The 72,089-nt window shown below is 35.2% G+C and overlaps 2 pseudogenes; both read left to right on the top strand.

The window, feature by feature from the left end:
- Nucleotides 1–25,598: 25,598 nt before the first annotated feature.
- On the top strand, nt 25,599–37,478 carry LOC119511899 (annotated as a pseudogene).
- A 7,200-nt stretch (nt 37,479–44,678) lies between these two features.
- Nucleotides 44,679–48,833, top strand: LOC119516254 (annotated as a pseudogene).
- The last annotated feature ends 23,256 nt before the right edge of the window (nt 48,834–72,089 follow it).

Raw genomic sequence — 72,089 nt, 5'->3', positions numbered from 1 at the left:
TAATACATTCAAACCAGCACAGACGGGGTTATGGGTTTTTGTAGGGGGAGATAATAGAGGTAAAGTGCCATTCTCATCACATCATATCAAAGGTATATATTGTTAACATGTCTTACCACTGTTGAAGTTAACCTTGATCACATGACTGAGGTTGATTTCATCAGGTTATTCTGATGTACAATTATTCCTTTATCCTCTTTACCATATTATATTCTTTGGAAAAAAAGCACTATGTATAGCCCACACTTAAAGAGTGCTCAATATCTACATAAATTATTTGTAATTGTTCTATACAGGAGATTTATCTATTCTCACCGATTTATATATGTATGCAAATATTTATATTGGTATGAACTCATGGAAATTTATTTCATACTTTGGATTATAATGCAATGCTACTTGTATTTATTTTCTTGCTCAAATTGTTCCAGCTTTGGTCTTTGGGAGCTCTTTCAGTTGTCTCCTGTATCCCTTTGACATACCCTATCATTCTGGAGTTTTTTTCTTTGTTTGATTGTTCTTGTTGTTTGGTTTTGTTTTTTAGCACTTTCTTACTTTCTGGCACTATGATATGCTCCAGGTTCATCATGAAAATTATCTGCCTCAGTCCTGGAGTCATCCATCCATTTCTCTAAGGGTCCTTAGTTCTTTTTTTTTTTTTTTTTTTTCTGGAGGAATTTTTAAATTGAATTTGAAAGCATGAAAATATCTGGTGACACATTTAATAAATACTTTTTCATTGGTGTGTGGTCTTCTACTTCATCCTCAGAATTGCTACCATTCTGGGCAACCTCAATAGCTATATGAACAGCTTATTAACATCCCTAAAATTTGAATTTTATAACCCTTTTTAAATTCAGTTTTATAGAGATATATTTACATACCATGCAATCATCCACAATATACAATCTATTGTTCACAGTACCATCATATAGTTTTGCATAAATCACCGCAATCAATTTTTGAACAATTTCATTACTCCAAAAAAAGATAATAAGAATAAAAATACAGAGTCTTCCCTCAGGAGAGGACCTAGGAGGGCAGGACTTGGAAGAGGGACCCACTTGCAAGTCCCAGGGACCATACGCCAATACCTAGGACTTGTGGGTCAGTGGCAGAGACAAACCATGGAGAGACTGAACTGAAGGATTAGACTATGGCAACAGCTTTAAATCTCCAGGAACACCTGGGAGATTTGATTGTTAAAGCCACCCATCCCCCCTAACTGCTCAGGCACACACCCCACATTCAGGGCAGGAAGCACCAATTACACACACAAACTTGGTTCACCAATTGGACTCCACAAGACTCATACCCCCACTCACCACAAAGGCAAAGTTGGGGAGAACTGGCTTGAGGGTAATAGGTGGCTCACAGACGCCACCTGCTGGTTAGTTAAAGTGTATTCCACCAAGCTCTAGATTAGACAAATTAGAGATAAGAGTTTGAATCAGCCTCATATTTTAAAAGAACCCTATCAAGTTAAGCAAATGCCAAGGGGCCAAAAACAACAGAAAATTTTAAAGCAGATGAAAAAACCAAAAGATACAGGTAACCCAAACCCAAACACCCAAATCAAGAGATCAGAGGAGACACAGTACTTGGAGCAATTAATCAAAGAACTAAAGACAAACAACAAGAGCATGACACAGGATATAAAGGACATGAAGAAGACTCTAGAAGAGCATAAAGAAAAAATTGCAAGAGTAAGTAAAAAAATAGACAATCTTATGGAAATAAAAGAAACTGTTGACCAAATTAAAAAGATTCTGGATACTCATAGTACAAGATTAGAGGAAGCTGAACAGTGAATCAGTGACTTTGAGAATGACAGAATGGAAAATGAAAGAACGAAAGAAAAAGTTGGGGAAAAATAAAAAAAAATTGAATTGGACCTCAGGGATATGATAGCTAATATAAAATGTCAGAATATAAGACTCATTGGTGTTGCAGAAGGGGAAGAGAATGGTAGAGGTCTAGGAAGAGTATTCAAAGAAATTGTTGGACAAAACTTCCCAAATCTTCTAAACACCATAAATGCACAAATCATAAATGCCCAGTGAACTCCAAATAGAATAAATCCAAATAAACCCACTCTGAGACATATTCTGATCAGACTGTCAAATACTGAAGAGAAGGAGCAAGTTCTGAAAGCAGCAAAAGCAATTCACCACATACAAAGGAAACAGAATAAGAATAAGTAATGACTACTCAGCAGCCACCATGGAGGCAAGAAGGCAGTGGCATGACATATCTAAAGTTCTGAGAGAAAAATTACCAACCAAGATTTCTTTATCTATCAAAGCTCTCCTTCAAATTTGAGAGAGAGCTTGAATTTTTCACAGACAAACAAATGCTGAGAGACTTTGCTAACAGGAGGCCTGCTCTACTCCAGATACTAAAGGGTGCCCTACTGAAAGAGAAACAAAGAAAGGAGAGAGAGATATGGAGAAAGGTTCAGTACTAAAGATATTCTGTATGGGTACATTAAAGGATATTAAGAGAGACAGGGAAAAAATATATCTGACAAACATAAACCAAAGGATAAGATGGCTGATTCAAGACATGCCTTCACAGTAATAATATTAAATGTAAATGGATTAAACTCCCAATTAAAAGATATAGATTGGCAGAATGGATCAAAAAAAAATGAACAATCAATATGTTGCATACAAGAGACTCATCTTAGACACATAGACAAAAAGAAATTGAAAGTGAAAGGATGGAAAAAAAATATTTCATGCAAGCTACAGCCAAAAGAAAGCAGGAGTAGCAATATTAATCTCAGATAAAATAGACTTAAAATAAAATATGAGACACAAAAAACGCCACTACATACTAATTAAAGGGGAAATTCAACAAGAAGAAATAACAATCATAAATGTTTATGCACCCAATCAAAGTGCCACAAAATACAAACAAGGGCAAACAAGGGCAAAACTAAAGGAAGCAATTAATGTCTCCACAATATTTGTGGGAGATTTCAACATATCACTCTTTCCTATACAAAGATCAACCAGACAGAAGACCAATAAGGAAATTGAAAACCTAAACAATCTGATAAATGAATTTGATTTAACAGACATATGTAGAACATTACATCCCAAATCACCAGGATACACATTCTTCTCTAGTACTCATGGAACTTACTCCAGAATAGATCATATGCTGGGAAATAAAACAAGCCTCAATAAATTTAAAAAATTGAAATTATTCAAAGCATGTTCCCTGACCACAGAGGAATACAATTAGAAGCAAATAACCATCAGAGACTTAAAATATTCACAAGTATGGAGGTTAAATGACTCACTTCTAAAGAATCAGTGGGTTAAAGAAGAAATAGCAATATAAATTGCTAAATATGTAGAGATGAATAAAAATGAGAATGCAACATATGAAAACCTATGGGATGCAGCAAAAATTGTACTGAGGGGGAAATTTATAGCACTAAACACATACATTAAAGAGGAAGACAGATCTAAAATCAAACAACTAATGCAGCAACTGAAGAAGCTAGAAAATGAAGAGCAAACCAATCCTAAGCCAAGTAGAAGAAAAGAAATAACAAGGATTAAAGTAGAAATAAATGACATAGAGAACAAAAAGCAATACAGAGAATAAATAACACCAAAAGTTGGTTCTTTGAGAAGATCAAGAAGATTGAGAAGCTCCTAGTTAGACTGAGAAAATCAAAAAGAGAGAAGACCCCTATAAACAAAATAATGAATGAGATAGGTGACATTACTGCAGATTCTGAAGAAATTAAAAAAATTATAAAAGGATACTATGAACAACTGTATGCCAACAAACTGGATAATGTAGAGGAAATGGAAAATTTCCTGCAAACATATGAACAACCTAGACTGACCAGAGGAGAAACAGAAGACCTCAACTAACCAATCACAAGCAGAGAGATCCAATCAGTCATCAAAAAGCATCCCACAAATAATAGCCCAGGGCCAGATGGCTTCACAGGGGAATTCTGCCAAACTTTCCAAAAAGAACTGACACCAATCTTACTTACACTCTCTCAAAACATTGAAGAAAATGGAACACTACCTAACACATTTTATGAAGCTAACATCAATCTAATACCCAAAACAGGCAAAGACACTACAAAGAAGGAAAACTACAGGCTAATCTCCCTAATGAATACAGATGTAAAAATTCTCAACAAAATATTTGCAAATTGATTCCAAGGACACATTAAAAATAATTATACATCATGACCAAGTGGGGTTCATTCCAGGCGTGAAAGGATGGTTTAACATAAGAAAATCAATGTATTATACCACATTAACAAATCAAAAGAGAAAAATCAAATGATCATCTCAATAGATGCTGAAAAAGCATTTGACAAAATCCAACATCCCTTTTTGATAAAAACACTTTAAAGATAGGAATTGAAGGAAACTTCATCAATATGATAAGGAACTTATATGAAAAACCCATAGCCAGCATAGTACTCAATGATGAGACTGAAAGCTTTTCCTCTAAGATCAGGAACAAGACAAGGATGTCTACTGTCACCACTGTTATTCAACATTGTGTTAGAAGTGCTAGCCAGAGCAATCCAGCAAGACAAGGAAATAAAAGGCATCCAAATTGGAAAGGAAGAAGTAAAACTGTCATTATTTGCAGATGATATGATCTTATATCTGGAAAACCCTGAGAAATCAATGATACAGCTATGTGAGCTAATAAACAAATTTAGCAAAATACTGGGATACAAGATTAATGCACTAAAGTCAGTAACATTTCCATATGCTAGAAATGAACAAAGTGAAGAGATACTCAAGAAAAAGATACCATTTTCAATAGCAACTAAAAAAATCAAGTACCTAGGAAAATTTAACCAAAGATGTAAAAAACCTATTCAAAGAAAACTACATAACTCTATTAAAAGAAATAGAAGGGGACCTCAAAAGATGGAAAAATATTTCATGTTCATGGATAGGAAGGCTAAATGTCATTAAGATGTCAATTCTATCCAAACTCATTTATAGATTCAATGCAATCCCAATCAAAATTCCAAAAACCTACTTTGCAGACTTGGAAAAGCTAGTTATCAAATTTATTTGGAAAGGGAAGATCCTTGAATTTCTAAAAACACTCTAAAAAAGAAAAACAAAGTGGGAGGACTTACACTCCCTGACTTTGAAGCTTATTATAAAGCCACAGTAGTCAAAACAGCATGGTACTGGCACAGAGACAGACATATTGATCAATGGAATAGGATTGAGAATTTGGATATAGACCCCCCAGATCTATGGCTGACTGATCTTTGATAAGGCCCCAAAAGCCACTGAACTGGGACATAACAGTCCTTTCAACAAATGGGGCTGGGAGAATTGGATATCCATATCCAAAAGAATGAAAGAAGACCCCTACCTCACACCTTACAAAAAAATTAACTCCAAATGTATCAAAGATCTCAATATAAAAGACAGTGCCATGAAACTCATAGAAGATAATGTAGGGAAACATCTTAAGACTTTGTATTAGGCAGCCACTTCCTAGACCTTATACCCAAATGACAAGCAACAAAAGAAAAAATAGATAAATGGTAACTCCTCAAGCTTAGAAGTTTCTGTACCTCAAAGGAATTTGTCAAAAAGGTGAAGAGGCAGCCAACTCAATGGGGAAAAAATTTTGGAAACCATGTATCTGACAAAAGACTGATATCTTGCATATATAAAGAAATCCTACAACTCAATGACAATAGTACAGACAGCCAGTTATAAAATGGGCAAAAGATATGGAAAGACAGTTCTCTGAAGAGGAAATACAAATGGCCAGGAAACACATGAGAAAGTGCTCAGCTTCACTAGCCATTAGAGAGAAGCAAATTAAGACCACAATGAGATACCATCTCACATCAATTAGAATGGCTGCCATTAAACAAACAGGAAACTACAAATGCTGGAGAAGATGTGGAGAAATTAGAACTCATTCATTGTTTGTGGGACTGCATAATGGTTCAGCCACTCTAGAAATCAGTCTGGCAGTTCCTTAGAAAACTAGATATAGAGATACCCTTCGATCCAGTGTTTACACTTCTTGGTATATAACAGGAAGGTCTGAAAGCAGTAACATGAACAGATATCTGCACACCAATGCTCATAGCAGCGTTATTCACAATTGCCAAGAGATGGAAACAACCCAAATGTCCTTCAACAGATGAGTGGATAAATAAAATGTGGTATATACACATAATGGAATACTATGCAGCAGTAAGAAGGAACAATGTCGTGAAACATATGACAACATGGATGAACCTTGAAGACATAATGCTGAGCAAAATAAGCCAGGCACAAAAAGAGAAATATTATATGCTACCACTAATGTGAACTTTGAAAAATGTAAAACAAATGGTTTATAATGTAGAATGTAGGGGAACTAGTGATAGAGAGCAATTAAGGAAGGGGGAACGATAATCCAATAAGAACAGACAAGCTATCATAGGTAAATTTAACATTCTGGGAATGCCCAGGAATGACTATGGTCTGTTAATTTCTGATGGGTGTAGTAGGAACAAGTTCACAGAAATGTTGCTATATTAGGTAACTTTCTTGGGGTAGAGTAGGAACATGTTGGAAGTAAAGTAGTTACCTTAGGTTAGTTGTCTTTTTCTTACTCCCTTGTCATGGTCTCTTTGAAATATTCTTTTATTGTATGTTTTTGTTTAATTTTTTTTATTTTTTATGCAGTTGATTTAAAAAAAAGTTAATTTAAAAAAATGAAAATACTGTTCAGAGCCCCCTTGATGAGCTGGTGGAGAATGCAGGAGTGTTGGGCTTCCCCACCTCTATGGTTGCTGATGTGCTCACAGACATAGGGGACTAGTGGTTTGATGGGCTGAGCCCTTTACCATGGGACTTGCCCTTGGTAAGACTGTTGCAATGGAGAGGCTGCAAAGGAGAGGCTAGGCCTGCTTATAATTGTGCCTAAGAGCTTCCCCCTGAATTTCTCGTTGTTGCTCAGATGTGGCCCTCTCCCTCTAGCTAAGCCAACTTGGCAGGTGAAATCACTGCCCTCCCCCCTATGTGGGGTCTGACACCCAGGGGAGTGAATCACCCTGGCAACATGGACTATGACTCTCGGGGAGGAATCTAGACCCAACATCATGAGATGGAGAACATCTTCTTGACCAAAAGGGGGATGTGAAAGGAAATGTGCTTCAGTGGCAGAGAGATTCCAAAAGGAGCCGAGAGGTCACTCTGGTGGGCACTCTTATGCACAGTATAGATAACCCTTTGTAGGTTCTAATGAATTGGAATACTAGCAGTAAATACCTGAAACTATCAAACTACAACTCAGAACCCATGAATCTTGAAGACAATTGTATAAAAATGTAGCTCTTGAGGGATGACAATGTGATTGGGAAAGCCATGTGGGCCACACTCCCCTTTGTCCAGTGTATGGATGGATGAGTAGAAAAATGGGGGCAAAAAGAAAAAAAAAGGGCACCCAGTGTTCCTTTTTACTTTAATTGTTCTTTTTCACTTTAAATTTTATTCTTATTTTTTGTGTGTGTGTGGTAATGAAAATGTTCAAAAATTAATTTTGGTGATGAAGACACAACTATATAATGGTACTGCGAACAACAGAATGTATGCTTTGCATGACTGCATGGTATCTGAATATATCTCAATAAAAATGAATTTAAAAAAAAAGAATAAAAATACAAGTACAAAAACAACACCCAAAACATCCCATCCCCTATTCCCCCCTATTATTCATTTAGTTTTCTCCCCATTTTTCTACTCATCTGTCAAATCTGTCAATATACTGGATAAAGGGAGTATGAGCCACAAGATATTCACAATCACATAGTTACACTGAGTAAGCTATATAGTTATACAATCATCTCCAAGAATCAAGGCTACTGGGTTGCAGTTAAACAGTTTCAGGTATTTTCTTCTAGCTATTCCAATACAAAAAATAAATAAATAAAATGAAATAAAGTGAAATAAAATAAAATAAAACAAATAAAATAAAATAAAGTAGGATGCCTATATAATGCATAAGAATAACATCCAGAATGACCTCTCAAATCCATTTGAAATCTCTCAGCCACTGAAACTTTAGTTTCAATCCTCTTCACCCTCTTGTTCAAGAAGGCTTTCTAAATCCCATGATCCTGGGTTCAGACTCATCCCTGGGAGTCATGCCCCACATTGCCAGGGAGACTTACACCTCTGTGAGTCATGTACCATGTAGGGGGGAGGGCAGTGAGTTTAATTTCCAAGTTGGCTTAGAGAGAGAGAGACCAAATCTGAGCAACAAAAGAGTTTCTCTGTGGGTGACCCTTAGGCATCAGTGTAAGTAGGCTTAGCCTCTTCTTTGCTACAAACTTTGTAGGGCAAGCCCCAAGATTGAGGACTTGGCCTTCTAAGTTGGTAGTCCCCAATGCTTGTGAGAATATCAATAATTCCCCAGGTGGAGGAGTTTAATATTTCCTTATTTTTCCCCAGTCTCTTAAGGGAACTTTTCAAATACATTTTTGTTCTCTGCCCACACTGAGGGGCTTCTCTTAGATGATGTTCTTAGCCTCTTGGGGCATGAAGAACTATTGTGAAGAATCACTATGAGATAGCTACAGAAAGTTATTCACTTCAATTTACTAAACAACAATATTGTGAAAAATATCTTGTGGAATTTCCATAGCTTTTTTGTACTGGTATTCAAACAGGTACAGAATTAAATCTTTCTCCTGAAAGTGAATAGATTTGCACTTCTCATTTTAATGATAGCTTGTTTTCATATATGCAACTAAATATAGGACATAGTTTGAAAACTAAGAAAAATGATTATTTTGTTTACTACGATACTTTAAGATAACATTACATACTTGAGTATTTGCTTGGGACATTTTGATTCCTTATCAATAATATTTAAGTTGTTTAGTAGTAAATATTTAAGACAAAACATTGCAATATGAAATTTAAGCTAATCTTACTACTCTCCCTGTGATTGTTTATAAAAACAAATTCTTCCCCTTTGAAGATCTTTACAGTAAGAGTTTGTATCTCTTTTCAAATAGAGTTAAAGAGTCATTCTGGAGTTTACTTTTATGCAAGTTTTAGCCTGATACTGCAAACTACCCCAGTATGTCAAGCTCCAACCAACAGTATTCCTGAAAACCCTAGGGAGTGCCCTGGGTTCTACCTAAATTTCTATAAAAGTTTTTCTTAGTAAGTCTATTTTCCCAGAAACTTAAGGCCCCCAGATTTATCCCATGCCAGATAAGCCCAGAAACTCAGAGATACCAGTCTCTCCAAGTACATCAACCAGTTTCATTCCTCCACCCCTTAAGGTCAACATCCCTTTCCAGCATGAAGAAGTTAAGGTAGTCATTGCCTGAATATCCCTGAAGATTAAGAGACTGATCAAATGAAAGGGTAAATGTATGATTGAGAAATTAGGATTTAAGAAGTGACTGTGACTACTGACTCATTATACAGATATTTCTTTTTAGTGTATCATTTATTAGAATAGACAGAAGTAAATTGGTTGTTGAACTGTAATCCAATAACCCTGATCTTTGATAATGATTGTATAACTATATAGCAAAAAAAGAAAAATTGATTGCCTGTGTTTGTATAGATCTACTTCTGGATGTGCTGTTCTGTTCCACTGATCTATATAGCTATCTCTGACAATATCACACTCCTAGTTAACTTACCTCTTTTGTAAGTCTTAAAATTAGGTAGAACACAATACTAGTGGTCAATAAGGAGGGTGGGGTGGGTAAGGAGTATGGGATATGTGGGGTTTTCTTGTTTCTTTTTATTTCTTTTTCTGGGGTAATGCAAATGGTCTAAAAATGATCATGGTGATGAATGCACAACTATGATGATACTGTGAATCATTGATTGTATACTTTGGATGGATTTCACAATGTGTGAATATAACTCAATAAAATTACATTTAAAAATAAATCAGGGCAATCGTAAGCAGTGGAGATGCTCTTACAAATACTAATGGGTGATTATTTTAAAATATCCTGTCAGTATGTTAATAATGATAATAAATAATAATAATATTACTTAGGGACAATCTAGAGAGTTTGATGTCTATCAGTTTGCTTTCTAAGATTTGTATGCAAAACAGGAATGTATGTTGTCATGAAAAAAAACTATAAATAAGATCCCGAGAAGCAGGAAAAATAGAGTTTGTATCTCTTTCCCCACTTCTCAAATCTGGATTAGCCATGTGACATGTGACTTGCTTTAGGACCAATGGAACATCAGCAAATTTGATACAGACAGAGTTTAAAGAGTAAAGTAAACCCTAAGCTAAACAATGGACTATAGTGAATTGTACAGTTATCAAAATGTGCTTTCATCAGTTGTAACAAATGTTCAACACCAATGGAAGGTGTTAATGATAGGGTGGTATATGGGCATCCTATATTTTATGATGCTTTCTGCAAACCCACAACTTCTATAAGAAAGAAAACATACTTTTTCTTTATTAGAAAATGATAAGGAATGAAAATATTGCAAGCAAATTCTCAAGTACATAATGTTATTTTAAATATATATATATATATTTAAGTTTTCCCTCTTGCTGTTCTTAGAATACCTGCCACTGCCTTCATGTGAAGGAAACCAGGCTAGCCTGTTTTAGAAGCAGAACCACCTGACTGGCAGAAGATTGCAAATTCATGAGAACACACCTAAGAGTAGCAGCACTATTGGCTGCTGAGCCTAACCCACATTGCACTTCTACACCATTACAAGCTAAGTAAATGGTTGTTGTTTTAAGGCATTAAGAAAATGGGTTAATTTATAATGTACCAACAGACAGCTAACACAATTTTAGTCCCTTAAATGCCCTCATATCAATCTTCTTATAGATCAGACTGGTCATCCTTTTAAAACTGTTATGCAACTTGTATTATTTTTAGTTTAAATCCAAACTCTTTATGCTCAATTTGTGTTAACTTCATGATCTAGACACTGCTTGACCCTTCAGACCCAAGTCTCACCAAGATGTGTTCCAGAAAACTCGTTACTGGCAAACTCTCTATTGAAGTATATTTACATGCAATGAAATTCACCAAATTGAAGTAAACAATTCAGTTTCAAACAATGTATATCATAAAAATTCCCTATGCACTATTTGGAGTCAATCCCTCCATCCCACCTCTTGGTCCCTGATAAACACTGATATATTTTTTGTGACTACATATTTTCCCTTTCCACAATATCTTATAAATGTAATTATGTGGTTATATAGGGGTTGTGTGTGAGGGGAGGGGAGATGTCTTTCTTCTTTCACTTAGCACAATGCTTCTGTGGTTTATCTATGTCATTGTTGTATCAATAGTTTATTCTGTTCTGTTACCAAGTGTTATTTCTTTGTATGAGTATCCAATAATTTGTTTATCCATTAAATAGTTGACAGACATTTGGCTTATTTTCAGTTATGGGCAATTATAAATAAATCTATGAAATATTGTCATTTCTTTTCAATACCAATTTGTGGCTTATATGGTAACTGCATGTTTAACTTTATAAGAAACTTTGCATATGTTTTCCAAAATAGCTATACTATATTATATTCCTCTTAGCACCTTATGAGGGTTCTACCTGCCCCGTGTCCTTGACAACATTGGTATATTAAGTTGTATTAATTTTGTCCAGTTTAGTGGGTCAGTAATGGTATGTCACTGTCATATTAATTTTCACTTAATAATTAATGAAGTTGAGGATCTTTTCCTGTACTTATTTCCCTTTTATATATTCTAATTGGTGAAGTGCCTGTTCAAATATTTATCATTTTTATCATGTTTATTGTTTTCTTATTATTGTATGGTACAAGTTCTTCATATTTATGGATATCACTCCTCCCCAGATACGTGTTTTGCAAATATTTTCTCCCCGAGTTACTTGCCTTTGTTTAACAGTATCTTTTGAAGGACAAATATATGCAATTTTTATGGTGTCTAATTTCTCATTTCAATTTTTAGTTTGTGTGTGTGCGTGTGTGTGTGTGTGTGTGTGTGTGTTTTGGTCCTATTTAAGAAATTAGTAGTATAACCCAAAGTTAGCCAGTAACAGTAAAAACTCTTAGCTTGGCAAGCTGCTATGACAAATACACAGTGCATGAACTTAACAATGGTAATTTATTGTCTCATGGTTTTGAGGCTAGAAAATATCACTAAGGCTTGCTTTTTCCTGGAGAATAATGTTCAGGTACTGGCTTCTGGCGTCCTTTGGGTTCCTTGGCTTGTATTTCTACCTCTTGACACATGGTGATGTCCTCTCAAGATTATGTGACTCCCAGATTCTCTTTATAAAGCTTCCAGTAATCTAGATTGAGACCCACCCTCATATAGTTGGGTCACACTTTAAATAAAATAGAATTCTATCACTCATTTTGGAAGCTGTTTATTTTTTATTTTTCTTTTTACTATTCACATTTTACTTCTTCTTTGAATGACTAGCGAGTTTTAAATGGATGCCTTATCTTATAAAATTTTTTTCACTGATACTGGATTTCATTGTATTCTTTTCTATGTTGTTCAGATTTGTGATGTTATGCATTACATTATGTTTTGGTTTGGATCATGTCCCTTACAAAGTTATGTTCAAGTCCTAACACCTAATCCTATGGGTGTGAATTCATTTGTAAATGGGATCTTCAAAGATTCTACCAAGTGAAAGCAAAACTGAATCAGGGTGGACATTAATCCAATTTGACTTCTGTTATTATAAACAAAGGAAATTAGGACACAGCAGAAGGCACATGAGGATACCAAAGAAGACAGATTACCATTTGACAGAGACAAATATTGATGGCCAGCAAGCCATCATAAGAGTGCCACCGACTTTGGAGAAAGCATGCCCTGGTAACCCTTGATTTTGGATTTCTAGTCTCCAAAACTGAGACAATAAATTTCTATTGTTTAAGTGAACCAGTCTGGTATTTGTCATAGCATCAGTTGCAAACTTAAATGAGTTACTTTCAATTAATTTCATTGTTATGAGACTTACATTTAACTTTTCTAGAGCAGGTCCAAATCAGCCTTTAATCTAGAGTTTAATAGTTCCTCTGAGTAATCTACCCAACAGGTCATATATTAGAAGGTCTTTCCAATCTAACTGGGGGAAACAAATCCTTCCCAGTTCTGTGAGAACTGTGTGGATAGTTATGCCCAACTTTTCTAGTGCTTCTTTCCTTGGCCTCCAATATTTTCCCTGTATTTATGGGCATATCAGCAATAAGCCAAGGACAAAGAAGGATCTCTGGACAGATCAAATAATCTCAAACAGAGGTAGGTGTTCCCTCTTTAAAATTTCTCCCACACATTCTGTCTACATTGGGCACCCTAAAATCTGAATTCTGACTCCTGAAACCAACATGAACTTAAACTCTGTATACTTAGCTCTTTCATTACTTCATCCTGAGATCCCTGTCTGGGAAATGAGTCTTGTAATTGAAGAGTACATTTCATTTTTTAATCTTCTCTCAGGGATCAATGTCCTGATCATCCTGTTTCCAAATACCTGAAAACTTTTGCTTCTTATATTTTCTTGGAAGTCCTATTTGTTTAGGGAAGGAAGGAAAATCTGGCTCTTTGTTCTCTGCTGCATAAAGTTCAACACTTCTTTTTCTTTACTAGTGAATGTATAAACAATTTCTGCCAGACAACTTTTTTTTTAATCTCCTAAGCTGATCATCTGTTACCATATTATTAACTGTATTGAGAAGAAATTAGAAACCACATTTGAATATAAGGGTTTTAAATTCAAATAGTATATTTTGCTTACCTTGTTGTCCCAACACCTTGAAATAATACACTTTACATTTTATGGGATCAGTATCTGTTGAATGACAAAATGCTCTGGTAAGAAATTTGAAAGTTTTATTTTTATACAAATAGGGAATATTGATTGAATTCTGCAGAACAATATTTTAGGTTATTCATAAGTTTTCCATTTGTGCATATGCATTTATGATTATATTTTCAAGGTTTTTTTTTTTAAATATTTGCAGCATTTACCTCATTCCATTTTATTTTGCATAGCTTTTTTTGTATAAAGATATTTCTCTTAATTAGATAGTGAAGTTATAAAACCACAGACATAGGAGGTCCCATACACTTTGCATTAAAAGATGCCAAGTTCCAGAATAGCCTTAATACATAAAAAAGTGTGTTCTGGCATGGAGAAAAAATTTTTAACTTTTACAAATATGGGAGAATGTGTGGAATTATCATTCATTAAGTTCATATATCAATATATCTCAGATTTTTAATTTTTAAAACATAATTCTACACATTTTTCTACAGTGTACAAATAGAAAACTATGAATATATTTTTGGTTTGCATAGCAAAGTTTTAAACTTTTCTTTTTAATATATGCTATTTGGATGACAGGTAAAAAAAGCTGTTAAAGAAAATGGGTGTCATAGATTTTTTCATTCCACATAAATCCTCTGATCCATTATATCTGTACTTTTAAAACTTTCTCAGTTGCTCTGGCAGATCACCATGAAATAACTCAATTACAGTTTAACTGCTCAAAAATATTGGGCACCCATTAAGCAATAACTCCCTCTTCCTTCCACCATCTCCCTAGTAATCTGTAATCTAATATCTGTTTCTATAAAATTTCCTTTTTCTGGGTACACTTGGAAGTGGTTAAAATAGGAAACTTTGTGTTGTATATATGTTATTATGATTTTTTTTTAATTTATTAGACAGCTGAGTATTTCTCTATTTCACTTTTACAATAATGGAAAAGGAAGTCTCATTTTTACTAAATCAAATATTTTTCATATTGCTTGGATTTATTGATTCATTTATTTATTTAGTGCTTTGATGCTCTGTGTTTACTTCTTAACTTTGAGTGGCCTTAGTAAAAGTACATTATATATAAATCTGTGTACTTGTATAAAATCAAAATGTAATGAAATAAATATTGAGCAATATGTTTATCTGATACTCTAGCTCTCACACTCATTTCCAACAATCACTTTTGACTCATTTATTTATAGTAAATTTTAAGCCATTACAAGTTAATATAAGCTCTAAAAATCAAATATTTTTGAGGCAGAATTACCTGATATAAAAAAGTTTGCATAAAAATATTTAAAAGTTACTGAAATAAAATGAAGTCACTCAAAAGAAAGAGAAAAGGGGAAAAAGAAGAGACAAAAATATGAAAATTTGCAGTCCAAAAAATGACTTGGGGGAGTGTTCCAGTTTGCTGATGTGGCCATTATGCAAAATACTAGAAATGGATTGGTTTTATAAAGGGGATTTATTTGTTTACAAAGTTACAGTCTTAAGGCCATAAAGTGTCCAAGGTAAGGCATCAACAATAGTGTACCCTATTATGCTCCCCAGAAAAAGCCACGTTCTTTGATGCAATCTTGTGGGGGCAGACATATTGGTGGTGTATAAGTTGGAACATTTGAATTAGGTTGTTTCCACGGAAATGCACCTCACCCAATAGTGGGTGATAACCTTGATTGGATAATTTCCATGGAAGTGTGGTCCCACCCATTCAGCACTGTCATTGATTAGTTTACTGAAGCACTATATAAGCTCAGACAGAAGGAGCCTGCTTGCCAAAGTCAAGAGGGACACTTCGAAGAATGCACAGAAGCTGAGAGAGTAGCTGCAGATGAAAGACAGTTTGAATATGGCTGTTGAAAGCAGACTCTTGTTCTGGAGAAGCTAAGAGAGGATGCCCCAAGAGCAATTAAGAGTGACATTTTGAAGAGTTGCTGCAGCCTAGAGATGAATGTCCTGGGAGAAAGCCATTTTGAAACCAAAACTTGGAGCAGATGCCAGCCAAGTACCTTCCCAGCTAACAGAGGTTTTCCGGATGCCATTGGCCATCCTTCAGTGAAGGTACCCAATTGTTGATGCATCACCTTGGAAACTTTATAGCCTTAAGACTGTAACTGTGTAACCAAATAAAACCCCTTTATAAAAAACAATCCACTTCTGTTGTTTTGCATTTGGCAGCATTAACAAACTAGAACAGGTACCTTCACTGGAGAAAGGCCATTGGCATTCAGGAAACCTCTGTTAGCTGGGAAGGCACGTGGCTAGCATCTGCTTGCTCCCAGGTTGTGTTTCAAAATGGCATTCTCCAAAATGCCTGTGTCAGCTTCCAATGGCTGCCTTCAAAATGTCTGTCTCAGCTGTAGCTCCACTGGGCCTATGTGGCTGTTTTTAAAGTACTCCAGTGATCCAATAAGGATCCACCCTGAATGGGTAGGGCAAAACCTCCATGGAAAAGCTCCAATGAAAAGTGTTGCCCACAGTTGACTGAGTCACGTCTCTATGGAAACATTGAACCAATAGGTTCCCACCTAATCAACATTAATACATCTGCCCCCACATAATTGCATCAAAGATAATAGCATTTTGGGAACATAATACATCCAAACTGGTACAGGGAGACATAGAGAAACATGGGCTTGTACTAGTATATGTGTACTACTGTATCTACTTTTCTGCATGTTTGAAATTTTCATTATGAAAACTGATAAGGTCCCATTATGTGCCAAATATGAAATGTTTTGAATATCTGCAGAATCTTATTGCTGTGGTAAAGTTATCTTAGCAGTCTAACTCTTTAGGGTTCAATATGACTCAAGTTTCCTTTGCTTCTGGTTCATTTCATTTAATATTCTTACACATGTTCAGAAAATTTTCTTTACATGTCTTGTATATTTTTATAAATTATGCTCCAAAAATTATATCTTTCATGCAATTGTGAATGCAAATTATAGTTATTTTATTTTATAATTGACAGTTTCTTGCATGTAGGAATTCAATTGATTTTTGTGTTTATTTCCAGGCATCCATTTTTATTGAACTCATTCTACCTAACAGTATATATTTCAGCTAATTGTTAAGAATTGTTAATAGCATACTGCCATAATACTCCATATTGGGAATTTTCAATACACATGTCATTTAGATTTTCTAGAACTAACAGAACATTTTGCCAAATAAAACTCATACTGGCCATACTTTTCATTTTTGTTCTGAATTCTTCTGCTTCAGATTTTTGCAAGCTAATTTGTAACACTATGAAAGTGCTTTATGAACAACAAACTATGATTTACAACTAAGTTACTGATCTTCAATATACATCATGGACTTTATCCATATAGAAAATTCAACATGACTCGTGATTTAAACAAAACCCAATCTTTAAAATGGTATTTGAAATGCCCAGGATACAATCCAAAATCATTCAGCATATGAAAAATCCTATGTTTTCAAAAACTACAAGAAGAGGCAATTAGCAGTCACCACCCTGAAATGATTCTGTTTTTGAAACTAGCAGCCAAATATTTAAATGCTGTTGTTAAAGTCATATCCTAAGAAGTAAGGCTGAGCATTCTTGAAATGAAAGGAGAGTTTTAAAGCCTCAACAGAGAAATCAAATCTGTAAAAGAATCCAAATGAAAATGTTAGAACTGAAAAGATTACCAAAATTAAAAATTCCTTGAAGAGTTCAACAATAGAATGAAGATGATAAATAAAATAGTGAACTTGAAGATCAATAGGAATTATTCAGTCTAAACAACAAAGAGAGAGACTTAAAATGTCAAGAAATAGATCCACTGAGACATGTAGTTCAGTAAGAAAAAGTCTAATATTTGTGTTATCATGTCCTAGAAGGAGAGAAGAAAGAGTGGAGTGCAGGAAGAAAGTATATCTGCAAATTTATGAAATTTTGCAAAACCATGAACTTAAAGATTTGAAAAATCAGTGACATCTATGCAGTTGAACTTGAATAGTTGCACACCCAAACACATAATCAAACCAAATTTTGAAAATAAAAGACAAATAAAGAACATCTTGGAAGCTGTCATTAAGCACTGAACATTGAAAAAAAAATGACATGAATTACTGCAGATTTATAATCAGTAACTATAGAGACAGAAGGAAGAGGCAAACATTTTAATTTACTAAAAGAAAAAAAAACTTTTTGATCTAGACATATTTCTAACATCCTTCAGGAAATAAAATAAAATAAAATCATTCTCAGGTGAAGGTAATCTGAAACTTCCTTGCAAGTAGACCTGCTGTACAAGAAATTCTTAAAGGGAGATCTTCAATAGAAGGTGAAACTGATGCAGACAGAAATAGGGAAACAAGAAAAGAAGCAAATATCAATAACAAATATCTGTATAGGTACAGTAGAATATTTCTACTATTAATATCTAAATATGTGTATGACAGTTGATAGAAAACCTATAATATTTTCTGGTACAATTTTTACTATATATAGACATAGTACATATGACAACTACAACAAAAATGGAGAAGGGTAAAGGTACAGATATGTTTGCAAGTTTTTTACATTCCTCTTGAAGGTGTAAAATATTAATTCTAAGTAGACTGAAAATTTCAATGCTATAATCTTTGCAGTAATCACTATAATACTATACAAAGTAACATATTTAAAGGCACAATATAAAAATTTAAATGGAATGACAAGAAGTGCAAACAATTCAAAAGAAGGAAGGAAAGGAGAAACAAGAATGAAAAACAGAGGACAAATAGAACAGCAATTAATAAAATGGTAGACCAAATTCAACTTTTAACTAGTTATACAACAGTGTACACAGATGGAAAAAAAAAACTCTGAATAATATCATTTCCTTTATTATTAATATGTTAGTCATTGCTTGTTAATCAACATCATCAACTCCTTGATCCTTTCTATTCAATGTGTTTTTAAAATATTTTACAGAGATGAAATGGAGACATTAAAGAGATATTATTCATACCTGTCTTGAACAGTTGGAAAAATTGAAACAATTCAAACTCAGAGAGCATTAATGTGATGGTTAGGTTCATGTGCAAACTTGGCAAGGTGATGGTGCCCAGTTGTCTGGTCAAGCAAGCACTGGTCTTACTTACTGTGAGGACATTTTGTGGACTTACATCATTAGTAAGTTGAATGCATCTATGGCTGATTACATCTATAATCAACTAAGGGGAACGTCTTCCACAATGAAGGACATTTAATCCAATTAGTTGTATTGAAAAGGAGAGGTGATGAATTCAGCAGTCTGAAGAGAGAATTCTCTTCTCTAATTGAGCCAGCCAGCCTCTCCTGGAGAATTCACTGAAAACCTTCATTGGAGTTGCCAGCTTGTGACCTGCCTTATGGAATTTGGACTCATGCATCCCCACAGTTGTGTAGGACATTTTTTATTAAATCTCATATTTACAGATATCTCCTGTTAGTTCTGTTTCCCTAGAGAACACTGACTAATACAGCTTTGGAAGAGTGAGTGGTTCTTGAGAAAAAGAATCTTAAACATGGGTTTTTGTAATTTGTTTTCTACTTTGATTAGATTCAAAGACACTAATGACTCTATTTCCAATAATCAAGACAGCATTGAAAGTCCATGGCATGAGCTGGCACCAGAGATATGCAGAATATCGCCATCTGATTCTGCTGTTAAGGCACTTATATGTGGCAAGACTTTGGGTGACAATGTTTTTGACATGTCAGCAGAGTTTTGTGCAGTGAAAAGGTATAATGATGTTGGCTGGTTGTTTTTGACTCACTGGATACTGTTATAAAATAAAGGGATGGGCTGAAGTCTTCAAATTTGCAACATAAGTGCCATATGAAAGAAGTAAAATTTCTATGTGTGTTCCAAAAGAAAACGTTTTCTTGTGGCTACAGATTTGAGATCTCTGATAACCAGACCCAGAGATTCATTGTGCAAGTAGTAGATTTAAAATGTAAATGAAATTTCTAACAATGCAGAGTGTCTGCTGTTAAAGTGGGGGCACTGATTGGAAAGGAATGGGATCCTCAAAATTGTGATGGGGACATATGGATTGATAAGGATGGTAGTGGGGACATTGAATCCCTGGATTCTGCTGGGTCTTTGATAGATAAACGGGTAAAGGCCTGCCCTGAGGAAACAGCTATCCCACTTCTAGACTGCCCTGAAGAAATAGCCACAAAATCTCCAGTCTGCCCTGAGGAGACAACTACCTGATCTCCAGCCTGCCTTGAGAAAATAGCTTCCTGACCTCCAGTATGCCCCAAGGAATCTTCCACCCAACCTCCAACTGAAGAGATTAATCCTCAGTGCCTGATAAACCTGTAACTACCTCCCCTGAGGAAACAGTCCTCAGTCCTCTGCCTGGAGAGATTAATCCTGCTTCACCACATGAAACTGCAATGGAATGTCCTGAGGTAATTGGCTTGAAAGACACTTCTAATTTTTTTCAGAACCCACTCCCATTATCCCTCTTTTCTTCCAGACCTATAGCTAAAGTCCCAACAGACCTCAAAAGGTGAGGTACAAAGTATGGGATAATGGTGAAAGGAATATAAAGTTGGATAAGGCTGAATTTATTGATATGGGCCTACTAAGCAGAGATTCTGGATGCAGTATTGTAGCTTGAGGGGTTAGAAATGGCATTAACCATTTGAGTGGTTGGCTAAAACATGGATAAAAATGTGGCCAACATTACCTGAGGTTGAAATGCCAGAACTGCCCTGGTATAATGTAGATGAGGGGATCCAAAGGCTTGGAGAGATTGGAATGTTAGAGTGTATTTATCATGGAAGACCTCCTTGCCAACCCCAGGAATGGCCAGAGGACTCACCTTTCACCAGGACTGTGAGAAATAAATTTGTGAGACTGACTCCATCATCCCTAAAGAGATCTGTAGTCATCCTTCTCTATAGGTCAGGTATTTCTGTGGGAACTGCTGTCACTGAGCTGGAATCCTTAAAGACAATGGGGATGATTAGATCCTGAGTCACATGGCAGCACATAATTGCCAAAGACAAGGTGGGCAAGACTACCATAATGGACAACAGACTCAAAGCAGCAGCCAAAATAATATGACTTGAAAAGTAATATTGGCTGGTAGAGCATGGGATACCTAAAAGTATAATAGGTGGCTAGTCTACTAAATTCCTACTTGATCTGTATAAGCAGAAGAGGTCTAGGTTAAGTTAACAAAAGCCTAACTTGAATTACAAAAACAGAATCATGACCTTTAATCAATTCCCAGACTTCAGAGAGTATATAGACCTAGAGACCCTTGAATGGGGGTAGTCCAGGTATCCTTGGGGAAGGACCCTGTTACATTGCCAAAAATTTATACCATTAAACTTCCTCTCAGATGACTATGGCCTTTTAATAGTGTAACTGTTCACTGGGGAAAAGGAAATGATCAGACTTTGGGGGAATTATTAGACATTGGCTCAGAAGTGACATTAATTCCAAGAGACCTAAAATGTCACTCTGGTCCACTAGTCAGAGAAGGAGGTCAGGTGATTGATGGAGTTTTAGCTCAAGTCCATCTCACAGTAGGTCTAATGTGTTCCTGGACAATTCTGTGGTTATTTCCCCAGTTCCGGAATGCATAATTGGAATAGAAATACTCAGCAACTTGCAGAATCCCCACATTGGTTCCTTGACTTGTGGAGTGAGGGCTATTATAGTAGGAAAAGCTGAGTGGAAGCCACTAGAACTGCCTCTACCTAGTAAAATAGTAAATAAGAAGCAATACCAGATTGCTGAAGGCATTTCAGAGATTAGTGCCACTGTCAAGGGCTTCAAGGATGCAGGAGTGGTGATTCCCATCACATCCCCATTCAACTTTCCTATTTGGCCTGTGCAGAAAACAGACGGGTCTTGGAGGATGACAGTGGATTATCACTAAACTTAACCAGGGGGTGACCCCAACTGAAGCTGCTGTTTCAGATGTGGTATCATTGCTTGAGCATTTCAACACATCCTCTGGTACCTCGTATGCAGTTATTGATCTGGCAAATGCTTTTTTCACAATAGCTGTTAGTAAGGACAACCAGAAACAGTTTTCTTTTAGCTGGCAAGGCCAGCAGTATACCTTCACTATCAACTCTCCAGCCCTATATCATAATCTTGTCCTCAGGGACCTTGATTTTTCCTCTCTCCCACAAGGCATCACACTCTTCCATTATATTGATGTTAACATGTTGACTGGACCTAGTGAGCAATACATAGCAACTACTCTAGACTTATTAGTAAGGCATTTGTGTGTCAGAGGATGGGAGATAAATCTAAAAAAAATAAAGAGGCCTTCCACCTCAGTGAAAATTCTAGATGTCCAGTGAAGTGGGACATGTCAAGATATCCCTTCTAAGGTAAAGGATAATCTGTTACCTATGGCCCCTTCTATGACCAAAAAAAGAGGCACAATGCCTAATTGTCCTCTTTGGATGTTGGAGACAATATATTCCTCATCTGTATGTGCTACTACATCCCATTTAATAAGTGACCAGAGAAGCTGCTAGTTTTGAGTGGGGACTGGAACAAGAGGAGGCTCTGTGACAGGTTCAGGCTGCTGTGCAGGCTGCTTTGTCATTTGGACCATATGATCCAGTAGATTCAATGGTGCTAAAAGTGTCAGTGGCAAATAGAGGTGCTGTCTGGAGACTTTGGTAGGCTGATAGGATAATCACAATGTAGGCCTTTAGGATTTTGTAGTAAAGCTTTTCTATCCTCTGCAGATAACTACTCTCCTTTTGAGAAACAGTTTTTGGTCTGCTACTGGGCCTTAGTAGAAACCAAACATTTAACCATGGGTCACCAAGTCACCAAGATACCTGAGTTACCTATCATGAACTGGGTGTTTTTTGACCCACCAAGCCATAAAGTTGGGCATGCACAGCAGCACTCCATCATAAAATGGAAATGGGATATATGACATAGGGTTTGAGAAGGTCCAGAAGGCACAGGTAAGTTACATGAGGAAGTGGCCCAAATGCCATGGCCCCCACTTCTGCCACATTGCCTTCTCTTTCCCAGCCCAGAGCTATGGCCTCCTGGGGAGTTCCTTACAGTCAGTTAACTGAGGAAGAGGGAACTTGGACCTGGTTTACAATTGCTCTGTACAATATATAGATACCACCTGAAAGTGGACAGCTACAGCACTGTAGCCCATCTCTAAGACATCTCTGAAGGACAGTGGTTAGGGGAAATCCTCCCAGTGGGTGGAACTTAGAGCAGTGAAGCTGGGTGTTCATTTTGCTTGGAGGAAAACTGGCCGGAGGTACATTTGTGTACTGATTCATGGGCTGTTGTTAATGGTTTGACTGGATGGTCAGGGACTTGGAAGAAATATGATGGTAAAATTGGCAGCAAAGGGGTCTGGGGAAGAGGTTTGTGGATAGATCTTTATGAGTAGGCAAAAAAACATGAGGATATTTGTGTCCCATGTGAATGCTCACAAGAGTGTGACTTCAGCAGAGGAAGGTTTTTATAATGAATTGGATAAGATGACCTGTTCTGTGAATACAAGTCAGCCTCTTTCCCCTTCCACTCCTGCCACTGCCCAATAGACTCATGAACAAAGTGGTCATGTTGGTAGGGATGGAGGTTATGCATGGGCTCAGCAACATGGGGTTCCACTCATGGAGGCAAACCTGGCTACAGCCATTGCTGAGTGCCCAATCTTCCAGCAGCAGAGACCCACACTCAGTCCCTGATATGGCTCTATTCCCTGGGGTGATCAACCTGCTACTTGGTGGCAGGTTGATTACATTGGACCACTTCCATCATGAAAGGAGCAATGATTTGCTCTAACTGAAATAGACACACTATGCTTCTGCTAAAACTGCCATCTGTGGGCTTATAGAATGCCTGTTCACTGTCATATTATTCCACACAGCATTGCTTCTAATCAAGGAACCCACTTCGCAGCAAATGAAATGCAGGAATGGGCACATGCTCATGGATTCTCTGGTCTTACCATGTTCCCCATCACCCAGAGGCAACTGGGTTGTTAGAACAGTGGAATGGCCTTTTGAAGACTCAATTACAGTGCCAACTAGGTGGCAATACCTTGCCAGGCAGGGGCAATTGTTCTCCAGGAGGCTGTGTATGATCTGAATCAGTGTCCACTCTATAGTGTTGTTTCTTTCATAGCTAGAATCCACGGGTCCTGGAATCAAGGGGTGGAAATGGGAGTGGCACCACTATTACCCCTAGTGATCCACTAGAAAAAGTTTTGCTTTCTCTCCTTGCAACCTTAAGCTCTGCTGGTCTACAAGTCTTAGTTCCAAAGGGAGGAGTGATTTCACCAGGAGGCACAATAACAATTACATTGAACTGGAAGTTAACACTGCGACCTGGTCACTTTGGGCTTCTCATGCCTCTTAATCAACAGGCAAGGATGGGGATTACCATATTATCTGGGATGATTGATCTTGACTATCAAGGGGAAATAGGACTGCAACTACACAATGGAGGTAAAGAAGAGTTTTCCTGGAATACAGGAGATCCCCTAGGTGTCTCTTAGTACTACCATGCCCTGTGATTAAAGACAATGGAAAAATGCAACAACCCACACTGACAGGACTACTAATGGCCCACAAACTTCAGGAATGAAGGTTTGGGTTACCCCACCAGGCAAAGAACCACAGCCAGTTGAAGTGGTTGCTGAGGGTAAAGGGAACATGGAATGGATAGTGGGAGAAGGCAGTGAGAAATATGATCTATGATCATGTGACCAGTTACAGAATTGAGGACTGTAATGATTTGAATATTTCTTCTATGTTTTGTTATGAGTATGTTTGTATCTGTACATAATGCAAGTATCTTTGTTTTCCTCTCTATTTTATCCCCATATATGACATAAGTTATATTGTTCATGTCATTGTATTTAATTTATAGGTTATCAAGTTTAGGAGTTAATATTAGCCAAGGACTTGCACTCTACTTTGGAGAGACTCAGTGTGTTTCCAGTTGTATGCAGGACAGTTGAGTTTTGTTAGATGAAAAATGTATGTTATTGCTTTTTATTTAGAGATTAACTATGGTTTAAGGTGATGTGTATAGATGCCACTTTGACAAGGGGTGGACTGCGATTGTTTGGTTCATGTGTGAGCTTGGCCAGGTGACGGTGCCCATTTGTCTGGGCAAGCAAGCACTTGCCTAACTTACTGTGAAGACATTTCATAGACTAAAATCATCAGCAAGTTGATTGCATCTATGGCTGATTACATCTATAATCAACTAAGGGAAGTGTCTTCCACAATGAGAGACATTTAGTCCAATCAGTTGAAGTCTTTAAGAGGAGAGGTGATGAATTCAGCAGTCAGAAGATAGAATTCTCATCTCTACTTAACTCATCCAGTCTCTCCTGGTGAATTTGTCAAAGACTTTCATTGGAGTTTCCAGCTTGTGGCCTGCCCAAAGGAATTTGAACTTGTGCATCCCCACAGTTGTGTGAGACATTTTTATAAAATCTTGTATATACAGATATCTCCTCTTGGTTCTGTTTCCCTAGAGAACCCTTACTAATACAATTAGTGACTCCTATGTATAAAAAAAGTTACTGCCACAGCAGAAACTAGGGCCTACATCTCGATCTTCCTTCTTTAATCTCCTTCTCACATGTCTACTACCCAACTTTCCTAAACCCTCTGAAGTGTCATCTTTTTCCAATTCCCATGTCTTCTAGCAGTGTTGTCCAGACTACTTTAATACTGGTTCTGAATTGAAAGGTATGAGAAGATAATCTATTCCATAACAGGATGGCTGGATATATTTTGGTGTGTTTTCAGGATTATTACGGATAATGGAGGCTGAGTGGGTGGATGTTACAACCGTGGAAAGAAAGCAGCAAATTTGGTTGGAAGCAATGAGTTGAATTATGTGAAGCAAGTTAGATTATAGGGTGTAGTGGTTTACAGTTGTATGTAACCCAGAAAAAACATGTTCTTAAAATTAATCCATTCCTGTGGGTGTGAACACATTGTAAGTAGGACATTTTGATGAGGTTATTTCAGTTGAAGTGTGACCCATTTTAATTTGGGTAGGTCGTAATTCTATTACCGGAGTTCTTTATAAGTAGAATAAAATTCAGACAGAGAAAGAGAAATCCACAGAGGGAGCAGTCAGAAACTGAACATCCACGAAATCCAGAAGAGAAAGGAGAGACAAAGAGATACCACCATATAAGCCTTGTCATGTGGCAAACTAAGGACAGCAGCCAGCTCCAGAATGCCACAGTCTTTGGGGGAAAGCAGTACCTCTATTTTAGCCTCAAAATTGTGAGCTAAAAAATTCCCATTATGTAAGCCAAACCATTGCATGTTATTTGATTGAGCAGCCAAGAAAACAAAAATATAAGGGGATTTTTAATGAGGAAATTCTTTATGATTTACACTTACAAGACCTTTCACAAATTTGTTTTTTGTGTGTATATGTGTGTGTGTTTCTGGCAAGGGACTGTAGCTGTGACTAAAATATTGGTTGGGTAGGTGCACCAAATTTTTACACCAGTTCCCAAAACCAAACACTGTGCCTCCTAAAAAAGTTGAATCTCTGGTGGCAGAAGGTAATTCAGGATCCCAGTGATATAAACCTGTGTCTCACTCTTACTTAGAAAATTTGCATTATTATCCAGGGAAGACAGCTTCTCTTATCAATTGCTAGTGGCCTCCCAGGATTCTCAATTTGACCTTTGAAATCTTACCCATTCCATTGGTGCCATTGTTTATACCCTGGTAAGTGTCATGTGAAGACCAATTTTTTTTAATTAGCAACATGGCAGGATCTTACTATTCAAAACCATACACTCTCAAACCCAAGTTTAGTGTACAAAACCCCAAGAAATAGAGTTTGATGGCTTTAAGAAAAACAAAGGCTGCTACTGTTTCTATGCAGTATCATATAAAAACAAAAGTGTAAGATTTTTAAGTTGATGTGGTGTAGAATAAAAAGGTTACCATTGGGTTGATGAAGAATAGTGATAAAGTAAAAATGATGAGTACAGATAATCATATTTATTATGATTTTGAGGTATGCTGGGTCTAAAATGTAGAAGCAGTGGATATGGAAGAAGTAAATAATAAATAATGAAACAAATTAAAAGAAAAATCACTAAAATATCAAGAGAGGCAGGTTTTATGCATTGTATAAAATTTGGTTGGAGAAACATATGTTTCTCTCTACAATAAAAAAACTGAATAAAAATAAATATGTTGCCTACATTATTAATATAAAGAGAAAATTCTACAGAGATTGGAGAAATAGATGAGAAAATAAAGCCAAACTGCACAGGGGAATTCTACCAAACTTTCCAGAAAGAACTGACACCAATCTTACTCAAACTCTTTCAAAACATTGAAGAAAATGGAACACTACCTAACTCATTTTATGAAGCTAACATCATTCTAATACCAAAACCAGGCAAAGATGCTACAAAAAAGGAAAACTACCAGCCAATCTCCCTAACGAATATAGATGCAAAAATCCTCAACAAAATACTTGCAAATCGAATCAAAAGACACATTAAAAAAATCATACACCATGATCAAGTGGGGTTCATTCCAGGCATGCAAGGATGGTTCAACATAAGAAAATCAATCAATGTATTACAACACATTAAAAATTCAAAAGGGAAAAATCAAATGATCATCTCAATAGATGCTGAAAAAGCATTTGACAAAATCCAACATCCCTTTTTCATAAAAACACTTCAAAAGGTAGGAATTGAAGGAAACTTCCTCAACATGATAAAGAGCATATATGAAAAACCCACAGCCAGCATAGTACTCAATGGTGAGAGACTGAAAGCCTTCCCTCTAAGATCAGGAACAAGACAAGGATGCCCGCTGTCACCACTGTTATTCAACATTGTGCTGGAAGTGCTAGCCAGGGCAATCCGGCAAGACAAAGAAATAAAAGGCATCCAAATTGGAAAAGAAGAAGTAAAACTGCCATTGTTTGCAGATGATATGATCTTATATCTAGAAAACTCTGAGAAATCAACGATACAACTACTAGAGCTAATAAACAAATTTAGCAAAGTAGCAGGATACAAGATTAATGCACGTAAGTCAGTAATGTTTCTATATGCTAGAAATGAACAAACTGAAGAGACACTCAAGAAAAAGATACCATTTTCAATAGCAACTAAAAAAATCAAGTACCTAGGAATAAACTTAACCAAAGATGTAAAAGACCTATACAAAGAAAACTACATAGCTCTACTAAAAGAAATAGAAGGGGACCTTAAAAGATGGAAAAATATTCCATGTTCATGGATAGGAAGGCTAAATGTCATTAAGATGTCAATTCTACCCAAACTCATCTACAGATTCAATGCAATCCCAATCAAAATTCCAACAACCTACTCTGCAGACTTGGAAAAGCTAGTTATCAAATTTATTTGGAAAGGGAAGATGCCTCGAATTGCTAAAGACACTCTAAAAAAGAAAAACGAAGTGGGAGCACTTACACTCCCTGACTTTGAAGCTTATTATAAAGCCACAGTTGCCAAAACAGCATGGTACTGGCACAAAGATAGACATATAGATCAATGGAATCAAATTGAGAATTCAGAGATAGACCCTCAGATCTATGGCTGACTGATCTTTGATAAGACCCCCAAAGTCACTGAACTGAGTCATAATGGTCTATTCAACAAATGGGGCTGGGAGAGTTGGATATCCATATCCAAAAGAATGAAAGAGGACCCCTACCTCACACGATACACAAAAATTAACTCAAAATGGATGAAAGATCTCAATATAAAAGAAAGCACCATAAAACTCCTAGAAGATAATGTAGGAAAACATCTTCAAGACCTTGTATTAGGTGGCCACTTCCTAGACTTTACACCCAGAGCACAAGCAACAAAAGAAAAAATAGATAAATGGGAACTCCTCAAGCTTAGAAGTTTCTGCACCTCAAAGGAATTTCTCAAAAAGGTAAAGAGGCAGCCAACTCAATGGGAAAAAATTTTTGGAAACCGTGTATCTGACAAAAGACTGATATCTTGCATATATAAAGAAATCCTACAACTCAATGACAATAGTACAGACAGCCCAATTATAAAATGGGCAAAAGATATGAAAAGACAGTTCTCTGAAGAGGAAATACAAATGGCCAAGAAACACATGAAAAAATGTTCAGCTTCACTAGCTATTAGAGAGATGCAAATTAAGACCACAATGAGATACCATCTCACACCGATTAGAGTGGCTGCCATTAAACAAACAGGAAACTACAAATGCTGGAGGGGATGTGGAGAAATTGGAACTCTTATTCATTGTTGGTGGGACTGTATAATGGTTCAGCCACTCTGGAAGTCAGTCTGGCAGTTCCTTAGAAAACTAGATATAGAGTTACCATTCGATCCAGTGATTGCACTTCTCGGTATATACCCGGAAGATCGGAAAGCAGTGACATGAACAGATATCTGCACGCCAATGTTCATAGCAGCATTGTTCACAATTGCCAAGAGATGGAAACAACCCAAATGTCCTTCAACAGATGAGTGGATAAATAAAATGTGGTATATACACACGATGGAATACTACATGTCAGTAAGAAGGAACGACCTCGTGAAACATATGACAACATGGATGAACCTTGAAGACATAATGCTGAGCGAAATAAGCCAGGCACAGAAAGAGAAATATTATATGCTACCACTAATGTGAACTTTGAAAAATGTACAAACGAATGGTTTATAATGTAGAATGTAGGGGAACTAGCAATAGAGAGCAATTAAGGAAGGGGGAACAATAATCCAAGAAGAACAGATATGCTATTTAACGTTCTGGGGATGCCCAGGAATGACTATGGTCTGTTAATTTCTGATGGATATAGTAGGAGCAAGGTCACAGAAATGTTACTATATTAGGTAACTTTCTTGGGGTAAAGTAGGAACAGGTTGGAAGTAAAGCAGTTATCTTAGGTTAGTTGTCTTTTTCTTACTCCCTTGTTATGGTCTCTTTGAAATGTTCTTTTATTGTATGTTTTTCTTTTTGTTTTTTTAATTTTTTTTTTCCGTACAGTTGATTTAAAAAGGAAGAGGAGGTGAAAAAAAAAAAAAAAAAAAAAAGGAAAAAAAATATGTAGTGCCCCCTTGAGGAGCCTGTGGAGAATGCAGGGGTATTGGCCTACCCCACCTCAATGGTTGCTAACATGACCACAGACATAGGGAACTGGTGTTTTGATGGGTTGAGCCCTCTACCATAGGTTTTACCCTTGGGAAGACGGTTGCTGTAAAGGAGAGGCTAGGCCTCCCTATAATTGTGCCTAAGAGCCTCCTCCTGAATGCCTGTTTGTTGCTCGGATGTGGCCCTCTCTCTCTGGCTAAGCCAATTTGAAAGGTGAAATCACTGCCTTCTCCCCTGCGTGGGATCAGACACCCAGGGGAGTGAATTTCCCTGGCAACGTGGAGTATGGCTCCCAGGGAGGAATGTAGACCTGGCATCGTGGGACGGAGAACATCTTCTTGACCAAAAGGGGGATGCAAAAGGAAATGAAATAAGCTTCAGTGGCAGAGAGATTCCAAAAGGAGCCGAGAGGTCACTCTGGTGGGCACTCTTACGCACACTTTAGATAACCCTTTTTAGGTTCTAAAGAATTGGGGTAGCTGGTGGTGGATACCTGAAACTATCAAACTACAACCCAGAACCCATGAATCTCAAAGACAGTTGTATAAAAATGTAGCTTATGAGGGGTGACAATGGGATTGGGAAAGCCATAAGGACCACACTCCACTTTGTCTAGTTTATGGATGGATGAGTAGAAAAATAGGGGAAGGAGACAGACGGACAGGCAGACAAATGTACCCAGTGTTCTTTTTTACTTCAATTGCTCTTTTTCACTTTGATTATTGTTCTTGTTATTTTTGTGTGTGTGCTGATGAAGGTGTCAGGGATTGATTTGGGTGATGAGTGTACAGCTATGTGGTGGTGCTGTGAACAGTCGAATGTACGATTTGTTTTGTATGACTGCGTGGAATGTGGATGTGTCTCGATAAAATGAAGATTTAAAAAAAAAAAAAGAAAAGAAAAGAAAGCCAAAGCATTCAGGTCATTAAGATGAAATTGAGTCATGTATGAATTATTCACTATCTCTGTAATTAGGCAAAGTGCGGAAATGTTTTAAATCATACTGGTGACTAACAATCAACCTTGTAGTGGCATAGAAAATACTTTATTCCTCATTTTATTACATTGACATAGAAAATAGTATGATATTAATCATTATTATGTGGTTATCATGGCCAACGATCACACGAAGTCACATTCAACCTACTGATCAGGTAAATGCAAATCAAGGCTAAAAATAAATACAATTGTATATCCATTCAAGGTGCAAATTTTAAAGTCACACAGCAACTTTTGTGGAATAAGTGGTTGAATAGTGTCAAATATTACCAATAGGAGTGAAAACTGTGAAAATAGTTGTTTGGAAAACACTTTGGTATCATTCCATAGTATTGAATATACAGCTTCTATATAATGCAGAGATTTCTCTTCTAGGTATAAATCAAGAGAAACTGTTGCATTTGAACATCAGGAGTAGGAACAACAATACACACAGCAGCATTCTTGGTGTCAGAAGATATCTGGACTACCACAAATGTTTATCAAAAGGAATGTGAGTGGAAAATTTTGTGACACATGAATCAATGGCATGTTGTTCCAAGTTAATGAGTGAAATACACTGAAATACAGAAACATGCTATCATATGATTGAAGTTTAGCAATAGAATATCAAGGAGAAAAATAAGTCACAAAGTTGATTCTCAGTATTGATTTTTATATCCTATTTCATTTATCTCTGCTCTAATCTTTGTTATTTCCTTCCCTCTCTTCACTTTGGCTTTAGTTTGCTCTCATTTTTCTAGGTCCTACAGTTGCCAGGCTAGATCTCTGACTTAAGATATTTCTTCTTCTATTCATGTAAGCATTTAGAGCTAAACATTTCCCTCTTGGCACTGCCTTTGCTGCATCTCCTAACTTTTTGTATGTTGTATTTCCATTTGCCTCAAGATATATTTTTTTTAATTTCCCTTATGATTTCTTCTTTGACACATTGTTGTTTAAGACTGTATTATTTAATTTCCACATATTTGTCAATTTTCCTGTTCTTCCTGTTATTGACTTCTAGCTTCATTCCATTGTGGTCAGGAAGATACTCTATATTATTTCAAGATTTTTTAATTTATTGAGGATTTGTGACCTTACAGATTTTGTATCCTAAAAAATGATCATGTGCACTCAAGAAGAATTTGTCTTCTGCTGGTATTTGGTGAAGTGTTCTATATGTGTCTGTTAGGTCTGTTTGGTTAACACCGTTGTTCAAGTCTTCTATTTTCTTATCGGTTTTGTTTAGATGTTCTATGCATCACTGAAAGTTGTATATTGAATTCTTCTGGTATTAATGTTGAACTATTTCTCCATTTAAATCTGCCTATATTTGCTTCATAGAATTTGGGGTTCTACAGGTCAGTGTATACATTTACAACTGTTATGTCTTCTTGTTGAATTCACCTCTTTTCAGTACACAGTGACCTTCTGATCTTTGTTCTTGTAACAGTTTTTTTTTTGTTTTTTTTTTCTTTCTTTCGTTTTTTTTTTACTTAAAGTCTATTTATTTGCTATTAGTATTACTACCCAGGATATCTTTTGATATATCATTATGATACTTTTGGTAGATATTTTTTCACACTTTTACTTTGAACCTACTTGTGTCTTTGAATTTATCCTCTTATGAAAGTCACTTAATGTAACTATTATGAGATTTTCAAAATAGGAAGTGACTCACATAACAGACAGTACGGATATGTTCAAATTTCATAGGGCAGACTGCAAGCTGGGAACTCCGATGAAGGTTTTCAATGAATCTCCAAGAAGAAATTGGCTAGCTGAGGTAGAGATGGAAATTGTCTCTTCTGACTGCTGAAATCATCACTTCTCCTCTTTAAGCTTTCAACTGATTGGATGAGACTTCTCTCCTTTTTGAAGGCACTCTCCTCAGCCCTAGATGCAATCAACTTACTGATGATTTAGTTCACAAATGTCCTCACAGTAACAATCAAACCAGTGCTTGCTTGACTGAGCAACCAGGTACCATAACTTGGCTAAGTGGACACATGAACTTAACCATCATAGAGAAAAACAGGAAAATAGACAAATTGTGGTATGTTGTTTCATACAGTGACAAGCAATACATAGTTGAAAATAAATGAACGATTGTTAAATACAGAAATCTGTGGATGAATCTCACTGATGCGCAGAGTCAATGATGTCAGATATAAAATGATACATACTGCATGTTTCCATTTATACTAAGTTCAAAATCTGGCAAAATTAAACTCTAGTATTTAGGGATATATATTTACATGGATAAACTCAAAAGAAATCAAACTTTAGCAAAAAGGAAGTTTTACTGAAAGAAGAAAATGGTAACTTCTCAAGTGCTGGCAATGATTTATACTGTTACTAGAGTGGAAGGTTTATGTCATAAAAAATGTAATGTGTACATTTATTTTATACACTTTTCTGTATGTATGCTATATTTCACAACAAAATAGTTGTATTAAGGATCAAAATTCCATACATATTTTAGAATTCGTATATATTAACTTTATTATTAAGTCTACTTAACTCTTTTTTGCTGTCCAAGTATTTATTTGCTTTGGGATAAGTTTCATTGTGATGAACTTATTCAATATCTCTTCATTGAGCAAGTATTTTTGAGGATTTACTCTGACTCTCTGCCAATTACTGTTATAAGTAATCAAAATTCACATGTGAAGAAGACAGTCTCTCAGCTTGTGGAGTTAATAAATATTTGGCTACACCCTACTTTCAACACTTCTTGGTCATTAAAATTTGCAGTTTGATGATATGTTATATTGCTCATGGAGAGCATTGATGATTTAAATTTATCAACATTTTACTGATAAACATAATAAAAAAGATTCTTCTTTGCCCAATTCATTGTTATTTATTCAGTTTCAACATTTTATGAGCTGAAGACATATTGCTATTATCTATTTATTAATTTTATCACTCTCATATCTTATCATTGAAGAAACTACCTCTACCAACAAAGGATTTGAAGGATCCAATACCTAATTTTCTCATGCAATATTTATTTTCCCTGTGATCAGAGAGCTATGTGTATAGCAAAATTATTGTCTTTTATATATGTCATATTTTTCAAAGTTTGACAGTGTACAACACATCTCTGACTGTTCTATAAATTAGGACAGTGTGAAGGACACTGAGAAATAAAATTGCCTATGGAATATGCTTCAAGTGATTTAACATTAATACCATTTTGATCTTCTTTCCTTATCCTTGCAGGCAATGTGGATTGGTGAGGTAACATTTTCTGTTACTTGTGATTGGAGTATAGTTTATGACAACTTAGAGAGCTTGTTGTTTTCTTCTTCTTTAAGAAATAATTCCCAAATTTGAATGTTTATTAATCTCTAATACCAAGAATAAATTTTGAACACTGAATAGTAATAATATTATAATTTTGAAATAAAAATATTTTGACATATAAATCCATTATAAAGGATTATGTGTATGAACAGACTTGATCAGCTGCTGAAAATTCTCCAAGTGCTGTTTAAGAGTAGCCATCAGAGGAATATCAGCTTGTTTCCTAACTGAATTCACAATCTGTTTGTAATTAAACTGTCTTGCTCTTCATTTCTGATTAGCAATAAAACTTACGGTATAATAACAAACAAAACACTTAAGGATTTCTAAGTCAGATGGCTAAAGTATTCATTTTTGATGTGCTTTCTTCCAAAATTTCTAGTGAAATATGGTCTAAGATGGTGAGAGGGCTTTCATTGTTGCTAAAAATTATAGGAGATGGCTGCATGCTAAAACTTCAAGAAATTTCCACTTAAAATAGTACTGATTTCAGGATAAAATACAACCTCCTTAGTTCTCGTCACCCATCAACTCACCCTGAATAGAAATGGTTCACTAGGGAGGTGCCCACTAGCATTCACCTCCTTGGAGGTATGAAGTCTAGAGGAGACAAAGCAGAAGCCTGTACTATGAATTCGCATGCACCTGCATTTTGGGATCCTTCCTGCTGAAAGGGCATGTGGCCCAATCATGGCCAGAGATGCTTGAGACGTCTGCTGAGGATAGCTAGGAAAGGTTTCTTTATCACTAAGAAAGAAACACGAGCCATCCAATGATCCTTTCTCAGCCTCTGGATATTATAAATGGAAATGAAATGGGACAGACCCGAAGCTGCAAGAGGGCATAGACTTTGAGTGAAATTTGTCAATGACGGGAGAGAACAGTTTCAATTGGTTTAATCTGCCTTAGGTTTATCCAATTATGTTTCTCTTGAAATGTATGCATTCTATATTATAAGTACTCTTTGCATTCTCTTTATTGTGCCTTTTAATGTGAGAATTTTTTAATTGACATATTAATTTATTTTTGTTTTGAGAGAGAAGTGAAGGTATATTCATTTAATATTTTATTCAAGTCTTTTTATTTTGTATTTTTTTAGTGTTTGCTGTCTGCCAAAGACTCTAGGGATAAAGAAAACAGAAGAAAATAAAAAAGATGCAAATTTCAGTTAGTGATTCAATCTAGGCAATAGAATGAAATACTTTTAGTATGCAAAGTACAAAAACTTCAAATTATTTAATGGCATAATACTGCCATTTAAAATATTTTATTTCATATCAGAGAATTATGATAATAGGGGAACAGTTATATTTCTAAAATGTTTTTATTTCCCCTTTTAGTCAAGTCTAAATTATTGGGGAAAATGTATTATATCAAGAATCCAATGGAAATCATGTCCAGAAAGTAGAAAAAGGAACAAGCAGGTTTTAGAATTAGAGTTAAAATAGTAAATAGAAGAGCAAAAAGCAACTGAAAATCTGAAAATTAACTTCTTTATTCATATTTCTCCCACTTTATTCTCTCAGCCATGTATTCAACATGTATCTTCCACAGATTCAATCAAACTTGATTTTCAGATCATGCTTAAATAGTAACCCTGTTTGGTGGAGCTGTGCATGAATGATGAAAACAAGTAATAAAAATACCAGTATTTCAGTATTTACAACAGAGTACTTGGTAAACCAATCATTGCAATTTCTTCAACTAGGTTTAAAGTTAAATTTAAATAATACATTTTAAGATATCCCTACACTTTCCAAAAAATTCAGTGATTACAGTAATTTATTGTCTGTCCTTAGTACATACTCAGTGTTAAAAATACAGTGGGGGATTTGAAAAAATTATACAGATCTTAGAATTACTCTCAGTGTAAATACATAAAAATATATTTAAATGAGAAATGAAGAACAGAATTGTAAAGTCCACCAAACAAACAAACAAACAAAGGAAAATCTGAGTTCTGTTGCTGATTTACTGATTATGAGATTTACAGTTATTTCTTAATCTTACAATGATTCAGAAGATTATGGGAACTAAAAAATGAATGCAGTTTAAGAAAATCCTTTTTAACTATATATAGTTATGTAAGCATAACGTAAGGTATCATCAAGAAACGAATCAGTCTGTGTCAGCAGCAGAGCTGGTCTCCGGTGGGACATGGCAGGTTTTGTGGGCTGACAGTCTCTGGCAGTGCACAGTTGCTGCCTGTGATGTGGGTGTAGGCCATTTTGTACGGCGACTGGCATTAGGGCCTTCCCTCCAGCAGCGACCATAAGAAACAGAGGCACCACTCCTCCAGAAACCGAATAGAGAGAGAAGTTTTGGAGTCAGACCATGTGTTTGAGGTGCCAAAAGAAAATGGAAAACATGAGACTGGACATCTTTTCCTTCAGACTGTTTCAGCTACTGAGGCACCATCTTGTTTCCCTGGCAGACCAGACTATATGAGGGAGATGTGGCTTCTGCATTTCCAGGAAAGGCAGAAAACCCTGATGGCCACTGTTCTAAGGAGGTGAATAGCAAAACTCACACTCACTAGTGGGTGCTGATTGATGCCCAAGATGTCCACGTATATCTCAGAGGTCTCAGACAGAAGCTGTGATCTTCTTAGCCAGCCATGATGAGAGCTGGGTCCTCTATGCCATCCAAGGCCTGGACTATGTCAGCCATAAAGACATCCTGCCCTTCATGTTCACTTATCAGGTTCCCCTCTAGCACCAGCTCTTTGGAAGATTTCTTCCATATGCCCAGACTAAAGTACCCCCTTATGTGACTTGGGAGATGTACGGGCCTAGCAGGAGACTAATCACCCCATCTGGAACTCTCTGATGTCCACCAGGAAACAACCAGGAACATCTGTGTGACTGCCATCCCCTTCTACATGGGCATGAAGGAAGCCCAAAATTCCCACCTCTGCTGATGGAGCTGCTGCATCTGCTTGGAGAACCTGGACAGTGACATGGTGCAGCTCCAGGAGCAGCAATGGAGAATATTCAGTCTGTCAAACACCTTGGGGTCAGGGCAAAGCCTGCCACGGTGGTGGGTAGGGAGCCAGTGTTACCCAAGGAGCAGCCCCTGTTCCTTGGAGCAGCCCGTTCCAACCACTGATCCCTGTAAACTTCCTGTGGACACATGTTGGGCATGTTCCACTTGGGAAGGCCTGACAGCAATCACTTTGATGTCCTGAACCCTCCCTTCTTCCTGGAAAGCAACAAAATGAGAAGACACTATCTTCAGGCCATCACTGGTAGGCCAGCTGAGGCCCTGGGTACCCAGTCTCCTCCCCTCTGAAGAGCTCTGATCCTAGCATGCTGCAGAGCTCTTGCATCTCCAATCAGTGGCCACAATAGGTTTCTTAACCAGTTGCCCCATTCCATTGTGGGCATTTTTTTGGAGGAGCGATGCAGTTATTTTCCTTCAAAAGACCCATGATTTTCCCTCAAGTTCTACCAGGTACTTTTTGTGTTCAACTATCTCCTGACATACCACGCAAGATGTTTGGAGGTTTGGTCAATAAATCAATACACACCCAGGGTGGGGGGAAGAGGGGAGGTATCAGGACAAGAGGAGCTGTTTGATTTAGAGCTAGCTACAAACGAATAAATGAGAAAAATAAGTGATAACTACATTAATCTACGAAGGTGATAATTTTCAAGCTTCATTAAAAACACATCCTGTGAGAACAAAAATCCTATTTGTGCCACCATTTTCCATTGTCTAAGTTTTGTGTACCTCAATGATGAAGTTGAAGAGAAACTATTGCTGTTGCTGCAGAGAGTTGCTGATGTTGCTGGTGAGACTTGTGTCCCTTGCTCCATCTAATGAGGTATGTGGAATATGTTCACAATTATATATTTTATTTAACTGTAAATAAGTTCATTTACACATCTCCAAGCTATCTCTCATTTCATTTGTTTCTGATATTATTTTTTCACACACAGTGTAGAGCGTAATAAAATAATCAAACAAAAGACAAACTTCCAAATGAGATCTGTAATAGAATTAGAGAGGAAAATGTGATATGTAGCAGCAGTGACAATGGTTGAATAGAGGAATAAAGACAAGGTCAATTACAAAGAATTCAAATGAAGAAGCAGGAGAGAAGAATTAGGGAATAAGAAAATGTTGGCCAAGCCTATTTAATTTTGATAAATTGAATCTGTTCAGAATTGACACTTATTTTTAAAATTCTGGAGTTCATTTGCATCTCCAGTGGTTCATAATTTTTAATGTTTTCTGAATGCTTGCATAACTTGCAAAATGGGCATGTACATGTAAAAGATAAGATATAGAGTTATTTCTGTACATTCATATAGTCAGTAAACTGCTTTCTCTCTATTTATTCATACAATTTTAAAGGCTTATAGAACACAAACAATGCTAAGCACTGTGGAGGATATATTAGAGTAAGATTTTGAATCATATTAAATCAATTAAATGTGATTCATAATCCAATTGGCAGATTCTTAAACTAATCAAAAGTATTTTGAGCACCTGAAATGTGTCAAAATATTGTACTTGGAGTTTAGAGAAATAAAAACCTAAACATGTAATGAGCAGAATTAAGGTAAAGAAAAAGGAAATAAAAAGGAAGGAAGACAGGCAGATTAAATACTCGGAAGAAGGAATTAAAAGAAATTTAAAATTAATTGAGTGAAGGAATTGAAGAAAATGAGATATCATCCTTGATTTTAAATTAAGACTAATTTCCTAAAGATTATTTGTCATTAGCATAAACAAAAATATTTTGATGTTAACACGGTGATTTGGAGATAATGAATCCGGTTATAGAAACATTGATTGTTGGGTGAATGCATGAAAAATACCCAGAAGAACTACCAAAAATAAGACTTCCAGAAAAATGTATATTTGGAGATTATTTGGTCTATAAATGTTGATTCCATAATTCTTTCTCTCGCAGTTTGCTTTTGCACATTAGTGTTAGATGGAAGAGAAGAGATTAATAGGGCAAGTAAGAAAATTGAAGACAGGAAATTCTAGAATGGTATGTCAGGATTTTCTGTGAATTTATTTTATAACATTCTCTATCTATAGCTTTAATTTCCAGGGATTAAAAAAGTTGACTGGCCTATCTACAAACAGGTTTTCATTTCCTCTTGTTCACTCTAATGAGTCACAAGGGCATCCTGGCTTATTAGTTTTGCCAGCTATTAGAGACTTGATTACTTCCTTTTCCATTTATTTTATTTTCCTCCTTAGTCCTGCTGGAATAAGACTCGCTAAATGATTTTCCATTTTCATTGTAGCTTCTTGCTATCTTCCCTATAGGATTTGATTATTTTTAGACTGGTCAGAAGTATGTTTAGCAAACAATATTACCTGAATTTTACTTGCTTACTTACTGACTTTTATTTATTTATTTATTTGTTATATTTTTGTTTTGACATAGAATATGTCAATTGCAGAATCTCAGAGGCTTGGCTGCCCGATAATTTTACTGAATTACGTGTATATAGTTAATGCCACTATTAAGATAGTTTTAAAATAGTACAACTGTATCTTTAAAATCACCATCATATTCATTATTCACATTTACTCTTTCCTATCTTGTATATCTACAAATTAGCTTTAAAAAAAGTTTTATTAGCTTTCAACCATTTTTTGGTCAAATTTCATACAGGTTATTATTCTATTATGTCTATTTTATACAAGCATTTGTATGTTTAATAATTTCCTCTTAATATATACAGTCTGCTTTTATGACTGAAAGAAGTGTTAGAAACTTTTCAATTTTAAAATATTTAATTCTATTTCATATGCTGAATTCAATGTAAGTTTATTGAACCAAGTAGCTGACTCATATATGCTTTCAATGTGAGATCTCAGTATATTTAGAAAGAAAACATAGCTATGTCATACTTTCAATTATTTAGAAACATATATATGCATATATATGCATTCATATCTAATATCCATAGCAGTTTCAAATATTAACAATAAAAACATGGATTTTAATATTCAATATAAACACGCTGTAAGGACCAAACACTAGAATTGGAAACAAAATATGTAGGGGTTCTTTCTGATTATTCTGAGCCTTGGTAGCTTTTTCTGAGGATTAATTAAATTACAGTTGTTTTTTATTTCCTTTGCAAACAGTAAAGTGTTGAATATATGTTAAATACTCTATAATAGGGTCTTTAATACCCTCACCCCCCAATCCATGTTTCATTGCAACATAATCTTTATTTCAGACCTTAACTCACTCTTGAAACATATCTTTAAGCATTCTGTTAGTCTCAAAGAAACAAACAAACAGACAACAAAACAGAAGCAGAAACAGAAATAAGATTCAAAACTCTTTGGAAAAACAAAACCAAAAACATAATATTTCTTTGTTTCTTCTAAATGACACTGTCACATAGAACTTAAACACCTTGAAGAAAGGTTGAATTAATCATCTGACTGGCACTTTTTTCTAGGTACTTGGAGGCTTCTGTTTGATTTGGTTTTCTTTTAGAAGACAGTATATTTATTTCACTCTAAAATTACATATAAACCAAAATTCCTTTGCTTTCTAGAATTATTTTCATCAGATCAAAATGTTTATCAATAATTATCAGACATAGCCCATGGAAATGCTCCTTGGAAAACATCAGCCCACACAAAAAAACAATATGGAGATCCATCTATGAAATATTCAGAGTTTTCCTACTATTTATGTTACACTTGTATTTTCCTTTGGGAAATAGTTTGTTCTTTTTGTTATTCTTCTGAAAGTTGAATAAATTCATGCATATATAGTCTCAAGTAAATAATGATAATATAATAACTCTAATGTTGCCTTACAACATACAGAAGAGTCTGTAAATGAGTCTGTGAATAAGGATGTGTAGAGCATAGTATTTTCAATGAGATGGCAACCAAGATTATTACCCTGAACTCTAGAACATTGTTCATATTTCCTTAAAAGTAACCAAGATTGTATGGAAGATAGGATGCTGTCTTGTAGTTGTTGTTATTTTGTTGGTTATATCTAAATTATATAAATGATTTTACTTTATACCAATGAATATAACACAGAGAAAGACTATTTTATATGTTAAATTCCTGTGAATCCAAAACAGACTCAACAAATACTAGGCTTCATTGCAAAAGCATCTGTGTCAGGGTATTATAGAATAACTATATTATGTCTAAAAACTTCACACTGTATCTGCTGTGTGGTGAAAGAAAAAATTCTATAATGATTCATATGAGAATGAGATTATTAATTATATTAAATATGAATAAAGGAAACACTCCAATACAAACAAAAAATCAGATTGCCAGACTACAAAATATTTGAACAGACACTTCACAAAAGATGGTGTGGGAGTGGCTAATCCGCATATGAGAAGTTTATGAACATTTATAATCATCAGGGAAATGCAAATAAAAAACACAAGAAGACATGACTGTATGTTCACCAAAATGTTATAATTAAAGACTGTCAATATATTGAGTATACGTATGTATAAAACTAGAACTCTCAAATGCTGTTAATGGCAATGTAAAACAGTACGGCCACTTCAGAAACCTGTTTAGCAATTTTTTATAATGTTCCACATATACCTACCAAATGATCTATGCATTCTACTGACCAAAGAGGTGAAACTAATTTCACATAAAGCCTGGTGTATGAACATTCGTAGCAGGTCTATTCATAAAAACCAAAATACTTGATATCAGACAGCTGTTCATCAATGAGCAAATTTTTTTAAAAGTTTGCTATATCCAGGCAATGGAATACTATTAGCAACGAGAAAGTAATGAACTACTGTTTTGGTTTGCTAAAGCAGAAGAAATGCAATATTCTAGAAATGGGTTGGCTTTTACAATGGGGATTTATTAACTTACAAGCTTACAGTTCTAAGGTCATGAAAATGTCCAAATTAAGGCATCAACAGGATGATTTCTTCTCCCTGAAGACCAGCCACTGGCGAGCTTGGGCTCCTCGGTCAGGTAGCAACACACATGGCATGTCAGTTTTCCTTCTCTCCTGGGTTTTGTTGCTTCCCTCTTCTGGCTTTGGCAGCTTCTGCATGTTTCTCTTAGCTGCTGTCGCTCTTAGCTTCTGTGTGTGTCCTTCCCTCTAAATTTGTCTGGGGCTCTTTTCTGTGTGCTTCTCTATGTGTTGTATTCTCTTATAAAGGACTCCTGTAAAAGGATTAAGACCCATTCCTGAGGCTCTCTTCAACTTAAATAAATTAATCCAATGGTCCCAACCACAATAGGTCTACACGTACCACAGGAATGGATTTAAAGAATGTGATCTTTTCCAGTGCACATACAGCTTCAAACCATCACAACTACTGATACATTCAACACCATGGGAAAAAATCTCAAAGTTAATATTCAGAGTGAAAGATGCCAGATGCAAAAGAAAACATAATGTATGATTCTGTTTAACTGAATTTCTAGAAAATATAAACTAACCTATAGTGACATAAAAGAGATTGCTATTTTTGTGAGCCAGGGATGAACTAAGGGAATACCAGGAGGCATGAGGACATTCTTAGGGTGATATAAGTATTCTGTATAATGACTGTGGTGATTGTTTCATGGTTGTGTATCTCTGTCAAAACTCATTGCATTGTACACTTTAAATGACTGCAGCTTTTTAATGTAAAAAATTTATCAAGAAAATTTATAAAAATTGTATTAAGAGAAATAAGACTGTGTACCCTATTTCCACTAAAAATGATTTCACAGATATATATTTAGTTATTCCTCATTTACTTTAGTACACTAAATTCACTATTTTTTTTTACTGACTGGACGTGAAAGATAAACTATTTCTTATAAAATTGTGATTCAGTTTTTTTTTTTTACCAGTTAAACCACTGCTATTGTCAATAAAATTCCACTCTTTCTTAAATAGGAAGAGATTTATCTTTAATGAAACTATGTATCAGAGAGAAAGATGAGAAAAATGCCATAATTCCATAAATCTTTAGAATTCAGATGATAAGCATATAGATTTAGATTAGATTAGATAGATAGATATAGACAGATCAAAATGTATGTCCCCAAGAAGTTAGTGGTCTTTGCATCTTTTGACACTTACATATTAAAATAAATATTTGTTGAAGAATTATACATCAAAAAAAATTGCGCATCAAGAAAATATACAAAATAAGAGGGTAATGTATAATGAGCAGGCAATTTTAAGGAAGAATCTGAAACAATATAAACAAAAATAAGTTAAACTTATGCTTATTAAATACACAATTCTTCCTACAAACAAGCTACCATCAAACATAAGATTCATAGACCTGAGAAGTCATTTAAAATTTTATACATACTTTATTTTATATGTACCTCTAAAGAATGGTTTATAGCATGGTTTTCAGAGAGTATAGCAAACAGAACATAGAAATATTGCAGATCATTTTGTTGACCAATTGGTAATATTGGGAAATACAAAGCCAGCAGTTTGCCTGAATCACATCTAGCTAAACTATTCAGTCCAAGTTGGCCCAATACAGATCATATTGGAACCGACTACATTTGTCTTGGCTCAGAAGAGATGCTTACCTTTCAGAAAGGGGGCCTATTTCTTCAAATCATTTATCCGACAAAAAATATGTCAATCACCATTTCAATCAAGTCTAAAAAGAGAAACTCAGCATCTTCCACTTTGCAAACAACAAAAAAGAATGCAAATTTGAAATATGTATTCCCTGTTTTTCAATGGAATCTGTGGTACCTAACTATAATTAGCTGGCATTGTCTTATCTCAAAAGACAAAATATATACTCTGGCCCCAGCAAAATCTCTCTCTCTCTTAACACATCTTAATTTATCTTGGTTTCAATATTTTCTGACTTAATGAGCTTTCTTTTTTTTTTTTTAAATTTGATTCCTAAAAATTTCTTTCAATGCACTGTACTAGGCAAAGTGGAAAAAAAAAGTATACCAATTCATAACAAATTAAAATTTGAGATAAATTAAAAATTTTAAGTATAATTAAAGTGCCCCCCAGAGTCCTTCAAAAATGTTTGCTTATTTCCCCTAAAGCAATTTTTAAAATTACATTCCACCCTATAAAATTTAAGATGTCATACACAGGTTTAATACTGATTTTAAATGGTACAATGAATGTAATTTTTATATATTGTATGTGATGACATTTTACAATGAATCTGATATTAATCTTTAAAATGAATTCAGTGGAACGTAAGCATTATATGGATTTGAAACCCAACAATACATTTTAAATGATAAATGAATTCTTTTTAATATTTGGAAAATTTTGTAGTTTCTTTTTCTTCTTGATCTTACATTTCCTTTCTATTTCTTGCAAAGAATTTTATGCAGATAGTACATTTTTTGCTTAATGTATAAATTTTATAGAATTAATATAATTATTAATTATTATTAATAATCTGAAGCTATTAATTGATTTAATAGAATTATTTTAATTTCCTTAGGTAGTAAGTGTTAATGTTGAACAAGTGAGCACGGGCTACCCAGTCCCAGTGGAGAAGACCAACTGCATGGAGGAGGGCAAAGATCATAAATATGCCAGCCACCAAAAGTAAGAGTCTGAAACCTTCTGCCATGGAGTAGGGTACCATGGAGTTACTGCAGCATCATAGTCGCCAAGGAAGACACAAGACACACAGGCACTGGTTGGAACAGTACTTTACTCACATAGAGAGAGGCAAAATCAGGTCAGCTTCAGAAGTGGATGTGGTCTCCCATGGCCAGTGATCCTTCCAGACAGCTGAGGCAGGGCCATAATTTGTGCACACCCCTCTTGTGTTGCAATATAGGAGACCCTGTTCTCCTCCTTGTGGGAAAAGACAAACCAGTAGGGTTGGCAAGGTTCCATGTCAATCAGGTGCTTAAGCAGTACTAGGAAGTTCACTGTACTCTGTAACAGGGTAGGATCACCCTATATGAAAGAATAACCTTGGCTGAGAATGAGCTCACCGCCCAACCTCTAAATAAGGAAATGTTCCAGGCCCAGGGTTTATTAGGGCAAGCACAGGACAGAGTGGCTAGTCTCATGCTGATGGCTTCCCCCAAAGTTAAAGCTATTTATAAACTATTAACTATATATTGTAGTCATATACAATTATCACAATGTACAGTAATAATTTTGATAAGCAATTATTAAATATAAAAAACTTTTATTGGAAAACAACTCAATGAAATGGACAGGATTGATTATTTTCATGTATACATGGATGACCACTACTTATTGTTGAAATGAAAGATTATCAGTAATTCTAATCTTATTTTCTTAAGTGCTGTAATTTTTTTCATATAAAAATGTAAATAAAAGAAGTCTTGTTATGGAAACATCAATCATTTCTTTGCAATATTTATTTGCCAATTTTTATATAATTATTGATCATCATATCTAGCCATGAGCTAATAGCATGAGTTGATCCCCTTTAATTTTGTTGATTTCACAAATTTCAAAATGACCTAACTTCCATAAAAGTTTGTTATGAAGTTATTAGAGAAATCCACATCCTAAGTCACTGGGAGGTACAACAAAAATATTTTATCAAGAGTTGACAATAATTATGTCTTATCTAAGACTCTCACTAAGAGATAGTTTGAGTTAAATTATATAAAACAAAACTGCACACTTCGTATTTTTTCACAACTCTGATCAAAAACCTATACACTTGTGCAAATTTTGCATTTTGATTTACTTTTATGATGCTTCCTTTTACTCCACCCCCTAGAATCTTCCTTGACGCCATCATTTTTCTCACTCCCTGGAACTGGTGTAGCAGGAAATCCTGAGCGCTCTGTCTTTTATATCCAGCCACGTATCTTCCATTCTACTGGTAAAACAGACCCGAGTCAACATCGCTGCTCACCTGGATTATAGCAACAGTTATCTATCCAGTCCTGCTGCTTCTGTCATTCAACCTCTTTGTTATGTGAAGATAACAGCAGTCAGAATTGTCCTGTTTAATTTTAACAAGTCACTCCTCTGATCTAAACCCTCAAATGCCTGCTTGTCTCTTTCAGAGTGAAATCCCAAGCTGTCGTCCATCATGTTGCCACCCTGTAATGATCCGCACGTCTCTCCCTCTTTCTCATCCTTTTTCTGTCATAATGGCCTCCTCACTCTTCCTCAAACACCCCATTCACATTCCAATATCATTAAATGAGATATTGTGGAATATTTTTTGTTAATATTTATTTCATATGCTTGTATCAGATGTCAATCAAATTACTCTTTTGAAGATATTGTTCTTTCTTGGGCTGTTGAACAATGTTCTCTTTGATTTTTAAATTTTCAGCAATTTAATTTTGATATACCTCAGTTAGGTTATCTTTCTATTTATCTACCTTAGTTTTGTAGAAATTCTTGAATCTATATGTTGATGCTTTTCATCAGAGTTGGGAAATTCTTCATCGTTGTATCTTCAAATATTTATTTTTCTCCATTCTGTTAGTGTTACCCCTTTGGGAATCCAATTGTGCCTATGTTAGAGATTTTCGCAATGTCCCACATCTTTCTTATGTGCTTTTATGGTTTTTCCATTCATTTCTTTGTTTGTGTCTCAGTATGAATATTTTTACTTACCTCTCTCCCACTTCACTATGTTCTACTGAAACCGAGCTTGTATTAAATTAATTTACTGGGTTGTTAATTTTAGTTTTTTATATTTTAACTCTAAAACTTCTACTTCACTCATATTTATCTATTTTGGTTTTCTCAGCAATTCTTCATCTTTTTTACTATTTTCTAAAGCTTATTTATACAAAGTATTTTATAGTCTATGCCTGATAGCCCTAAAATCTGACTTCACTAAGGGTTTCTTCCTATTGCCTGTTTTATTCTTGTTTTTATAATTTAGTTCTAATTTTAAAGTTTTGATTAGATTCCAGATATTGTTGATTAAAATTGTATAAATTTTACTACCTCAAGGGAAAATTGCTCACAGAGGATGAAATCACTTACTATAGTTTCCTCTTTTCAGGGACTTTGGTTTTCAAGTTGCACTAGTTTTGGCACCCCTAAAGTCTAAACTCTTCCTCTTTAGCCTATGTGAATGTCTTTTCTATTTAGACTCTGTTTAAAGAATTGGTAATTATCTTACAAGAAAAGTCTGGCCATGCTGAAGAGAGTGCTTGCCTGCCTCTAGTGCCTCACAGAAGCAGCCCCACAGTACTGCCTGTGCCCTCAGTGGTTTGGGGTTTCTTTCATTTTGGTTGTGTTTGTTTGCTTTGGTAATATGTCTAATTGTAAATGATTTTGCTTATTGTGTGTTTTGCAGGAATGAGATGGTACAGTAAATCCTTAGAAGCACATTGGGTTTTCAGAAGAGAAGGTTATTTCCAACTGGCACGTGTGGACACTAGACTGGACTCTGATGGACAGAATCATCAATTTATTAATGAAGGATGACTTGTGTTGAACAAGACAAGCTGGGTCAAGCATTTGAAGATGCTTTTGAAGTACTAAGGCAGCATTAACTAGAGATCTTCAGTTCTCCCCAGATTACAAAAGTTACCAGGCTTTCATCAACCATTGCCCTCATGTCAGAGGAAATTCCACCTGCCATGGCCTGCTGCCTACAGAGGAACCTATCTATAATTGGAGAACTGTAATCAACAGTGCTGCAGACTTCTATTTCAAAGGAAATACTCATCAATCTCTTCAGAATGCCACTGAAAACCAGCTAGTACCACCTGCTGTCCTCCAGCAGAAGGGAGGAAAAGGCAGAAAGAACCTCCGACTGTACTAATGTCTTCATTAGTTCCTGCATTCAGTGGATAGATAAACCTAAAGGCATCTTTCAGTTTGTATCAAAAGACAAAGAAAAACTGGCAGAACTTTGGGGGAAAACAAAAAGGTAACCAGAAGACCATCACTTACCAGAAAATGGCCAGAGCACTGAGGAATTATGGAAGAACTGGGGAAATCACAAAAATCCAGAGAAATCTAACTTACTAGTTCAGTGAGGCAATTCTCCAAAGGCTCTCTCCACCTTATTTCTTGGGGAAAGAGATCTTCTACTCAGTTTGTTCAACCTGAACAAGGATATCTCAGTTTAAATAACTGGAATGCAAATTATAATTATGCATGTGCCAGTTACCATGAGTTAAACAACCCTGATTGCTAAATACAACCTTGCATATAATGGTTTTCTGGCATCAGAAATCCCTGAAAACTTCAGGATTTTCCTCTTAAATCAAATATGAAAGAAAAAACAAATTAACTTTATTGTTGCTCTTTTTAATAAACATGTAGTCTATACTAACTTGGTGGGAAATTCTGTCCGTGAACAACTTTAAATGATCAAGCCCCATTTGAAAGTATGTCCTTCATCTCACTACTTTCCATGCAACTACATTCTCCTAGAGTAACAATGCCAGTAGAGATGATGACTTGGTTTTTATATTATTTCTATGTAATAAACTCAGGTGAAAAAAATCACTCTAACAACTATCTGATGGCTTTAATGAGAAAAAGAAAAAGAAAAAATCATATATGCATATGATGCAGTCTTCATGCAATCATGGGCTCATGACTTTAAAAACATGGATATTCTGAACCTGTATTTCCTCTGCACCTCCCCTCATGGTCTGTAACTGTGCAGCAAAAGAAGCAATAGTCTAAGGTAAATGCCACATTCCTTAATGATAATAAAATTTAGAAGCATGTAAAAAAAAAAAAAAAAAATTGGCCAGGACTGGAAGTCTGTTTATTTTTAATTGTAAAACAATGAGAAAGGATTTTAAATTTGTAACAACAGAGCAGATGTTTTTATCATGTTGTTTCCTTGGAAAAGGTCTTCATGAATGGACGTTGGGGAACTAGTGAGCCTTCTAACATTGGTAAATAAACTGAACATGTATTTTTTATAACATACAATCCTTCAAAGTGTACAATCAGTTGTTCATAGTTGTGCATTGATCACCACAATCAATCTTTGAACATTTTCATTACTCCAAAAAAAAAAAAAAAAAAACAAAATAAAATAAAAATTAGAATAAAAAAGCATCCATGTATTTTTAAAATTTTATCTTCAGAGGGTCAATAGCTTTAATTGTTTGGTATGGTACAAGCTAATCCTCACTTTTCTCTTCCATGAAGTTAGATGCTAGGTGTGAATATTAATTTAACACCTTGCTTATGTATATACAGCAATATTTTAGGAAGTAGAGTTCAAGTAATAGGAAAAATACTTCAGTTAAAATAGGAAGACATGCACAGGGCAAAAAACAGTCTACAGTAACTTATAAACAAACCTTCATAAGACAAGTAAATTATATTCATCATATTCAGTAATTTTTCAAAGCATTCTGGCAGGATATAAGCGTAATTTTATTTTATAAAAGACACATACTTCATCTAAACTAGCCTGTGTTTTCCCAGAAGCTATAATATTTGAGTCTCAATTAAATATCATTCCTCAATTTTTCTATGATTAATGTTTTGGCCCTTTAATATTTTATTAATACTTTATGTATGTCTAGGAATACTCTGTTTATATATTTGTCTAGTTTGTAATACATTGTTATAAACATTTTGACTTTTTACACAGTCAGAGAAAACCTGGTCAGTAGAGAGGTTTGCTCCCAATTCATGCCTTGGAGTGGGGGTGCTTGGTTTTGGAATTTAGAGTAAAGTGGTAGATGGCTAACTACACCTAGAGGAATGGAAATGATCATTCAGAAGTCTTGTTACTGACAAAATCTCAACCACATGTTCCCAAAGTGGCCCCACAATCGCTGGGAACACATATAAGTAAGTGGTACAGGGGAAGATATCTATTCATACAAAGATCGACAGTAAATCTCAAATACTTAAGAAGATTATCCATTCTTCTCCACAGGTAAACTTATATGTCATCATTTGGAATTGGGTAAATTGTAGTTGGGAAAACAGTGAGGACCAGTCGTGGCAAACCCAAACACTTTGCTTACAGTGAGAAAACCCTTGCTTTTGGTGGCCCTTCAGTTATCCCAGTAGATCTAGGCAACAATTTAATTATCTGAATACCACATATGAATAGCTGGCAGTTTCTTGGCCCTTAACTGTATTCACTGTTACTAACCCTTTTTGGGACAGATATTCAATTCAGAATTCTACCCACGAGGGTCAATTGCTTAGACAATCATTTCCGGTAAAAATGCTTATATCATTTGTGAGTCCCAGTTTCAAGAACCAAAAATCATATCTAGACAATTTAAACATACTCAAATGTTAAAAAAAAAAAAAAAAAAAATACTAAGTACCTCAGGAATCCCTGCCAAGGTCAGAAAACCATTCTTGGAGTCTAGACAGGCAGGAAAAAATTTTCACACTGTGCCTCAGAATAATCTCATGAGGTTTCACTGAGTCACAACTAAACAAAAACCTTGTGCTTTGCTCCATCAAAATCAAAGCTAAAGATTTCCACCTATGTGACTATAAACAGATGTAGATGGTTGACACAATCCACCCCCACCCCTGCAAAAAAGAAACCTATTTATTGTCCCTCTATTGGGGAGGGGGTGGTAGTGGACTTTTTTTTTCTTCTCTTTTTCATTTTTTTCTTCCTTCCATTCTTTCTTTCTTTCCTTCCTTTCTTCCCTCCATCCTCCCTCCCACTCTTTTTCTGTCTTTTCTTCCTTCCTTTTTCCTTTGTTTCTTCCTTTCTTTTCTTTTTTATCATAACTTCTAATTTAAAGTCTAAGAACTCACTTTTGGTTGTTCAAGCATCAGATACAAGAATGGTTGAGAAAGTATGAATTTGATGTTTATAGTTTCCCTGATGGAAGCTAAGATCTATCTTAAAAGGTGGCAGATTCCCCAAACACAAGCATAGAAGAGATACATTGGGTAGATAAATACAAAGGTGGATGCCTGCTATATCAGTAACCCCATTCTTTAGTACCTACTCAAAAGAAACACCCCCAATTTGAACCAAACTCTGTTGGATATTCATTGCAGCATTACTTGCAGTAGGAAAAAAAAAGAAAGAAGAAAGGAAATAAAGTAAATGATCACCAATATGGGCTCATTAATTTAAATCTTGATGGAGCACTACTATGGAGTGTATGTGTCAACTCAAATCTGTCCTATTATGTAAAGATTTACCAGACATTTGAGGAATAACAAATGGGTTTCTAAAGGTAATGGATTTTATGTGCAGTTTACAAATAAATTAATACAAATACATGTTTCAACCATGCATTTTACTTTGTTATGAATATATTTTTTAAAATTCATTAGACAGATGAAAATAGCAGTGTAATGTCTTTTGTCTTTCAAGTAAAGCAGTTGTCAGGAAACTTTTTCAGTAATGGTCTAGATAGCAAATGTTTTCAGTTCTGTTGGCCAAATGGTCTCTGTCACAACTACTCAATTTCTCCACTGTAGCAAGGAAGTACTCATAGGTGATATGTAAGTGAATGAGTGTGGCCGTGATCCAATAAAACCTCATTTGCAAAAGCAGGCAGCAAGCCAGATTTAGCCCACGGTCCATAGTTTGCTAACCCCTGGAGTAGAACATTGGACTAACTAAAGTGGAAACATCCTGAGAGCTATAGTACTAGGAATTTTACTAAAATGAAGGAGAAATTATATCTGCATTTTTATAAAAACACTTCTTATAGGGGAAATTGATAAATATTGATCAAAAGTACATGTACTGTTTATCTTCTCGAAATGATGCTTGCCAAATGATTATTATTGAGTGATTATTTCAGAGCATAGGGGTATGGATATTTTCTTCCTTTTTGTCTTTGCATTTTTTCCTGATAGTACACAATTTTTTGCTGTGTTTGTTTATGGATATTTTTCATGACCTTATAACAGTTTTATAAACCAATATGTTTATCCCTTAGAGAATAAGATACAATGTTGATTATTTTTTCTTAAATTAAATGTCAATCACTGGAATCAATAATATATGGAGCTCTTCTTGTTGTATGTTAAATGATTTTTCTCCTTTTTACCTGTTAGAATTATGAAATAAATACCTTAAAGATGCTCTATGGAGTGAACTCAAGGCATCTATACATGTTTTTCTGTTTTATTTAAAATAATTATCTCAGTTTCGTTGGGAACCCAACACATAAAATGAGAAAGAGTAGCATAAACATATGGGAAAGTGGTGTTGGAGGGAGAAAGATAAAGAAAATAAAAACTAATATTAAAACATCTAGTATTTTGTGCTGAGGTATGTAAAATATAATATTAAAGTGAATGTGAGCATAAAAAATATGGGCTAAATGATATGTTCACAGACTTATGTCTTTATTTTCTTCCCCCAAACTGTGGGGTAATTATTTTTCAAGACCATGTAAACTACTAACATGTTCAGTTTCAACATATGCATATAAATCGAAAAGCACTTACTGAAAGCATGAAATCAGTTTATATAGCCGGTGGATCAGTCCAGCCAGAAAGATTGCATTCAAAAATTCTCTTTGTGTTTTGAGATTAACTTTTAGTTCATCAACTATTTATTTTGCTACAAAAAACAAATAATTATTCTGCATCAAAAATATATCTGATGACAACATAGTGATATAATAATGTTAAATATATTCTCATTGAAATATTTTATAATTAATATTTGTTTTAAAATGGTATTTTCCTGCCATCAGTAAAAATGTGTTTTTAGTTATTTTGCAAGTCATCGTTCTGACTATTCAACGATCTCTGCCTGCTGTGATAAGAGGCATTTATTTGAGAGCCTGTAGTTTGAGAATTGTCTAAGACTTTGAAATAGAGCGAGTTTCACAATAAGTATTTGGAGGAAATTTATATATTGTTCTGTGAAACTCTATTCTGAGTCACAACCTTAGTGTTTGATATCTTTTTATAGGAAGGAGGAAAGGACATCTACTATAATCAGTACTATCATTACAAAATGAGAGTTGTGTATGTAACTAACAAAATAAAAAGACAGTTTACAATGTTATCAATCCTGAAATATTTTAAGTATTTAATGTGACGATTGTTGTTTCAATACCTTTGCCCTCAAAATCCAAATTAACCCCCTCATTTCCTCTGTATCACAAAAGATACATTTTGGAGGTATTTGTTTTCTCAAATGTTTTCTCAAAGTCGAAAAGAAAAACAAGTTACCTACACAAATGCATCTCATATTCTTTTCTCATGTTATGCATAGATGAATTGTGGTAAGATGGAGAGAACAGAGGAAAGTATCATGGATAAAAATAAATATAATTTGCAACACTTAGATATGAAAAGAGGAGGAATATTTTGAGAATTATCCAATTCAATTTTTAAAATAAGCATTTTAAGCAAATTTTATTTATTTATTTATTTTTGCATATTACTCTAAGAAATTATTACAGAAGAAAATCACATATACTCTGATGATAATAATGGACTAATAAAAGGAATTATGTTAAATTTAACACCCATGGAAAAACATATATACATTGTGTAATGTCTCCATATAACAGAAGTTTATTTTTGACTTGAATAAACTAAAAATATAGGTGTTTCTAATGGGCAAGTGATGTAACAATTCATAGATTCTGGCTTTTCTATCTTGTGGATCTGTTACCTTCAATACATGGTTTCTATGGTTGCCAAACTTATATTTATTGACAAATTAGAGGGGGAAGAGCATGGCAGAGAGAGTGGGTAGAAGAAGGAGGGGCAGTATTCCAAAGACAGAGCTGTTTGCAGTTCACATTATTTCTACTGACTTAGCTCTGGTGAGAACATAGGCACTAGACCATAACTAAGTGGAATGGAGGTTGGGAAATAGAATCCCGCTGTCAATGAGAAGTAAAAAATGAACTTGGAGAACAACTAGCCAGTCTATGCCATATAGAATTTAGCAAGTAAATAGTGACTATAATTTAAGCTTATTTAAAGAAAAGTTTTTATATAATTAAACATATCAGAATGGTACCTTTATAGTCCATAATTTCGTATTTATGTATGACAACTCACAAAGTAGCACAAGTTTCTAATCAGAGCATACACCTAGATAGCATGTTCCCTCCTCTTCATGCAAGAAATATGATGCTAAACACAATTTCAAAACAAAATAATGTGAATATGTATTTGTTTCCTCTTCACCTAGCTTTCTCAATATTCTGTGTTCTGATTTAGCTTCATGAATATTGCAATAAAGGCCTGAGTTATAACAACATAATTTCAGTTTTGTTAGGTAAAAGTGAACATTAATGTAATGATGCCAATCCATGAACATATTTCTATTTTTTTAATTAACTGATACTGCTGCTTTTGTTCAAAGAACAGTGATCAATTAAACTGATTATGGAGAAGTGTCACAGGTCTTCAGTCACAAAGGCAGTTGAAGTCTGGAGTGTTTATCACAATATGCAGTTCATCCTCAGGCTATTCAAGTCAACATGAAAAACAAAAGAAACAAATAAAATATAGGAAACTGATATTTTGCACTAAGCTATATTGGCTTTGATATAGATGAGATGCCAAGGAGAATGGATATAGTCCCAGAGACTTGGCTAATAAGACTTTATTGTTTGATTCTATACTGGAGGTATTCAGAGACCCACACAGGAATTGTCCTGTCAATCTTCTGGCTATTTCCATTATTGCAAAGATAAAAGGGCTTCACTCTAGTGATAAAGGAGAGACAATAGTGAGCCAGAATGTCTCAATGCAATCTAATAATCATACACAATACTGTCTGTATCTCACTCAAAATGAGACACAAGTTCTGCTGATGCATCCATATGTGCTAAATAAAATGTTTTTCAGACTCCAAAGGGAAAGTAAGTTTTATACCCAATTGCATCTCGTATTGCAAATTACTGACATTACACATGAAAGAATTGGAGGAAGAGGGAGAAAGCAGGGAGAAGAAAAAAATTAGTAGTTTATATTTATAAATATATATATGTATATATATATTAACAGAGAGAGAAAGAGAGAGTGGTTGCTTACCATGGGCCATATATTATGACAAAAGTTTTTACTTCTCTCCCATTTACTCTTTGAAAAGGCTTTTTGAGTCAGTCAATCAGCAAATATTTAACGAATGTCTTCTCTGAACAGTAATAAACCTTAACCCTAGCAAAACACCTGGTCTCAAAGAGCTTGTACTCTAATAAACACACAAATTCCAGTCATTGTTATGTGTCTAGAAGAAAATAACAGCACAAAGGGGGACAGAGTGAGGAGGTGGAGTTTAAGCAGAGCTGGATGCTTAGGCTTTGCCCCAGGGCTCTCTCCACAATCAACAAGGAGCTGATTTTATGTTTGACTATTCTTTAGAAAAGAAAGAATGAATTAGAAATTAGTATAGTTAAATCAAAGGAACTAATCGATGTCAGAGATTTAGACTTTAGAAATTAGATTAAGAAATTTAGAAATTAACAATGTGCCCATATAACAACCTAAATTTAGATTTAGATTTAGAAATTTACAATGTGCCCATATAACAACCTAAATAGTTAGGAAGTTAAAACTAAGTGCTCTCAAAATAGGTCTTAGGGCTCTTTCGGACTGTTAGCATCTCCCTGTCCTAGGGACTCCATCAGCACTGCTCACCCTGTCAGCTTCCTGCCGTCACATGCTCCCTTCTATGGCTTAATCCCTGATGCCCTCTCCATTGTTGACCATTCACCATTATTAGTTTACCTCTTTCTGAGTACTTGAATTCTTGCCACTGACATTTCCATTTTCCACATCTCCCCTCCCCTCTTTCTAATGCTAAAATTGCATGGAAAAATCAGTTCTCAAAGTAAACCTGCAGGAGGTGATATTATGTTATCCTTTTTTCCTTTCTCAAACCATGGAAACCTACTTAGGCTAGTTCCCAGACCCTCAAATCCTTCCTGACAAAGAAAGGAGGAGGGAGGAAGAAAGAGAATAATTTCATGCATAAAATAAAGGAAGGTATATGAGGGATACAAGAGAGGAACTTGAGTGTCCTCAATGTGATTCCAGCACAAAGATCCCAAGTCTGAAGGATCACTTCCAACACAACCTTCCAGGTACAAGCTGTTGGACAACAGTATGCCTGATATAGCAATGTTAAGAATTCAAGGTGAGGGTAACAATAAGCGTCTATCACCCTTCCAATTTTACAAAACCTGAACCCCATCCAGAAATCACATGTTATTGTTCCTACTTAGAGCATCATGACATATTTTCCCTTCAGGAGAGGTTGCCTTAGGCAGCCATATGGATGCAATTTATAATGCAGACAACCCCAAGCCAGCACAAATAGTGGGAAATATTCATTCAATCTCTTGAGGCCATCATAATAATGTTCATGTTACAGACAAGGAAAATGAGGTTCTGTGAGATAAGAATATCTTTTCCAAATAATTAAGCACAAGATCTGCAGTTCTTAGCCTGGATGCTCTGAATAAAAACCCATCTTTCTCTACAGCAATATAATGTAACCTTTCAGTCAAACTGTCCTAGCATTAAATCCTGAGTTTGGCACTTACTTCTTATTGACTGTGAGCAAGGAACCCAGCCATTCAAATCTTCAATTTACTCACTTGTGTAAGAAGGAAGATAAAACTTACATCAAAACTCTTTTGCAGGAATTTCAAGATGGATAGCACATGTAAATTCTTGGCATACATAATAGACAGTAAAATATTTACTACTCTCCACATTTTTATATAAACTGGATGTCTGGGTTAGGTAGAATTATAAAGGGAAAAAAAAAAAAAAACACCAATCAACAATTGTCAATAGGTTGCTAACAGAATCTATGTAAACACAAACAAAATAATTTAGATCATACTTCTTTTCAAACTTTAAATACACTGAATGATCCTTCCAACTTACATTAAAAATGAAAGTGGCCAATCAACCAAAGTAGCAGTATAAGAGGCTGCAGAGTTCCATTCCCTTACAGAATCTTTTAACAGTTATCAAAATCTGACAGAGTCATTTTCCTCAAAACTTTGGAAAATAGTTTAAAGGATTTTAGTAACAGGTCAAGTACTAAATCAAAGAAAGGTAACTTCAAAATCAGTAAGAGAAGCTTTGGGCACTCTTGCTAGCGCAATTTTAGAGCTGGTCTACCTTCCCATTGTTGGTTCCTGGCCCTGTTCCAGGAAGAAAAATGTCATTCTGTATGCATAACAGGATTCCTGTATATCAGTGCCAAACTATGGTTTAGTAGCCTGAAAGACTAAATTAGGACACCCATCCCTGGTTTGCCCTCCCAGAACTTGCCGTGCAAGCAGAAGCACCATGAGGACAGCAAAAGCAGTGTAAGAAACAAGTAAAGTGGCCTTAAGATGGCTTTAGGATGTAAAAGAGTACTCTGGAAGGGAGAGGGGAGAATCTATTGCATAGAGACTAAAGAGGACATTCCGATTCTTGTAAATGGGGGTGTTCCTAAGGTCACTTGTGAGCACAAGTCCAGGATAAGACACAGGCTCAGAAAAAAATGAAAATAGTCTGTTTATAAGAGATTTTAAATCAAAGCACAAGTAGACTGAAAGTGAAAAAAATATATACCAAGCAAATACCAACCAAAAAAGAACTGGGGTAGATGTACTAATATCTGATAAAATATACTTTAAGTCAGAAACCATTAGGAGAGACAAAAGGTCACTATATATTGAAAAGGGATTAATTCAACAAGGCATAACAATTATATCTGCACCTAATGGCTGAGCCCCAAATTGTATGAAGCAAATATTGACAGATTTGAAGACAGAAACAGAAGGTTCAACATTAACAGTGGTAGACTTCACTATATGACTTTCAATAATGGACAGAACATCTAGAGAGATCAATAAAGAAACAGAAGACTTGAATGATAGAATAAACCAACTAGACTAGACTGAGAGGAAAAAAAGGGAGAGGATAAAAATAAAAAGAGAAATGAAAGGGAGGTACATTATTACCAATCTAATAGAAATGGAAAGCATTATAAAAAATACTATGAATGACTATTTGCCATCAAATTAGATAACCAAGATGAAATGGACAAATTCCTAGAAACACAAATAGTAGCTACGCTGACTCAGGAAGAAATAGATTTCAACAAACAACTTTCAAGAGAAGTAATAGAAAGGTTAATCGAAAACATCCCAACAAAGAAAGCACAAGACCAGTTGGCTTCACTGATGTATTTTACCAAACATCTCAAGAAAAAAATTAACACCAATCCTGCTCAAATTCTTCTAAAATTGAAGAGGAGGAAAGACTTCCTAACTAATTCTATGAGGTGACTATCACTCTAACATCAAAGCCAGGTAAAAATACCACCAGAAAAGAAAAATTTAGACCAATATTCCTTATGAATACAGGTGTAACAATCCTCAACAAAATACTAGCAAACTGAATCAAACAGCACATTAAAGGACTTATACACCATGATTGAGTGGGATTTATCCCATGAATACAAGGGTGGTTCAACATAAGAAAATCAATAAATGTTACAGCTTTGATACTAGAACAAAGGAGGAAAACAAAACGTATGAGCATCTCAATGGATGCAGAAAAGGCATTTGACGAAAGCCAGCACCCTTCTTTGGTAAAAACAAATAGAAGAAAACAAATAGAAGGAAACATCATTAACATGAAAAAGGGCATATATGAAAAACACACAGCTAACATCAATCTCAATTGTGAAAGACTGAAAACTTTCCCTCTAAGACAAGGAGCAAAAACAAGGGTGCCCACTCTCACCACTGTTATTCAACATTTTACTGGAAGTTCTAGCCAGAGCAATTAGGTGAGAAAAAGAAATAAGTGTACCCAAATTAGAAAATAAGAAGTAAACCTTTCTGTATTTGCAGATGACATATAGAAAATCCTGAAAAAGAAAAACACAGCACAACAAAACTGTTGGAGCTAATAAATGATTTCAGCAAAGTGGCAGAGTACAAGATCAACCTGCAAAAATCAGTTCTCTTTCTATACACTGGTAATGAAACTTCTGAAGGGAAAATAAAGAAAAAAATTCCATTTATAATAGTAATTGAGAAATCAAATATCTAGGAATAAATTTAACCAAGTATTAAAGGACTTATACATGAAATACAACAAAACATTGCAAAAAGAAAGCAAAAGAGACCTAAATAAATGGAAGGGTGTTCTATGTTCATGCATTAGAAGACTAAATATTTTTACAATGTCAGTTCTACCCAAAGCAATTTACAGTTTCAACACAATCCCAATCACAATTCCAACACACTTCTTTGCAGAAATGGAAAAAAATCATCATATTTATATGGTTTGACCCTGAATAGCCAAACAATCTTGAAAAAAAACCAAGTTAGAAGACTCACATTTCCCAATTTTAAAATTTATTACAAAGCTAAGTAATCAAAGCAGTATATTACTGGTAGAAGGATAGACATATACACCAATGCAATCAAAATGAGAGCTCAGAAATAAATCCAAACTTACGGTCAATTGATTTTTTACTAGGGTTCCAAGTTCACTGAAAGAATAATCTCTTCAACAAATGGTGATGAGAAAATTGGATATCCATATTTTAGAGAATAAAAGTGGATCCCATCTCACACCATATACAAAATTAACTCATAATTAATCAAAGACCTGAATAGAATGAACCCAAACTATAAAGTTCATAGGAGAAAACCTAGAGAATCTTATTGGGACTTTGTATTAGGCAATGGTTTCTTTGACATTACACTAAAAGCATGAACATCAAATGAAAAAAATACATAAATGGGAAAACATGAAAATTAAAAAGTTTTGTGCATCAAATGATTTTACAATGAAATAAAAAGACAACCTATAGGATAGGAGAAAATCACATATCTGGTAATGGTTGAATATCCAGAATATATAAAGAAATTCTACAACTCAACACAAAAAAGGCAAACAACCCCATTAAAAAAAGGACAAAAGACATGACTATAAATTTCTCCAAAAACAATATCTACAAATAGCCAAAAAACAGATGAAAAGATGCATTACATCATTAGTCATTAAAGAAATGAAAAACAAAACCTCACTGGCATGCCGTATCACATGCACTAAAGTGGCTACTATTTAAAAAATGGAAAATAGCAAGTGTTTAGGGAGATACGGGAAAGTAGAAACACTGTCATTGTTGGTGAGAATGTAAAATGGTACAGGCACTGTGGAAAATAGTTCATTGGTTCCTCAGAAAGTTAAGTATAGAGTTACCATATGACCCTGGAGTCCCTCTTCAAGGTATAAATCCAACAGAACTGAAAGCAGGGACACAGAGATATTTGCACAACGATGTTCACAGAGATATTATTCACAATTGCCAAAAGGTGTAACCAATGTCCATCAGCAGATAAATGAATAAACACAATGTGGTATATTGATACAACAGAATATTATTCACGCATATAAATTAATGAAGTTCTGATACTTGCGACAACCTGGAGGAATTCTGAAGACATCATGGTGAGCAAAATAAGCCTGATACAAAAGGACAACTGTTGTATGATCTCACTGATATGAGATCAATAGAACAGGCAGATTCATAGAGTCAGAAACTAGAATACAGGTTACCATGAGCCAGGTGGGGTAGGGAATGGGATATTTAATGCTTAATTGGTACAGAGTTTCTGTTTGGGGTGATGGAAAAGTTTTGGTGAGTGATGGTGGTGATGGTAGCACACATTATGAATGTTTAAATTAACACCACTGAATTATATATTTGAATGTGATTAATTCAAGAAATTTCAGGTTGTATATATGTTATCAGAATAAAAAATTATTAAATATAAAAAAGTGTAAAATATAAACAGTTAACTCTAATGGAGACTATGGACTGTAGTTAATAGTATAATTATAATAATGTTTCATCCATTGTAACAAAATTGCCACACTAATACATAGTATTAATAATAAGTCAAACTGTGTGTATGATGGAGTATAAAGGAACTCTGTACTTTATGATTTTTCTGTAGGCTTACAAGTTCTGTAACAATTATCATAAAATATAGTTACATCAATTATCATTTGCTGTGTAACTGAGTAGACTAAATCAACAATCACTCATGATGTGATGAATCTGTGGTTGGTTGGATCAGCTGAGGTGGCTTTCCTAGGCTAAGGACAGCTGTTTTCAGCTGGCTCACACATGCAGGGGTGGGGCTCTGTTCCAGGATAGATATGGCAGGGGAACCTGAGCTGGGGCCACTCTGCCCTGTGTTTTTGACCCTGTTCTGGCAAGAGCAGCCAGCTTGAACATATTCTTCTCACAGCAGTGGCAGGAATGCAAAAGAGCACATCAAAAATAGTGGGTGATTTTTAAAATCTCTGTTTGCACCATGACTGCTAACATCTTATTGTCCAGAATAGATGACATAGGCAAACCAACTTAAGAGCCATCAGGATATACTCTGTCTCCTGAGTGGCAAATTAAAAGCATAAAAGGACACAGACTCAAGGAAATGGGAATTATCTACCACAGAAAATAATACTTTCTTGGAAAAAGGGTGTATGAAATCCCCCTTTTTGTGGTTTGAATGATGGATTCCCTTCCCTTTATAAGTAGAGTTTTCTTTATTGTCTAATATGTACTCTGTTTTCAGATGACAAATATTCCGAGTTTCGTATTCCCAGCTCAATCAATTATACATGACAATGTGACCAGGCAAGTCACTTAACCTTTCTGTGACTGAGTAAAATTGAATAGTAATAAGATCTATGATACAGAGTTTCTTTGAGGATTAAAGAAGATAATCTATAAAACATGCTTAAAACAAGTCTTGATGTGTGTTCTATAAATATCTGTTACTATTTGTACGTGGGTGCAAAGAGAATCCAAATCACTAGCCTCTTAAATTTGGGGGTCTTGTGCTGTTAGAACTTCTAATTTCTTGAGATGTTTCCTATGCCAAGATCCATAGGCTGAATACCTCACATATGTGGGAATGTTTTGGGAAAATTGTCAGAGGATGGTATGGTAAATTAAAGTACAATAATTTGGAACTCTAAACACAGAACATATATTCCCTAGGAAAAGGCTCATATTCTCAGTAAATTTCATTCAAAGATATACTTTGGATGAGGCAAGTTTCTTCACTAATATTTATGATTAAAAATTTTAATACACCCTAAGCCCATGGAGGTTTTAAGCAACCACAGCTCCATATGATACTGCAAAAGAAACCTGCTTTCTCACCCATCAGAATATAAAACATTACTACCAGACCAAGTATGGAGTCATCACAACAGCAGACAGGGATGGTATCAAAGCGGATGTTAGGAGCCTGCTTTTAGTCTGATTAAATATTTCAACTCTCTATCTTCGTGTCCTCTTAACCTCATCCTGGATATTTTTCCTGATCTATTTTCCAGTTTTCTAACTGTATCTTAATATATGTCCTTTCTGTGGTTAAAGCTATCTACTAAATTCTTAATTTTAGTTATTTTTTCATTTCTAAATTTTCATTTTTATTAGATTTCATTTTTTTTTTGTTTCTATGACTTTAGAAATTTTGATCCAAATTACCTAGATTATTATTGCCAGATGTGGAAGGTCAAAATGACTTTATGTTAAAAATAATTTATACTTTCATAACTGTATTTTTGTAGCTATTAAACCATTCTGCCCACTCTCTTCCCTTTATTCAAAGATCATCAACATCTTAGTGAGTATAATTTAAATTCAGAAATAGACTTTTTCTAATGGAACAGAAATGTTGAGCAAAAGACTAGTTAATACAGTTTATTTCTTACATAGATTTAGTATTTTAGTGCACTCTAGTTTATACATGAATTACTTAAATACTTGCTGATCATGGGAGGATTTTCTTGCTTACAAACTGTAGACTTATAAAACAAATTGTTCCTTACTTTGAAACTCTAAAAATAAGACTTTGTACTACAGTGAATAGTTCAAGAAAATTTTTATCCTCTGGAACATTTTTGATGGCCTGGCAGCTGGCCTTTCCAAGAAATTTCATCTCTATATACCTTTTCAGCCATTGATAGGAGTACAAGGGGCTGATTTCACATTACTTTGAGAAAAGTTAATTAATGACTTCATTCAATATATTTACAGTGGCCCGACATATATTTCTTTCACCAATCCCATGATTATACATAGCTGGAAAAAGTGTCCGTGGTTATTTGGATATTTGACCTACCACTATAATAAGGATAAATGGAATCACTGTCAAAGGTAGGGGAGCTATTTTTTAGACCTATAAGCAACAGAAAAACCAATCAAGCTAAGTCAAATTCATTCACTGATTTAGAAACTGCTAGGCATTATGGATGGAAAACAAAAAGGGAAGATAAAAGTAGCAGACTAGTAGACCAACTTTCAAACTTGACTTACCTAGATCCATCAAGCTTGGGTTAAACCCAAGTTCTAAATTATACTGCTTTTCTTAGAAAAGAAGCATAAAGAATGTTCACCAAAATATTTTTAAGTATTACATAAGTCTATAGAAGGCTGTTCTATAGCAGCATTATCAATCATTATTGGTTTCAGGACCCTTTACACTCTTAAACCCTGTTTAAACCCTCATTCCCATTAATATATCTAGAAGGATTCAGTCAGAGTCTAGATTAATTGAAGTGGAATTAATAAATTAATAATAATATAAATACAAACATATTTGAAAATACAAGACAGTTTTTTTGCAAAATAAACTGGTAGGAAGAGCAGCAGACCCTTTGCATTGACAAATTGTTATGGTAAAAAGTCAAAATAGAAATGGCACCATAGGCAAAATGGAGCTAGATAAAAAAATAAGAGAGATCAATTTAAAGTGCTAAATTTATGTGCAAAAAGCAAAATTTAAGGAAAAATAATTTAGAAGCCACCAGATAGAACCAGCAGTGTTTGCACTGATGGATTAATTTGATTGTCAAGAATTCTAAGGTAATCTATGCTGAAATAATGTAAGCTAGTAGGTAGTTAAGGCAATGTAATTCTATGGCACTGATTAGAGCCAACAGAAGGATTGGGCTTAATTCTGGAAACACTTTTAAGAAATCCAGAGACCAATCATATATATATATATATATTTTTCATTGAGGTTTGACCTGGATGAACAGAAGTCTAAAAGTGTATCCTATCATATGAGGAATTGTGTAGGGAAATGTGAAGTTTTGCCTGAGTAAAAGATATGGCAAGTGGAATGTCTGCCATTTAGAACAGAGCTATGAGCTTATTATAATGAAGAGGAAAATGACAGAGTTGTTCAAAAATGGAAAGAGAAGAGACCAAGAAGATGATGGCATAGAGAGGAATGGAAGTTGGTTAGTCCCCCTGGAACAACTAATAAACAAAGAGGAATAACTAGCAAATGATCTGGAATAATAGCTAGGGGACAATGGTTGACTGTCCACATATCATACCTCAATGTGTTTTGGGAGGAATGCCTGAGATTGCAGCATAAAATCTGTAAGTAAAACCTGCATATCTGAGCTGGGAGCCCCCTCCCCCTAATGGCAGCCCAAACTGCAAAATCTTGCTATGGGAGAAAGCAGCACTCTCTGAACAAGTGAATATACCTCAGTCCAGCTCCAGCTGGGGTTTTAATTAACAAATGTTGACTGCTCAATACAAGCTACAAATCCCCAACAAGCAGACAGAGGCTTTTAGTGATGACTGACCTTAAAGACCCAGAAGAATTCTCTGTCCTGGGAGGGGGAGCCCAGAAGACCAACTGCTATCTCTGGCCAACAAGTGAAACTGGGGGGCCATGTACTGGCTAAGAAAGGGAGTGTAGTGTCCCTTTCTCTCTCTTTCAACCTGCGGGGCTCATAGGAGACAGCCGCAGCCATTTTCAGTTTGCAGCACTCCGACCCAGACAGGGGTGGAGAAAGCAGAGTCAGAGAGACAAAGAACATATTTAAATGCAGATGATAACTCCCTAGGGGGTTTATCTTCCCTAAAAGGAAGGAAGTGGTGCCCAGCTCTACTACCTGCCTTCCATTCAGAACCAGACCCCAGAGCCTGGGGGAAAACAGCCAAAACAGAAACTAAGGGGGCCACACCTCCTTACACCAGTCAGGAGTGACAGGCTGATAGGTGCCACCTGCTGGGCAGGTTAGGAAAAGCCAAGTGACTAAAGGCCTCACAGGGTGTGTCAATTTTCTAAGACACACCCTCAGGGAAAACTGATACTGAATATCACCCTTTTCTGAGACCTGAGGCTGTTCTGGTCTGGGAAAACCTGATTGGGATAACCAAGGAAACCAGATGCCTAGACAACAAAAACTACAACCTACTTTAAGTAAAGCAAAGATATGGCCCAAAGTAACAAACTTACACTTCAACTGAGATACAGGAATTGAAACTAATGTTAAATCAATAAAAAAGTTTAGGGAAGATATGGCAAAAGGGATGAAGGGTGTAATGAAAACAATGGGCAAACATAAGGTAGAAATCAAAAGTTTGAAAAAACAACTGGCAGAATCTATGGAAACGAAATGCACAACAAAAGAGATGAAAGACAATGGAGACATACAACAGCAGATCTCAAGAGGCAGAAGAAAACACTCAGGAACTGGAGAACAAGACACCTGAAATCCTACCCAGAAAAGAACAGATAGGGAAAAGAATGGAAAAATATGAGCTACGTCTCCAGGAATTGAATGACAACATGAGAAACATAAGGTAAGTGTCATGTGTGTCCCAGAGGGAGAAATGAAAAGGGGCAGAAGCAATAATCAAGGAAATAATCAATGAAAATTTCCTATCTCTTATGAAAGACATAAAATTACAGATCCAAGTAGCACAGCATACCCCAAACAGAATAGATATGAATGGGTCTATGCCAAGACACTTAATAATCAGATTATCAAATGTCAAAAACAAAGAGAGAATCCTGAAAGCAGCAAGAGAAAAGCAATCCATCACATACATGATTCCTCAGTAGAAATCATGGAGGCAAGAAGGAAGTGGGGTGATATATTTAAGATGCAGAAAGAGAAAAACTGCCAACCAAGAATCCTATACCTGGCAAAACAGTCCTCAATTTTTTTGCCCTCATTATTTACTCAAATAATGAGGGAGAGCTTAAAATAGTCTCTGACAAACAATGACAGAGTTTGTGAACAAGATATCTGCTCTACAGGAAATACTAAAGGGAACACTACAGACAGATAAGAAAAAAACTGGAGTGAGAGGTTTGGAACAAATTTTGGTGATGGTAGCACAGCCATTTAAGTACACTGAACAAAGATGACTGTGCATATGGTTGAATCAGGAAGATTAAGAGCATGTGGGACAGCAGAAGAAAAGAGGAAAGATAAAGACTGGGACTATATAACTCATGAAAAGAGTGCTCAACAATTGTGATAAAATGTACAAATATGTTTTTACATGAGGGAGAACAAATTAATGTCAACCTTGCAGGGTGTTAAAAATAGGGTGGTATTGGGGGAAAAATAAAATCAACGCAAACTAGAGACTATAGTTAACAACACTGTATTATGCTTCCTTTAATGTAACAAAGGCAATATATCAAAGCTAAATGCATATAAGAGGGGGACATAAGGGTGGGGTATGGGACTCTTGGCATTGGTGATGTTGTCTGATTCTTTATTCTACTTTAGTTTAATTCTATCTTTCCTTTTGTCACGTCCTAGCTGTCATTTTTTTTTCCCTTTCATTTTTCTTTTTCTTTTGTCTCTCTACCTTCTTTGTGGAAGAAATGGATACGTCCTTATATAGATAGTGGCGATGGCGCTGAATACATAAATATATGACTATACTGGGAACCATTGATTTTTACTTAGGATGGGATGTATGGTGTGTGAATAAAACTGTCTTAACAAAATGGGTTGATGAAGAAACCTTGAGAGCACTATGCTGAGGGAAATAAATAGACATAAAGACAAATATTGCAGGGTCTCACTGATATGAACTAATTATAATATGTAAACTCATAGACATGAAATGTAAGTTACCAGGATATAGAACAAGCCTAAAAAATGGGGAGTGGTTGATTATTATGAGCAGAATGTTCAACAAGGTTGAAATTAAATGTTTGGAAATGGACAGAGGTGATGGTAGCACATTGTGAGACTAACAGTGTTGAATGGTATGTGAATTGGTAGAAAGGGGAAGCTCAGACTTACATATGTCACCAAAAGGAAAGTTGGAGGTTAAAAGATAGGAATGTGTAAAACAGTGACTCTTGTGGTGGACAATGTCTGTGATTAATTGTACAAATATTAGAAATCTTTTTCATGAACTAGAACAAATGCATGACACTATAACTAGAAGTCAATAACAGAGGGGCATACAGGGAAATAATATACCTATTGCAAACTATATACTACAGTTAGAAGTATTTTAACATTCCTTCATCAACAGTAACAAATATGCTATACCAATACTATGAGTCAATACTAGAGGGGGACATGGTTAGGGGTATGGAGGATTTGAGTTTTCTTTTCTTGCCTTTATTTATTTTCTGGAGTAATAAAAAATTGAAAAAAAGTTAATTTTGGTGATGGATGCACAGCTGTATGATAGTACTGTGGGCAATTATTTGTACACTTGGGAACTTTGGATAATTGTATAATATGTGAACAATCTCAATAAAAACAAACAAACAAAAAACTTTAAAAAAATGTAAAGAGTTGCTCTCCTGCTAAAGTTGATCAAGAAGAAGCTAAAGGAAATTTAGAAAGAATTTTAGAGGAGATTAAATATCTGATGAGATATTAAAACAGGAAATTAGATAACCTTTAAGTTTTCTTCCAATCAGGAGATCTTATGACTTTGTGAAAACAGTCTAGCAAATCCTCTTTTATTTTCATAAACTCTATATCTGTTCTCATTTCTTTTTTTGGCAGTGATGTTTGCATTTATCATACTCATATTTCACATACTCTTTATACAACTTTTCAATTAATTAGAAATATCTAATTTATCACTTAGAATTTTGCTTATGCTTAAATTGACCTATCTTAATGGCTGTATAAATAAGTTAAAGTTTTTAAAAACTGGTCCTCTGAAACTTCTACAAACTAACTACCCTTTTAAAGCGTGGAGACATCATTGTAATTGACTAATTGGATTAGTTTCCTAAGGCTTCCATAACAAATTACCACAACCTTGGTGTCTAAAAACAAGATAAATTTCTTCTCTCACAGTTCTGAAGTCTAGAAGTCCAACAGCAAGGTGTCAACAGAGCTATGCTCCCTCTAAAGACTCTAAGGAAGAATGGCTCCTTGCCTCTTTCAGCTTCTGGTGATCCCAGGCATTCTTTGACTTGTGGCAGGATAACTCCAGCCTCTGTCTCTAGTGTAACCTGGCCTCCTTCTCCCTATCCTTTAGAAATTCTCTTATAGGGATACTCTAATCTAAATCCTTACATTAATTATATCTAAATCCTTACATTAATTATACCTGCAAAGACCTTATTTCCAAATAAGATCACATGCTGAGGGTCTGTATAGAAATGGAATTTGGGGAGATACTATTCCACACACTAAAATATATTGATACAAGCAACACCTACACTTTATAATTTCAGAGGTGGCTTCAATCTTTTTTTTTTTTTTTTTTTTTGGTCCACTTATATGACTGATACTAAGCATCTTATTTAACAACAACCTATTTAAGATTTGTAACTCATTTCAAGAAGCAGCAACAAGAGCTTTGCATTATTTCATCATGGTCATGTTTCTTTCAGTGATTTTTTGCAATAATATAATGGTATTTGTTCCAGTAAATATCATATAAAAATTTAGCAAAACAACTCTCATTTGTATCTCGTCTGTGTGCATTTGAAACCTTAAAAAGTTAAGAATCTTTACAGCTCACTTAGTAGTACTTTTGAAGGCAATGTTTTCACAGTCTGATGTGAGAGTACCGATTTTCTTTCCATCCTAGATGATCTAATTTTAGTTCATTGATCCCAGAAGCTAAAAAATAATGTTATTGAAATTCACACAAAGCATATAGATATATCAGATCAGTTACAGATAGAAGGTGCTTTAAGGAAATGACGAACAAATGAAATTATTTTAAGATTTGTCTTTTGCACTGATAATGGCATGTATCATAAGCAGCAAACTATTTTTGTTTTAGCTTAAAAGGAGAAATATTGATCTAATCCATAGTTACTTCTCACAAATGTGATAATTTTGTTACTGGGTACTAATATATTATTTCTTATCCTTCATTAATTTATAGCTACTTCACAAAATACAAAGCAATTACATTTCAGAGCCCTATCCTTTAGAAATTCTCCAACTGGTAGAATCCATATTACTTATGCATCTAAAAAGAGTCTTTTGGGATTTTAAATTATGGTTTTCTCCTTAAATAGAAAATATTCTACTAAGTGTAATAATAGTATTATCTCAAAAAGTTAATTAAGGAAATATGCAATTAAAAGACCCTGTATCTAAACTGAATCAAATGTTAAAGCAGAATGTCAAATAAAGCAGCACTAATGTGCAACTCTGAATGAATGGGATAACAGAGGAATGATTTTGTGCTTTTTGTGCTTTCGAAGAGTAAATGGCTGTCACGTGGAAAGAGTGGTCTTGGGGAGAGGGGTGAAGGCATTACTTGGATATTAGCTATAGATACCTTCTAAAAATGGTTCATTTATCCCCCAGATAGGAACTTCTTTCTCAAACGTGTCTTTTAGTCCATGTTGGATGTATTTTCTTCTGTATGTAACCTTCTTTTCCTTTTGTTTCTTTTGGTGGAAGGTGTTCTAGGTTGCTAATGCTGGAGAATGCAAAACACCAGAGATGGATTGGCTTTTATAAAAAGGGGGTTTATTTGGCTACACAGTTACAGTCTTAAGGCCATAAAGTGCCCAAGGTAACACATCAGTAACCTAGTACCTTCACTGGAGGATGGCAAATGGCGTCTGGAAAACCTCTGTTAGCTGGGAAGGCACGTGGCTGGCATCTGCTCCAAAGTTCTGGTTTCAAAATGGCTTTCTCCCAGGATGTTCCTCTCTAGCAAGCTTGCTCCTCTTCAAAACATCACTCACAGATGCACTGAGTTCCATCTCTTTGAGTCAGCTCATTTATATGGCTCCACTGATCAAGGCCCACCCTGAATGGGTGGGGCCATGCCTCCATGGAAATATCTCATCAGTCATCACCCACAGCTGGGTGGGGCACATTCCAAGCAAATCTAATCAGCACCAAAACGTCTGCCCCACAGGACTACATCAAAGATAATGGCGTTTGGGGGACACAATACATTCAAACTAGCACAGAAGGCAAAGACAGGAATTTTTTTTTTCTTTTCTCAAATAAATATGGTTTTGAACATGATATGTAGATAATTGATATTATGATTTCTTTAGCTGCACTCTTATGATCAAGTCCTGCTCTACAGTCAGGACCAAACAAATCTTAAACCTTTAGGAAATCAATTGTATGCAAATATTTAAGACGCAAAATATCAAGAGGTCATGAGAACACGTAAGGATTGCAAATTTCATTTAGTTTAAACTTAAATAAGACAATTTTTCTTTCATTTCCACTTTTTAATTTCTCTGTATATCTCTTGAGAAATGAAAAACGGCAGCACGTTAACTGTCTTTTAATTAATTTCTGATACCCTGATGAAGCATGATGCTCTTGCTTAACATCAGCCTGTGGACTAAGATCATTAAATACTGTATCAAAAGATTTGACACCGTATTTTAAATATTTTGTCAAAGCTTTTCATAATGAGCACCTAATAATCTTCAGGCTGCCCTGCCCCTCTTCTGGAACTAATGAGAGGCAAGCAAGATAGAATATTAATAGGCCTAGCTGCAACATTAATGCAATTTTGAAATGTTTATTTCTGCCTAAAGCCTGAGATTGGAAGTATCTGGTGACAGTCACTCCTCAAAATAGCCCTACAGAGAAGCCAGGCTTCCTGCAGAGCCCACCCTTATCCTAGAGTTTTGCTCCCTGATATGTCTCTCCCTCTCCCATTAATGAGTGTTGGGACTGGAGCAACTGCTCTGTAACCCACAGCCCATGTTTCATTTGTCTGTCTTATTTAAATAATTAAAAGAAAACTAAACATTTTACTCCAGCAAAGAAGATTCTAGAGATGGAAACCAGTGATGGATAAAATAGCTTGTGGTTGTCATTTGTTGAGAAGAATAAAAATTTCATGCAGATCTATTGAGAAAGAAGCTAAGCATTACCGATTCTTAACTAATCTTGAGGTTTGTTATATCCATGAAATTAGTTTGGAGGCTAGCAAAAACACATTATTTTGATAATGACAGGTATTTACAAAGCAGACAGAGCATTAAGTGGTGTCAGAAAAAAGAGAAACTACTAAAGAAATATAAAGGTTGCTCTTAAGAAATTGCCTACAACACAATAATTTAGTGTAGCAGAGCTTATATATTTCATAGAAATGTAATGGATCAGAATTAAATGTATTCCCTGGGGAAAGATGTTTGCTAAGATAATTATTGCATTATAAAACAGTGAGAAATTAGGATTTTACTATGAATTTTTACCAAGGGATTTCCAACTTAATTATATTAAATAAAAATATTAGACAATGAGCTTGGAAGGCCCTACTTTTTTTTTCCTCTCACATAAAATCTATATGGAAAATTCTGTGGCAATTATGTTAATTGCAATGTTAGAAATGTTTGTAAAAATATTGAGGTATTTGAAAATTCATTTTTTATTAAAAAAGCACAACTAATTAGCAGGTGTCTTTGTATAAAATAATAAACTATATGAAAATTTATAGAGAAAACTACGCCAGCAAGTATTACTAAAGTTCCCCAACTTTATGTGAAGAATACAGTACATGTCAGGATAATGTGGCAAACAGTTTCTGGCAAAAATAGACAAGCTTTTTATAATAAGAATAGCAGTGCTTTATGTCCATTCTTTTCCTTTCCTGTGTGTCCCTCTTTCCCCATAATCATTATCCTTATCTTTGCCCAGTCCTGATTTCAATATCTGAATGTATATCTTTAATATATGTTTGGATATTTGCTTTAAGGACAAACAT

This window comes from Choloepus didactylus, chromosome 2 (genome assembly GCF_015220235.1).
Source record: "Choloepus didactylus isolate mChoDid1 chromosome 2, mChoDid1.pri, whole genome shotgun sequence".
In the NCBI taxonomy this organism is placed as follows: Eukaryota; Metazoa; Chordata; class Mammalia; order Pilosa; family Megalonychidae; genus Choloepus; species Choloepus didactylus.
The sequence above is the reverse complement of the archived record's forward strand: the minus strand, read 5'-3'. Positions and strand labels throughout refer to the sequence as shown.